Source organism: Muntiacus reevesi, chromosome 2, assembly GCF_963930625.1.
Source record: "Muntiacus reevesi chromosome 2, mMunRee1.1, whole genome shotgun sequence".
Classification (NCBI taxonomy): Eukaryota; Metazoa; Chordata; class Mammalia; order Artiodactyla; family Cervidae; genus Muntiacus; species Muntiacus reevesi.
The window spans coordinates 53,110,556-53,176,274 of NC_089250.1; the positions used below are offsets into that span (position 1 = coordinate 53,110,556).

General features: G+C 52.6%; 1 protein-coding gene across 1 annotated transcript; it reads right to left on the bottom strand.

Moving 5' to 3' along the window:
* Window positions 1-6,641: 6,641 nt before the first annotated feature.
* NTSR1 (neurotensin receptor 1) lies at window positions 6,642-52,672 on the bottom strand. The gene is made up of 4 exons (XM_065919685.1): window positions 51,959-52,672; window positions 11,088-11,289; window positions 7,875-7,965; window positions 6,642-6,891 (listed from the first exon to the last, which is right to left on the bottom strand). Exons 1-4 carry the CDS (start codon window positions 52,670-52,672, stop codon window positions 6,642-6,644), a joined length of 1,257 nt encoding a protein of 418 aa, XP_065775757.1.
* Window positions 52,673-65,719: the final 13,047 nt, after the last annotated feature.

Here is a 65,719-nt window from a genome sequence, read left to right on the forward strand (position 1 = left end):
GGTGGCGGGGTGCCGGCAAGTTTTAGCGGCAAGTTTTAGCAGCAAGTGAGCAGTAGAAATGGGGTGTCCTAGGCCAGGCTGGGACCCCTAAAGGTGGGTGGGAGAAGGTCATGATCCTTTGTGGTCACCCTCCTGGTCACAGATGCCATCTTGCTATGGAAGAATCTGCCTCTCTAGCTTCTTGGGGCTCCGAAGGCTGAGGTCAGGGCACTCTGGCTAGGGTTGGGGTAGGGGAAGGGGACTCACAATCCCAGGGACCCCAGGGTAGAAAGTGGGCCTTAAAATTCACTCCCTTATACACTGAGATTGGATTCCCATACCTGATGGTGTCTGGGGGACCCCAGGCCCCTCCCCCTCCAGTAAACTAGGACCAGTGAGGGGGCATCTCTTGGCCCTGTTGGGACATTCAGCAGTAGCTAGTCCATGCCAGGCAGGTCCGAGAAATGCTGGGTAAGTGCTGCATCCCAGGCCCCCTCCTGGAGCCCTAATGCAGGGGGTTGAAGGACCAGAGAGACAGTTTGTTGGTGGTGTTGGGGCTGCACGGGAGAGGCCTGGGCTGAGGACAAGTTGGCCTCCACACTGAACCCTTGACCAGCATCTCCCTCCGGGCCAGCTGCACACAGTAGGTGCTTATTAAATGTGTTGAGTGATGGAGACAGGTGCAGACTGGTGTCTGGGCCGTGGGGACCATTCTCAGCTGTTGGGGGGGGTGGTCTGTGTGGGTGGCACTGGGCCTCTTCAGCCCCCGGGTAACCTAGGGTCAGGGGTCTAGGCCATCAGGCAGGAGTCATGGAGCTGCCCCCTAGCCCTGCAGGAGCGCCCCTTTCTAATGTAGACAGATGGCCAGGCTGCTCAGAGGAGCCTGGCTGCCGGGAGGAGGGATCAGTGATGAAGGGTAATGTGGGCCGAGAGAAGTGACTGATGAGGATGGACAGCCTGCAGTGCTTGCCACTTTGCTGGCCCAGCTCTCTGCTGGCCTCCCATCCCAGTCCTGCAGGACACCCCTGAAGGGCTGTCCCATCTCTGGGCTCCCAAGGGGTCAGTTGAACTCTGTTGAGGCACAGCCTGTCCCTGGTTGGACTCTTGGGGACTTATTACCTGCACAGGAGGGTTGCTTTTAGAAACATCTGAATGTCAGAAATTTATTTTAACTTTGTGTCGAAAAAACCTGGAGGTAACAACTTAGAGGGGTGAGATGGAGAGGGAGGTGAGAGGGATGTTCAAGTAGGAGGGGACATGGGTAAACCTATGACTGATTCATGTTAATGCTTGGTAGAAACCAATGCAATACTGTAAAGCAATTATCCTTCAATTAAAAATAAATAAATTTAATAAAAAAGGAAAGAAAATTGATAACCAACAAGGACCTGCTATATAGCACAGGAAACCCTGCTCAATTTTATGTGGCAGCTTGAATGGGAGGGGAGTTTGGGGGAGAATGGATACATGTATATGTATGGCAGAGTCCTTTTGCTATGCACCTGAAATATCACAACACTGTTAATTAGCTATACGCCAATATAAAATAAAAAGTTTAAAAAATTAAAAAAAATAGATTAAATAGAAAAGAAAGAGGGAGCGCTGTGTGCACTGACATGGCTGTGGTCATGTGTGTATGTATGTGCATGTGTTTGCACGCACGTGCGCGTGTGTGCGCATGTGTGCATGAGCATGTGCACGCACATATGTTTGCATGCATGCATACATGCACACGTGTATATGTGCATTTATGTACAAGTGTGCATGTGTGAGGATGTGTGCATGTATGTGTATATATGTGTATGAGGGTATGCATGAGTGTACACTTGCATGCATATATGTATGCACATGTATATGTGTATGTGAGCGTGCACATGTGTGCACACATATGCAACTATGTGTGCATGAGTACCTCTATGTGTGCACAGTATGTATGTGCATGTCTATGTATGTGTGTATGAGAGTGTGCATGCGTATATGTTGGCATGAGTGTATATATGTACATGTGTGTATATGTGTGAGTGTACACATGTGGATGTGTGGTGTGCAGGTATGTGTGTATATGAGCATATGCATATGAGCACAGCATGCATGTGTATGTGTGTATGTGTGCATGTATGTGTATATGAGAGGGTATGCATATGTTTGCATGTGTGTATATGCATGTATGTCTGTATGTGTGTGTTATGTGAGGGTGCGTATGTCCATATGTTTGCATGTGTGTGTGTAAGTGCATGTGTGTGTGTCATGTGCGTGGTGGTGTGCGTTCTCTTCAAGCACCAATGTGTTTCTGTGGTTGCACATGGTGGTGCCCTGGGCGGTGTTCTTACCCATCTGTCAGCTGTGGTCACCTCCAGGTGGGACAAAGCTGAGGCTTCACTCTATACTTTGTATTTTTTCATATTATTTCAATTTTTCATGAAAGAGTGAATCACTTTGATAATAAAAGATAAAGGTTTTGCATCTTGAAAGTTAATGTGTACACAGCAAGTTAGATGGAGTGGGGAGGGCTCCTGTTGGGGACCAGGTTCAGATACCCTCTGCAGACCTCTCTCCTACTCCATCCAGGGTCCACTTCTCTCCCCAGAGAGCTGAGCCCACGTTCCTTGAGGAGTGAAGGGAGGTAGGGTGGGGGGCCATATAGAGTCAGGGCCCAGCTGGACCCAGTGCAGCGGCCCGCACACTCCCACCCCCACCCCCACCCCCATCCCCACCCCCACCCGGAGCATCCTTGGCTGTGGCAGGCAGCTCCCTTGAAGTTTCTTTGTAGCTTTGCTGGGGATCCCTGAGGGTGCTGAGAGCAGAATGAGGGTCCCTGTGTCTCTCTTCACTCCAAAGAGGGGAGGGGAGGTGAGACTGAGGGGCCTAGGTGGACAGGAAAGCAGTGTCCACGTGCTGCGCTCACCCCTGGCCAGAGCCAGACCGCAGGCTGAGAACTGGCAACCTCAGCCGATGAATGAGGCCTGGGAGGCGGAGGCTGGTGCTGGCTGGGCGCATGTGCGAGCACATGCATGTGCATGGTGGGGGTGCACATGTATGGTGGGGGGCCCTCCCAGGTGGAGTGCAGTCCTTTCCCGGCCCCTCTCTCTGCCTCTCCTCCTTCCCTGACCAGCCCCCCGCCTTCCTCTTCTCCCATTCTCTCCTTCATCAATTCATCCTGGACATGGTTTCCATGGTGTTCTGATAGAAATTGGAATTCAAATCATAATTGTGGGAAGTGGTGGGGGGCATGTGGGAGGAGGGAGAGGATGGGAGGGGGGAGAGGGTGGGAGGTGGAAGAGGGTGGGGAGGAGTCAGGGGGGTGGGGAAGAGTTTCCCTTGTGCTCCAGCAGCCAGCCACTGGATGCTTTTTTCTTTCTTCAAATATATTTCAAAATGTATGGAATTCTCTCCCAGGCCCTCCTCCTGTTGCCTAGCGACAGCGATGGGGCCAGAGGTGCCTTCCTGTAGGAGAGTGGATTCCTCCCCCTTCCCTGTGCTGGAACAGGGACCGCAGCTCAGAAAACCTGCAGGAGGCAGGGAGGGGCTTGACCAGAGCTCTGGCCCTATGGGACAGTGGCATTGAGGGTTTGGGCCTGCTGCCACTGACCCCAGATTTCTCTCCTCATGACTGGCCTGAAATTCTACTGTTAGAGTTTTATTCCTTTGGCTATTCTTGTAAAATGTCAACATACCTATTGGAGCTTGCCAGTGAGAGTGGGCATCCTGAGACTTCCCTGCTGTTGGGGTGGATGGCTCATAAGCACAGAGGACTTGAAGCTCACACCTCAGCCCTGTGTCCATTAAGATGGGGAGGCTTTGAGGAAACCAGGCTCAGAGGGGCCGTTGGCAAGTGAATGAATGAATGAAGGGGAGTGTGGGGAAGACTGCTGGCCAAGGAGACAGAAGGGAAAGACAGAGGCTGGCAATGTGGAAAGAGGCTTTCCATGTTGCACGCCCCCCCCCCCCACCAGTTTGGGGTCCCCAGGGACTCTGCTGCTGCTGTGAGATGAAGGCAGAGCAGGGGAAGAGGAGAGGGCAGGAGGGGACACCCTGCTGCAGGAGCCCTTCTGTTGGAGGATGGCTCTGGCTATGTCCAAGCACAGATGAGTGCCCCTCCCTGGCCCGGCCCCCACCTGCTGGCCCCCAGGGAGGAGCCAGGCTGGTTAGAGGGGCCATGGAGACGAGGGTCAAACAGTCACAGGGCCCCGAATCCCCTTGGGTAGGCCTTGCCTGTGCCCAGACCCCATATCAGGACACTGGGTGGCAGGTGTCTCTACACAGCCAATGTGGACCCAGGTCTCCACATTCAGGCCCCGTGGGACCTCGTGCTCAGGAGGGGGCCCCTCATAGGCTGCTGCTGAAAGCTCTGGGGGCAGACGGGACCTGAGCTGGGGGTCCTGGCCCCCAGCCCCCCAGCTCTGGGAAATGGGACCAAAGCACATGGTTTTTTTTTTGGTTAAAGGGCCAGCAGAAGGCTGTCGCTGACACAGTCACTGTCTGATGAGTGAATGAATGGCTGCTGGCAGGCCTGCGGGGACCCTCTCCCATGTGGGGGTGCATCACGGGCTCACAGGCTCCTTTACTTCTTTATTGAGGGGGTGTCCCAGTCGCTGTGGTTGAGCAGTGCACACCATGGGGTTTCGCCATCACTGGTGACCAGGCTCACGGGCACTGGGCCCTGAGATGGGACATGGACAGCACACAGAGCCGGCCTCTGGCATTCCACGGTGACCTGACCAGCAGCTGGGGTGGTTCAGGAGGGTGTCTGACAGCGCACAGACCCGGGTCCCCACTGACGTGAAGTGGGCAGACAGTAAGGTGTGCCCCCAGGAGGGTCTGGGCGGCGGGTGTCTCATCTTATTCCACGTCCTCTCCGCCCCTACCTCAGGGAACCGTCCTTCCATCATCCAGGCTGGGTCCTCCAGAGCCGTCACGTCCAGCTCTGGCCGGGTGGGTGGAGTCACCACGCCCACTCCTCAGGCAGGGAAACCAGGGCTCGGGGAGTTGCAGTGTGCGCATGGTCCAGGGAGGCCAGAAGGGTCTGAGGGTCTGTCAGAAAGAGTCCAGGTCCTCTGGCCTGAAGCCAGCACCTGGGACCAGACTCCGTCTTTGCTGAACTCTGATGCCCACTCACTGAGCAGGGCGGGGGACTCCCCTCTCCCTGTCCAGAACAGGCACCCGTGTGGGAGTTCTGGGCTGGCCTTGTCCTCTGCGCCCATGGCCGCTGTCCCACGGCATGGCTGCCTGGCATGGGGACCAGCTGTGCGCTGACTGTCCTGGCCTGGTTCTTGCTGAACAGCTTGGGGGAGGGTCACGTGACCCCTGATCCATAGCAGAGCGCAGATCTGACATGCCCATGGACACTGAAGCATCTAACTTGCTGTTTCTGTGGACGGAGGCTGAGACCAGACCAGGAGTGACTCTCAGATCCTGAGTCAGCGCCACCCATGTGGTCATCTGCCCATCTGACCATCGGTCTGACTGTCTCCCTTCTGGGCCAATGTATTCCAGGCCCAGGGAGGCCTTGCTTTAAAAGGTCTATGTTTCACTTCTGGTTTCTTGGCCACTCATAGTCCAGCTGGTCCAGAGCAACTCCCCCGGGGCTGCCTTCCTCTGGCTCAGGGTGCTTTCCTGGGGCTGGGCCGCCCTGTCTGGGACCGGCTCCCAGAGACCAAGGAGGCGCCTGCCATCCTGGGCATCTGAGCTGGGCCAGGCCCGTCTTCCTGCATGATGGACGAGCCTCAGTCTCTGCCTGGCTGCTGGCCAGCAGGCGGCCTGTACCCGTGGCTCTTCCTCCTCACCTGCGGCCCCAGGGCTGGCATCTCTTGGACACCCGGCCGACCTCCCTCCACCTCGGGTGTCCACCCTGAAGCAGCTCATAGCCAGGCTGCAGGAACTCAACTGGACAGCAGAAATGAGGGTGCGTGGGGATGCCCCTGTCCTGGCCTGGGGCTGCCAGGACCCCAAGGCCCAGGTCTTGCTTCCGCAGAGCCAGGATGGAGAACTGGGAGGCCGAGCTGCCCAAGGTGTCCCTGCAGGGCTTTGCCACCTTGGCCAGGGGAGGACAGGCGAGGAGGGGGAGGCTCAGGGCTGGGCGATGGCAGGCTGACCTCAGCCCTCTGGTGGCATCAAAGCTTCCTGTGACACCACCTTGGAGGGGGTGTTGAATGCCTGCTGCACAAGGGGCTGACTTGGTCTTGAGCTGACTGGAGGCATGACAGAGGCCCTCGCCGGTACCAGGCCAGTGGTGGTCCTGCCAGCCAGGCTCTTCTCAGCGCCAGCTCTTGGGGTCATTCCCCTCCAATGTCAACTGTGCTGCCCAAAGGCCTGCCTTGATCTGCCCCTTTCATTTTTTTCTCCTTAAACATCCATTAGTTTGAGAACAAAGAAGACTGCCTATCACCCAACATGAATTTCTCCTCATTAAAGGCCATTTTTGGATCTGGGAGGAGAGCAATCTCTCTTGCTTTCAAAGAGGAGGAAAGGGGGGTGGTGGGGAGAGAGGAGAAGCTGAAAAGAAATGGGGCCTCTGGGATATGGGTGCCGGGTCCTGGACCTTGGATGCCAGGGAGCAGGCCCTGGAAAGACTCCCTCCAGCTCCGAGGTGCTGGGTGGAGGGGGGTGGAGGCTGAGTGACCCCATCCTGGTCCCCTCCCAGCTCCCTCCCAGCCTGCCCGGCGCTAGTACAATGTCTCCCGGGTGACATTGCTGGAGAAGGTGTGGTTGCTGGACACACTGTTGGCCTTCCTCGAGAAGGATGGCCCCCTCCTCCTGCGCCCCGCCAGGGGACAGAGACAGACCAGGGTGGACAGGAAGATCTGGCGGAAGTTGGCAGAGACGAGGTTGTAGAGGATGGGGTTGATGGTGGAGCTGACGTAGAAGAGGGCGTTGGTCAGCATGTAGAAGTAGTGGTAGAAGTCGTAGAGGAACCTGGGGGGAGAGGACGCTCAGGTCGGTGGGCCCAGACACACAGGGTGGCCCTGGCCAATGTGGGGATATTTCATAATAACCTCCAGGACTCTGATTTCTCTTGAGAGGTTGTTCTGTATACACTCCTGTCCAGCACCGGCCAGCTGAGCTGCTGAGCTGAGCTGCGGCCGCCCTCCCAAGGCAGGGTGTGCAGCTCACTTGGGCCACAGTCTCCACCTTTCCCTGCTGCCCCGTGGGCGTGCCCTTCCTCTGCAAGATCCCAGTCTCCCCAGGGCTGCCAGGCTCAGCTGGGGCTTGGCCTCAATGGAACAGCCAGGGTAGAAGTCCCTCCACACAGCTCAGACAGTTGTGCACCTCACTTTGACTTGCTTGCCTCCATGCACAGGGACATCACTCCCTCACCTGGCAGCCCTGAGTCTCAGAAACCCTGTGTTTGGGGCTATGCTCCACGCCCTGCACCTTCTCCTCACTCAGCCTAGCTGTGCCCTCCCCAGAGGCTCCCTGTCACTTGGAAGAGCCCATGACCCTTGACCTGGAGCCCGCTGTGCAGAGGAGCTCACCCAGCAGAGTTCAGACTGCCATCATGGGAATGCCAGTGCCCGAAAGTCACAGCATGGGCGTGATGTTCTTGGAGCCCCAGGTCTTCCTGGTAGAGGAGTCCTCCAGGCTGGGGGTGGGGGTGGTACAGGGGCCCTGATGGTTGCTCCACCCACAGCCAGCAGGGCCAGCCCTTCCTTTCGTTTTCCATACTCCCCCAAACCTGCTGACCATCTTAGGACCTGCTTTCCTTTTCTGAAGCAGCTTCCATGGGTGTCTGTCCCTCCACGGCCTTCTGTTACCCCCGCCCCATCACAGCCTGCTGGGGGACACTGACTCTCACCCCTACCCTGAGCTGCCCCTCTCAGTGCCCCACCCCCACCTGTTTTGGGGAGCGTGCCCCCATCCTGAGCCTCACCCCCTTGGCCCCTGCCTCCTGTACTCACGGGGTCCACTGTTTATCTGAAATGTAGCAGAACATGAGGCGTCGCACGTGGTAGGGCAGCCAGCAGACCACGAAGGCGATGACCACGGCACCTGAGACATGGAGACACTGACCTCAGAGAGCTGGAGGGAGAGGTCTTGTGCCCACGGATTGAAAGACCTAATACTGTTAAGATGACTGTGCTACCCAACAGATCTACAGATTCAGTGCAATTTCTGTGTAAGTCTTGATGACATCTTTTGTAGAAGTAGAAAAACTCATTGGGAATTTCAATGGATACTGAATAGCCAAAACAGTCTTGAGAAAGGACAACACAGGAGGACTCGTCCTTCCTGACTTCAATTCCCCCCGACAAAGCTACAGTCATCCAAATGGAGTGGTACGGATATAAGGACAGACATATAGACCCATGGGTCAAAATGGAGGGTCCAGAAATAAGCCCTCCCAGAAATGCTCAAATGATTTTCTATTGGGTACCAAGATCAAGGCGGGAAGGACTCTTTTCAACAAATGCTCTGGGAAAACTGGATCCCCACATGTAAAAAATGAAGCTGAACCTTAATCTCACACCATCCACAAAAATTAATTCACAATGTATCAGAGATCTAAACATAAGGGCTATGAGTATAAAATTCCTAGAAGAAAATATAGAACAAAATTTTCACAACAATGGACTTGAAAATCATTTCTTGGTGATGGCACCAAAGACAACAAAGGGAAAAAATAAATAATTTGGATAAAAATTTTAAAACTGTGTATTAAAGAATACAATTGACAGAGTGAAAAGACAACCTACAGATGGGAGAAAATGTTTGCTTCACACCTGATAAGGGATTAATATCCTGGATACATGGGAAACTCAACAACAAAACTCAAGCAACCCAGTTCACAAGTGGGCAGAGGGCTTGAATAGACATTTCTCCAAAGAAGAGATGCAAATATGCAATAAACACATGAGAAGATGCTCAACACCACTGATCACCCAGGAAAAGCAAATCAAAACTACAGTAAGATACCACCTCATATTCAATAGGATGACTATTATAAAAAATAGTAAAACACCAGAACATAGTAATTTGGGGGAGGATATGGAGAAACTGGAACTTTTGTGCACTGTTGGTGGGAATGTAAAATGGTGCAGCCACTTTAGAAAATAGTATGGCTGTTTAAAAATATTTTCTAATTCAAAAGCTTAAACACGCAATGACCCTATGAAAGTGCTGTGAAAGTGAAAGTAACTCAGTTGTGTTGGACTCTTTGCAACCCATGGACTATATACAGTCCATATATCCATATATATACATGGAATTCTCCAGGCCAGAATACTGGAGTGGGTAACTGTTCCCTTCTCCAGGGGACCTTCCCAACCCAGGGATCAAACCCAGGGCTCCAGCATTGCAGGTGGATTCTTTACCAGCTGAGCCACAAGGGAAGCCCAAGAATACTGGAGTGGGTAGAATATCCCTTCTCCAGCGGATCTTCCCAACCCAGACATGACCATGTGATTCAGCAATTCTACTCCAGGGTATATACACACACATATATACCCAAAGAACTGAAAGCAGGAACTCAGATACCAGCACCTCATGGCACTCTTCACAGGAGCTGAAATCAGTGGAGGATGGATAAGCATGTGGCCCTTGCATCCAGTGAAATATTACTCAGCCTTAAAAAGGAAGGAAATTCTGACACAGGCTACAAGGTGGATGAACCCTGAGGCTATTACATCACGTGAATAAACCAACCAGTCACAAAACCCACAAATACAGTATGATTCCACTTATATGAGTTCCCTAGAGGAGTCAAATTCATAGAGACTGAAAGCAGAAGGTGGTTGTCAGGGGATGGAGGAGTGGTGAGGGCTTGCTATTAATGGGAAGAGTTGCAGTTTTACAAGGCAGGAAGGGATGGTGGTGATGGCCCCATAGTGATACGAGTGTCTATACAGGTGCCAAACTGTGCACTTAAAAATGGTCAAAATGGTAAGTTTTATGCTGGGTATATTTTACAAGAATGAAAAAAAGAGCAATAAAAAGTCAACTGCTTGGGAAAACTTGGGGCTGACTGTGCTGTCTTGGGGAAGAGAAAAGTGTGGTCCCTGAGGTAGTGTCATTGTCTTGGGGTTGTAGAGGCATCTGTGGGGGTCTTGGGTTTGGGGCCCACACCCTGGCTGCTGTCCTGACCCCACAGGCCCTGGAGACCCTCACTGGGGGGTCTCCGGAGACTGCAGGCCTGGGGTGGGGAGGCCCTGTCAAGGGAACTGCCTGCTAGAAGCAGCAGAAAACAGGGGTTGGAGGCACCAGGAGTTCCAGAAAGCCTGCCCACACACAGCAGATACAGATGCTGTGGTCTTGCCTGCTGGTCACCTGAAACCAGGTTGCAGAGTCAGGCCAAGGGCTAAACACGCCCGAAGCGACTCTCCCAACATTTACAGGACACAGATGGAGGCGGAGAAGATCATATGTGGGAAATATTGGAGTAATAAACAAACAAAATGAATTTTACCTGTTTCTTTTTACTGTTTAAAAACATGGTTATTGGACCATTTAATATCTCATGTGAGGCCTGCAGGCATCATGTTCCTGTTGGGTAGAGCTGCTGGGACCTTTTCCTCTTAAGACCAGTGGCTGCAGACGGTGAGGGGCCAGCAGCCTGGGGCAGAGCAGGAGATGGGAGGGTGGCTGCTGGGGCTGGCGGACGATGGGGGTGGGTGCTCTGGGGGGCTGAGTGGGCAGGGGCTGCCTCAGGAGAGTGGGGAGGGGTAGGTGGTTTTGAGGACCCTTCCGCATGATGCCACCTGCAGGCCCAGACCAGGCCAGGGAACAGATGGATGGAGGCTGGACCCTCACAACCAACAGAAACAGAGGGTCCACTCCACGTGACCCTCCAGGACTTCAGGGTGCCCTGTTAGAAGCTGTGAGGGGGGACGGCACCTCTGGCCTTTTTAGCTGGCACTCGACTGCCTGGCATGCATGGGGACCCCAACTCTGCAGCTCCGGCTTTGTGAGCAAACTAACTGATTTAGAGCCATGCTGGAGGCTTGCTAATCAGTGAGTGGGTGGACGAGTGAGTAAATGAAGAGCAGCCCAATCCCCAGAGGAACTGGCACTCCAAGCCTCAGCCTGACATCCTCGGTTCCCCAGCTCTCTAGACCTCCCTGTTTGTGGTACCGAGCTCGCCCCCACACCCACCCCAGGGCCCAGAAGTTACGTACGTAAGACCCGGACGCCGTGGCGCAGGGCCTGGACCCGGCCGGGCTCGATGGACATGTTGAAGGAGCTGTGCTGGTCCCCGACGGTGCACACCTGGCCCGGCTCAGCGGCTTGGCGGACCATCACGGTCAGCTTGTTGGCGATGACGGTGTTCAGGATGGAGATGAGAACCATGGGGAACACGAAGGACATGAAGGTGTTGATCTGTGAGAGAGGGAGGAGGGTGGCCCTGAGACCTGGGTGGGGATGCGCCCTGGGGCCCACCTGCCTGCTGGCCCTCAGAGAGACAGAGGAGGGTGTCCCTGAGCCCCAAGTGGAGATGTGCCCTGGTGCTCACCCGTGCACTGGCCCAGGTTCAGCGGCTGGATGTGGGAGTCCTGGATCTGCCCATCTCCAGGCCAGCTCTGTCTGCTGGCTTGAGGGTTCGCGGACTCTCTGCCACCTCAGGGAGCACCCAGCACAGGGCCCAGTCTGGGGCGTCCCGGCTGTGGTGAGGGCCTAGGCTCTGCATTTCCAGGTCTGGACAAGGTTGCGGCCCCACCTGACCTCTCTTCAGCACGGTCCACCCAGTGTCCCTCATCCTGCACATGGACAGCTCACATTAGGACACAAAGCAAGGACCCTCCCTACTGCCCCGTCCCCCACTGCCTCTCAGCACATTGAAGAGCACTTCCTGTTGGCACCTCCATCTTCCGCATCTCTCGGCCTCTGGGGAGACCGAGTCTCCAGGTGCCAAGGGTCTCGCTAAAATCACCGGCTCAGATGGGAACTTGAGCCAGAGCCTGGTCCTTCAGTGATACTAGGCTGAGACCTGCCTTCGCAGGCACCTGCTCAGCCCGAGAGGCTGTGGCCTCTCTGAGAAAGTACTGCTGTTCCTAATAGGGACACAAACCTCCAGTGGATGTGTGTGACCCTGACCAGTGATGGGGAGCAGGTCTCCCACGGTCCTGAATCCGCCATCACCTCCCAGTGGTGGTGGTAGTTTAGTTGCTCAGTCGTGTCCAACTCTTGTTGATCCCATGGACTGTAGCCTGCCAGGCTCCTCTGCCCATGGGATTCTCCAGGCAAGAATACTGGAGCGGGTTGCCATTTCCTTCTTCAGAGGATCTTCCCAACCCAGGAATCAAACTCGGGTCTCTTGCATTGCAGGCAGATTCTTTACCTTCTGAGCCATAAGGGAAGTCAGGAGTAATACCCTCTGGTGTAAAATCGCATTTGGCTCTGTCTTTTGAGTGCTCAGCTCCACCGAGTTTGGAGGATAGGTCTGGAAACTCGGACAACGAGGGGCTGGTGAAGCCGAGGGGCAGCTCTGGGCCGGGTGCTGGGTAGGGGTGCAGGCCCAGGAGACAAATCAATTCCCATGAGTCACCACAGCCGGGTATAATTTAAACAAAATGAATGTACCCAACACAGATTTTAAATGTCAAAACATTTGAAATACCACACCTCGCTGAGCACAGACAGTGAAACAGCCACATATGGGGGCTGTGAGCGGTGGACCAGGGCCCAGGCTGGTGGGTTGTGGGGTCTGGCCTGAGGCCCCAGCAGATCCCTGAATTGGAAGAAGTCCAGGCCCTGACCCTGACGTTCCAGGGTGGGGTGAGGGCCCCAGCACTTCAGCCCCCCAATAGAGGTTTGAGGATGAGGCTTGGCCAGCAGAGGCTTCCAGAGTGGGTGCCTTCCCTAGGCTTCCCCTGCCCCTCCAGCCTGGACTGTGGGGGTGCCAGGGGTCTGCCTCATTTTGCCAGGGTTCCCAGCACGGATGGGGGCTCAGGCTTCACCCAGTTCTGCACTCTACACCCCACTTCTGGGAACAGGGAAGCAGCCCACTCCCAGCTACAAACAAAGAGGAGTGAGTCTGCTCTGCCCTGTGCAAACCATCCAGAAAACACTGGAAGTGCGGCCACAGGAGAGACAGAGGGGGAAGGAGGAGTAGCCGGGCCTTTCCTTCCAGACAGAGATGCCTGGGTGTGGAGGGCTCAACCTCAGCCTCATCTATGCGTTTGTCCCAATGACACATGAGACTATGTGGGGACAGAGAGGCAGACTCTAAAATTCAACTGGAAAAAACAATGTAAGAGTGGCCAGGACAGTTCTGGAGGGAAGGATGGTAGGTCAGCTGGGGCAGGAGGCCTTACTCACTATAGGAGATCACTAACAGAGATGGTACAAGATTTGCTTGGTGCAAACAATTCACGGGGGCAAGAGAGGCCTGAAATGTTCCCAAGGAGGCAAACATGGTAGATGGTGGAGGCAGCATCCAAGTGGTGGGGGAAGATGGTGACAGGCTGCAGAGCTGGGGGTGGGCACTCAGGGCCTGTTGCATCCACTGCCCCTTCCTGGGACCTCCTTCTGCTGCCCAGGAACTCCCCCACCCCTCTGGATTCCTGACCAATGGGCACATTCCATAAGGCCCAGGTGCTTTCTCTTTGGACAAATGCAGGGTATGTGCTCACCTCTGCACTAATGATGCTTGTCCTCTGAAGATCAGCCCCAGACCTGATGTTCAGGAAAGAGATCTCATCTCTTGTTGAGGGTGGGAGGCTGCTGAGTAGGAAACTGCTTTTGTGGCCATTGGTGCTATTTTCTCACCTGTGAGGGAAGGACCTGACTAACAGTGAAACCCCCACAACAGGGGAAAGGAAAGTACCCTGGGGACACTGAGCTCCTGGATCCAGCTCTGCCTGTAGTCACTCTTCCCAGAATTTCAGTCCTTCCTGTGCAAAATAAATATTCCTTTATTTCCCTTAAGGCAATCCGAATGAGTTCCTGGAACGTGTACCCTGACTCACAGAGATCTCACACACACACACACACACACACACACACACACACACACACACAATCAAGATCAAGCAAAGATTAGAACACAGAAATAAAAGCTAAAATTCTGCTAGGAGAAATTATGAAATTTTAACTATCATGATATACTGTTGGAATTTTTTTTTTTTAAGTAGTTTACACTGCTGGAAAATTCTGCTATAAAAGTTAAGTGGTGGAACAAAAATTCTCTCAGTCCCAGGAGAAATTCCTGTCCCACCATACCCTCCAAACACTCCTTCAACTATGGCCCTGGCCTTCTGCCTCTTTCGCTTCAGACGGTAGGGTGTGGAGAACAGGGACCAGATCCCCATCCCAGGGAGCCAGGAGGATACAGTCTGCAGAGTTGGAGGGCCCGGGTCCTGGTGCAGGGCAGCTGCCCCTCTCCACCTCGGAGCCTGTCTTTTCTGAGATGGTGGCCAGGCACACTCTGCCACAGCCTGAAAGACCACTGGGCAAGCTCCAACCACACCGGGCAACCTGCTTGGGGGTGGATGGTCTTCTGAGTGACATGTTGAGATGAGTCCTTGCCCCACTCCTCTGGGGTCTACATCCCTGAGCTGAAAACTCCTGAGTCGGGCAGGACCGCCAGGAAGCTGCAGGACCCCTGACCTGTCCACTGGTTAGCTTTGACTTCAGGTGGTCCCAGAGGGGCATGTTGGCCTCAGCATTCTCATCACTAACAGAGAGACAATGACAGTGCCAGGCTCAGGGCCAGAAGCAGAATTCACACTGGGTTACCCAGGACTAGGGCTGCAGACTGGGGCGAGAGGGGGTGGAGTGGGTGCTCTGAGGCACTGCCCGAGGACTCTGGACCTGGTCTCTGCCCTCCAGCATTTGCAATTTTGTGAGGGACAGAGAGTGAAATGGTTAAACAATAACAAGAAAGTGGAACAGGACACAAGTCTATCTGGGAGGGGAGGCTCTCCCTGACCTGCCCACAAATAGGTACAAGGTGCCAATGGGAAGCACATGGCCTGGCCTGACCCCTGGACCCCCACAGCCCAGGGTCCTCACACTAAGACAACTCCTCTGCTGCCCCCTTCAAGGCTGTTGTCCTGTGCACTCTTTCTCTGAGAAGCCATAGCTAGTTTTATGCTGCCTATCTCCCCCTAGCTGATCCCATTGTGTTTAGTAAAGAGCCAGCCCCTGGACTCCCAAGCTTCACAGCTCAGCAAGCAGCCCGTGGTGAGTGGGAAGGTGCAAAACACTGCTCAGGGTGTTGGCAAAACCCAGCAGCTTGTGCAGCAGCTTCTGAGGCTGCGGGGGGTGGGGGAGGTGGAGACAAGGGACTTCCTGTCTGAACTTCCACTGTGGAGCTGCTGGGATGGCCTCTTTGGCTTAGCAGAGGTCACTCCCAGCAGGCGACCAGCCCAGCCAGGCTCAGAGTTTAGGGACCACCTCCTTCTAGCCTTGGGGAACAAACCCTCCTCACCCAGCAAATGCTGAAAGTCCCCTCCCCATGTGTGTGCATCCTTGTTAAGTTGCTTTAGCTGTATCCTACTGGTGTGACCCTATGGATGGCAGTCCGCCAGGCTCCTCTGCCCAAGGGATTCTCCAGGCAAGAATACAGGGGTGGGTTGCTTTGCCTTCCTTCAGGGGATCTTTCCAACTCGTGGGTCAAACCCATGTCTTCTGCATTGCAGGAAGATTCTTTACCATCAGCGCCACCTGGGAAGCCCTCCCCTCCCCTCAGCCGCTTCCCAAGGCAGAACAGTGATGTAAGTCACTGCAGGGTCCCTGTGTGTCACCATCACTCAACAGAGCCTTGCTCAGAAAGCAAGAACCCAGAACATCTTCAACACCCACTGCCTGGGCTTCTTGATGTTATGATGTATCTGCACCACAGGGTGCTGTCAATACAGGGTGACCGACAGGGAGGGCCAAGGTCATGGTTTAGTGAGGAGAGCAAGAACAGAGCAGCTGGCATCTCTGTGGAGTAAGAGGCCAGCTCCACACCAGGTGGCTCCCTGGAGAGAAGCCTAACAGAGGCCGACCCAGGGAGAGGGCTGGGTGCTGGGGACTCCAGGCATGTCCTCTTGACCTTAAATGAAATTAACGAATGGAATGAACATGCATCCTGTGACCACTGCCCAGGTCCTGCATCCATGGTGACATGCCAATCACACACCTCTCTTGCTTCCCTGGGGCAGGGTATTGTAGGTGGAGGGGACCTGATCTCAGCACATCCACTCTCACTTCAGGGGCAGGACACTGGGTCTGGGATGGCAGAAAGGTCCTTTCAGGTGACACAACCCATAATCTTCTGGGGCTGACACCATCTGGGGTGACTGCCCTCCATCATCCCTTATCTCAGTGGTGCCCAGATACTCCAGACATTGCTGGGACCCCTCCAAGAGGGTGCACAGTCCACAGCAGACAAGTCTGGGAAAGAAGACAGAAAACATCGAGGTCTGCTGCTCTGTGGGTCAGGTCAGTGCTGACCACAGAGCAGAATGTCTGAGCCTCCCCCAGAATTGCCTGTGCTGCTGAGGCACCAAGTCAGTCATCTTAGTTCCTGAAAGGGCACTTTGGGGAGTGGGCTCCATAGATTGGGTGCACCTTGGGCTTAGCTTGATTGCTTGGCCACTGGTCTTGCTCCTCACAGTGCAGTCCCTCACTGTTAGGTGGTTCCGGTAGCAGAATTTGGCTCAGTATAAAAGAGAACATTCTAAGTCCCTCTAACTTCCACTTTCTAGATGATACATATCATAACCCTTGACGGATGCTTTCCATCAGCCAGACCCATGCTTAACACTGTGCACGGGTCACCTTGTGGAGTGTGCATGGAGAAACTACTGTTACTCTCATTTTACAGAAGACAAAGCCCAGGCCCAATCTGACCTGCATCCCGGCGCTCACCTGCATCGTGGGGCTGGTCTGTGAGCAGAGAGTAAGTGAATGGAGCACCCACTAGTGGTGGGCAAGTGGAGGGACCTCATCTTCATCCACAAAGCCTCAGGGGGGGACATGCCCCAACCCAGATTCCCAAAGGGGACACTTTGGGTAACTGCAGAACTTTGAGCACACCTTCTAGTGCAAAGGCCATGACTCCTTTCAGAACTGAACCTCCATCCATCATTCTCTCTTTCTTTGGCCTGCCTTATACTCCACCCTGGCTCTCATGCATGTCTTCTGGCTTGGAATTTCTGGGAAAGGGTGGACCAGGGTCACCAGCGACTCGGAGTGGACAGAATGCTCGAGCCCCAGAGAGCCTCAGGGTTCAGCACCACGGACAGTTCCCGTTGACCGCTGGCCTGGTGGGGAGAGAGACTGGAGAGATTGGGGTGGGGAGGGTCTGAGTGGGGGGAATAGGGCCAGCTGGGGGCAGGGGCCATCAGGAACACTCCACACTGTCCTCACTGCTCCTAAACTCTTTGTGACCTCTGATGAAGGGCAGATGAGCAGCCTGTAACCTCTACAGGAGCCTCACCAAGTGCCCTGCTGCCTATGCAGGCTGCAGCTCTGTCTGTGCAAGTCTTTCCCCTCTTGAGCGCTGGAGCCACGGAGACATGCTACCTCCCCCACCCGCCCTTCCGGGTAGTCACATTCTGTCTGCTCCCGGCTGTGCTGCAATGATGGCACCAGCCCGGCTCCAGGAGACCCTCAATTGAATTAGGGAAATGGCCTCTCACCACCCCTGCCTCTCCACCCCTGCTGGGTCAGCCGTGCTCATCCTTGAGGAGAGAGGAGGGGACCCCTGCCCTCAGTAGCACACAGGCCAGATCCTGGGGCCTGGACTTGGCTGTGAGCTGGTAGGGGCTCATGCATCACTCTGGGTGTGGAAGCTGGGGTGGCAAGACACATTCCAGTCATTCCAGCCCCTCTCAAAACTGCTTCAAAACCATCTGTGGGCTGGATGCCTGTTTGCCATGTTTTCAAACACCTCTTGGCTAAAAAGCCCATTAAAATATTCAGATCAGTGGGATGTCTGCTGATTAGCCACCAACAGGGCTGTAAAAGTCCTTGACCAGGATGGGCACAGGGCGGGGGTTGGAGGTCTAACCCCGGGCCTGGCCCCCACCTCTGTGCATGTGGGCAGGAAGGTACCTTGGTGGTCACTGGGCACCTACATGGAATCATGGCTCTTGTCCCCGCCCACACCTCACACCACAATGGCAACAAAGTCTGCCTTGCAGGGCGGCTCCCAGACAGTAAGAACAGGCTGCTGTTTCCCCACTATCCACACACGAGCCCCTGTGGTCATTGCCGAGCCTCCTGTTTGAGCTTTCCTGCTGTGTGGGACCACAGCTTGATTCAGGATTACCAGTGGTGCCGATGCTACACATGTATTGGAGGCTCCATGTGCACCTTGAAGGAACTTAGCCATCAGAGAACGGTCTTGGCTCTGGGCCAGGAAAACCTGGAGGCCTGGCCTTAATTGAGAGCCTCTAGGGCCAGTAGGCATGGGGAGTGGATTTCTGGAGAATTGAGCAAACTCCCCAGCTGTGCTGGAGAGTGAGTCTTGTAGGACTGGGCACCGCTGTGCTGTCGGTACCGGGGTCCAAGCTGGTGTCAGTGTATTCCAGAAAGGGATTCCTAGGAAGGAGTGGTGCCCCTGCTGCAGGGCAACTGCCCCTCACCTAGTCCTCCACCTCCAGGGGTGGTGAGAGTGGCCCTACCTTGAGTTCATTGGCAGCTGATTCTCCAGCCCCACAATTTTTAGTGTTTTCTGGCCATGTAATTGTGTGGGCAGCTCAGCAAATATCCTGTTCCTTTCCAATTTCAAATTACCACCTACTGACGTGTGGTCACTGTGCTCCCTGTGGACATCAGGCTCTGAACTCTGAGTCTCAGCTGCTCTCAATAGAATTAGAGCTCTGTCCTTGCTTAGGGCAATCTGATTACGGTGGACTCAGAGCCGAGTGGCCGGTGTCAGGGAGGGAGCCTGAGAGCGGCCATCCACGTCCCCCCAGACCCCACTCAACCAGCGTTTGGCTCTAGTTTTCTCCCAAGGTGACCAACCCCTGGGCATGGGGGGCACCCTGTGCTCTGGGCTTGGCCCTGGGAAATGACACAGGGGTCCCCTCAGCCAGACCTCTGGGGCTTCCACCTGGATGGCTGTGATGAGGAGGGAGGGTGCCTTAGAAGTGACGGTGCACTCCCACCCCACTCAGCCCCCACCCGTGCAGGTGGGCCTGGCTGCCTCACATCAGTGAAGTGAGAGAGAACAACTGGGGGGCCTGGCCAGCATCCAGAAGTTCATTCCCCCACACCCGTAACTGATGAAGACCACTCTTCCCCAACCCCCAAGAGACCCCTGACTGCGTGACCACATGGGGTCCACTGCGCTGTCCTCCTTATGGCGATGCAGGGCCCTCTGCAACAGGGAGCAGGCTTGGCTTTTGCGTGTTGTGGGTGGCCCAGGCGCGCATGGCTCCCTGCCCTTTGCATGTGTGTGTGGGGGATCCTGAAGGGTGATTCCTGTTTCTAGAAGCAGAGTGAAGAGCAGAGCCACCCAAGCACGTGCCCTTCTCAGACGGGAACTGCCTCCTGCCTATAAACACAGGGTGGCTGGTCCACCTGGAAGATCAGGGGATGGAAGCAGACCAGGCCAGTCCCCAGCTGCAGAAGGACCCTGCATGACCCAGGCCCTGGGTGCCTGAGAGCCGGGGCCAGGGTGGGTGCTGATTGGTGCCCAGGGGAGCTTCGCTCTCTTGAGAGCCAGACCAGCAGCTCACAGGGACTGAGAGGCTTACTGATGCCCCACTCAAGGCTCATCAGCCCTTTCTTTCCTCAAAAGAACTCGAGGTGGCTGTGACTCAGGCTATTACCTGGAGATGTGCCCTGGGCAGCTGGCCCCCTCCCAGCCTGGGGGCCATGGATGGAGGAGCAGGGACAGGCTTTGTTTCTCTTCTGGAATGTTCCAGCACCCTCCTTTTTTTACCTATAGTTCCTCTCCTCAACCTTTCATGGGCCCTTACTCCCCAAATGAGACTTCCCCGGTGGCTCAGATGGTAAAGCGTCTGCCTCCAGTGAAGGAGACCTGGGTTCGATCCCTGGGTCAGGAAGATCTCCTGGAGAAGGGAATGGCAACCCACTCCAGTACCCTTGCCTGGAAAATCCCATGGACGGAGGAGCCTGGTGGGCTACAGTCCACTGGGTCGCAAAGAGTCAGACACTACTGAGTGACTTCACTTTCTTTCTTTCTACCCCCTAGCACTGACAAGAAGTCCTGTGAAGACAGGGGGGAGTGGTGGGAATGTTGGACAGGGGTCATTTGTGTCATTTGACTGGGCTGTCTGACCCCAGAACTTGGGGACTGTTTTTTAAATTTCTTCATCGACTCTGGTCCTAGGGATAAGTTGCCAGCAGTTGACTGGCCAGGAGGGGACTGGTTTTACAAATGAAACTGGATACTACCTGTGATGTCCCACCCTTCCGGTCACACTACACAGAAAGGGGGGTGGGTAGCAGGGTGGGGTTCTTTTGCTTGTATTTCCTATGAACCAACAAATCTAAACTGTGGGTCTGACTTGAAAAACCAGCAGCATGTAATTAAAGCTTGACAGAGGAGAGCTGGCTGCTGAATGAGCTTAAGTGACTGTGAAATCGACCGTGAGAGGGGACTGCAAGAGGGGCCCATGCAGCAGAGCCCAGGTCGAGATGAACGCCAGGTGTCCTGCAAGGGGTCCATGCTGTGACGGGGTCTGAGTGGTCCTCCCTCCAGCCCCCAGACACTAGTCATACTTCAGTGGGTGTATTGTGCATGTGTGTCTGTGTGTCTATGCAAGCCTATGTGAGTGTGTGTGTGAGTTGCATGTGTGCACAGCTGTCTTCCATGTCTAGTCCTGTTTAGCCCTTTGTTGCAACCAAGCGGGACACTCTGAGGTCTTTCTGAAAGGGTTAGTTTGCTCAGTCATGTCCGACTCTTTGTAACCCTATGAACTGTAGCCTGCCAGGCTCCTCTGTCCATGGGATTCTGGACAGAGGCAAGAATACTGGAATGGGTTGCTATTTCCTGTTCCAGGGGATCTTTCCTATGCTGTGATCAAACCCTCATCTCCTGCATTGGCAGGTGGATTCTTTACCACTGAGTCACCAGGGACGCCTTCCTGAGGCAAACCCCTCACAACCTCTGCTTTAGCTCATCTCTGAAGCACCAGATAACAGTACCTGATGCACATTCCCGAGTTGTGGCACAGATGCTGAAACCAGATGAAGATGGCAACTACTTGAGGACCTCACGCTCGTAGCCCCCAAGCCTCCTGGAGCTGGAGGACTGATAATTTGAATCCCAGTGACCCTGCTCCGGCACCTCCCCACAACCAATCAGAGAATTGTGCAGGAGCTGATCACAAACCCTGAGACGCCCACCCCTCCTCTCAGCTGGCCTTTAAAATGCTCCCCTGAAATCCATCAGGGAGTTCAGGCTTTTTCAGCACCAGCTGCCCTGGACACTGGGTTTGGTACCAACAGTAAACCCTGCACTTTCCTTGTCACTGGACTGGCTTTACTGCATGTGGGTGAGGGGACCAATGTGGTTTGGTGACGTTGGCTCACGAAGACCCAGATGGTGACTTCATTGACAGAAATGCTTCATGACTGAGGCCTTGGCCTCCCCCTCAAGTGGCCTCTGAGAAGGCCATCAGGTTCCAGCTGTCCAGTTTTTGCGCCTCAGGTCCTGAGCAGACCCCATGTCCCCCAATCTGTGTCACCACCAAGGGGGCATGTTTCTAAACAAACTTCCCCTCAGCCGACATGGGTCTCGACAGTCACCCCTCTCTGGTTTCTGTGGAGGGAGGAGAGCAAGCAGATCTGGCTGATAGCAGGCTCTAAAAATTAGACTCTGATCAAGAGGGCAGTTGAACATGGAGTCCAAATTTGGTGTTTAGACCAGACACCTTTGAAGAAAGCTGAAGAAATCTCTGAGCCAGAAATGGGGTTTGACCAGAGCCTCGGCTCCCTGGACACGTGCCCCCTGGCCCCCGGGTGGGATCTGGTTCTGCAGCCTCAGCCTCATGGGCCACGGTGGGGTAAACAGCCCTCTCTTGCCTGTGCATTCATTTATTTTATGTCTTTTACCCTCAGTTCAGCCTTACATTAATTAAAGTGTGCACGGGATGACAGCCTTGAAGGGGGCAGCAGAGGCATTGTCTTGGCGTGAGGACCCTGGGCTGCAGGGGGTCAGGGGCCGGGCCAGGCCATGGGCTCCCCATCAGCGCCTTGCACCTGTTTGTGGGCAGGTTGGGGAGAGCCTCCCCTCCCAGACAGACTTGTGTCTGGTTGCACTTTCTTGTCATTGTTTAACCATTTCACTCTCTGTCCCTCACAAAATTACAAACACTGGAGGGCAGAGACCAGGCCCAGAGTCCTCGCACAGTGCCTCAGAGCATCCACCCCACCTCCCACCCCCAGGTTGCAGCCCTACACAGCCCTACACAGAGGGGTGACTGCTGTAGGCTGAACATGTGTCCCCCAATCCACCCACTGAATCCCAGCCCCCACGGCGATATATTGGGAGGTGGGGCCTCCGGGAGTTGATGAGGTCGTGAGGGTGGAGCCCCATGATGGGCTTAGAGGCCCCAGGGAGACCCTGCCCTTCCACCCAGTGAAGACAGCAAAAGGACATGATCCTTTTTTTCCTTTTCTCCTTCTTCTTCCCTTTTTTTCCTTTTTGCTATTTTAAAATTTTAATTTTCTTAAACTTAGCATATATTTTTCTACATTTATTCCTTTGTTTGCCTTTCCTACTATTCTTTTCCCTTTGCAGTTAATCTTCAATGTATATAAATCTTCTTTATCTACCTCTATTTAACTTTGCATATCTATTCTTTCTTTCTTTTCTTTCTTTCCTTTCCTCTCAACATATTTGTTAGTTTTGTTTTCATTGCTTTATTCCCCACTTGGCACCTTGCTTTAGTTTTGTTTTCCAGTTTGTGCTTTAGTTAGTTTTGTTCTTAACTGGTAAATATAATTTTTTATTTCCTTTGTTTGCTGGGTCAATCTATTGTACTTTATTTTTATTGGACTGTTTTGACTTTGCTCATGGGTGTATATGTATATGTGTATATTCCATTATTTTAATGATTATTTGCCTGATTTTGTAACTGCATTTGTCTGGGGTTCATCTTTGGTTTCTTGTTTTTGCATATCTGCTTGAATCTCACTTACTGCCATAACAAACCACTTGTTGGATCTTTGTTCCTGATGAGAGATCAAGCCCTGAGCCTTTGGAGTGGGAGCACGACTCCAAGACCCTAGACTACCAGAGAACTAACCCTAAGGGGTATCAAATAGTGAGAACTCACACAAAGGAAATCACTGTAATACAAGACCAGGCATCACCCAACCACCGATAGCACCCTGTGCAGGATGCCTCATCTGAACAATAAGCAAAATAAAAATACAAACCCAGTCATCAGCAGATAGGATTACCACCTCACTCAGCCTTGCCCATCAGAGGAAAAACAAACAAACAAACAAAAACTCAGCACAAATCTCACCCTATGTGAAGCTTACACAAACCCCTGGGCCAAACTTAGAGTGGAGAAACCAAAGGAAGAAAGAATTCAACCTTGAAGTCTGGGAAAAGGAGATCTCAAACACAATAAGTTAAAAAAAAAAAAAAGAAAGAAAAATGAAAAGGCAGAGAAATACTACACAAATGAAGGAACAAACTAGAAACACATAAGTCTGAATAAATGAAGAGTAAATTGGCAAACTACTTGAAAAAGAATTCAGAATAATGATAGTAAAGATGATAAAAAACCTTGAAAGCAACATGGAGAAAATGCAAGAATCAATTAACAAAGACCTAGAAGAATTAAAGAATAAACATAAGAGACAAGCAGCACAATTACTTAAATTAAAAATACTCTAGAAGGAATCAATAGCAGAATATCTGAAGCAGAAGAATGAATCAGTGAGCTGGAAGATAAAATGGTGGAAATAACTTCTGAAGAGCAGAATAAAGTAAAAACAATGAAAAAAACAGGAGAGTTTCAGAAACCTCTCAGACAATATCAAACACACCAACATTCCAATAATAGAGGTCCCAGAAGAAGAAGAGAAAAAGAAATGGTATGAGAAAATTTTTGAAGAGATTATAGTTGAAAACTTCCCCAACATGGAAAAGGAAATAATCAATCAAGTCCAAGAGACACAAAGAGCCTCATACAGGATAAACCCAAGGAAAAACATGCCAAGACACATACAAATCAAACTAACAAAGAATAAACACAAGGAAAGAATGTTAGAAGCAGCAAGGGAGAAGCAACAAGTAACATACAAGGGAAATCCCATAGGCTTAACAGCTGATCTTTCAGCAGAAACTCTGCAGGCCAGAAGGGAATGGCAGGATGTATTTAAAGTACTGAAAGGGAAAAATCTACAACCAAGATTACTGTACCCAGAAAGGATCTCATTCAAAATTGATGGAAATATCAAAAGCTTTTCAGACAAGCAAAAGTTAAGAGAATTCAATACCACCAAACCAGCTTTACAACAAATGTTAAATAGACTTATACAGTCAAGAAATACAAGAGGGGAAAAAAGATCTATAAAATCAACACCAAACAATTAAGAAAATGGCAATAGGAACATATATATCAATAATAACTTTAAATGTAAATGGATTAAATGCTCCAACGAAAAGACACAGACTGACTGAATGGATACAAAAACAAGACCCATATATATGTTGTCTGCAAGAAACCCAGTTGAAACCTTAAGACTTGTATAGACTGAAAGTGAAAGGATGGAAAAATATATTCCACACAAATGGGAAGCAAAAGAAAGCTGGAGTAGCAATCCTCATATCAGACAAAATAAACCTTAAAGTAAAGAAGATTACAAGAGATAAGGAAGGATACTACATAATGATCAAGGAATCAGTCCAAGAGGAAGACATAACAACTGTAAATATCTATGCACCCAACATAGGAGCGCCTCAATACATAAGACAAACACTAACAGACATAAAAGGAGAAATCGATAGTAACACAATAATAGTAGGAGACTTTAACATCCCACTCACATCAATGAACAGATCATTAAAACAGAAAATTAATAAGGAAATACAAGTCTTAAATGATACACTAGATGAGATGATCTCATTGATATCTTCAGGGCATTCCATCCAAATGCAGAAGAATACACTTTCTTCTCAAGTGCACATGGAACATTCTCCAGGATAGACCACATCTTGGGTCACAAATCAAATCTCAGGAAATTTAAGAAAATTGACATTGTATCAAGCATCTTCTCTGACCACAATGCTATGAGACTAGATATCAATTACAAGAAAAAAACTGTAAGAAACACAAACACATGGAAATTAAACAACATGTTTCTAAATAACCAATAGGTTACTGAATAAATCAAAAGGGAAATAAAAACATTTCTAGAAACAAATGACAATGAAAATATGACAACTTAAAACCTATGGGATGCAGCAAAAGCATTTCTAAGAGGGAAGTTTATAGCAATACAATCCTACCTCAAGAAACAAGAAAAACATCGAATAGACAGCCTAACTTTACACCTAAAACTACTGGAAAAAGAAGAAGAAGAACAACAAAAAAATCCCAAAATTAGTAGAAGGAAAGAAATCATGAAGATCTGAGCAGAAATAAATGAAAAAGGAATGAAGGAAACAACAGTAAAGATTAATAAAACTAAAAGCTGGTTCTTTGAGATGATAAACAAAATTGACAAACCTTTAGCCAGACTCATCAAGGAAAAAGGAGAGAAGAATCAAATCAACAAAATTAGGAATGAAAAAGGAGAGGTTACAATAGACAATGCAGAAATACAAAGGATTACAAGAGACTATTATGAACAACTATATGGCAATAAAATGGACAACCTGGAAGAAATGGACAGATTTTTAGAAAAGTTCAATCTTTCAAGACTGAACCAGGAAGAAATAGAAATTATGAACAACCCAGCTGCAAGCACTGAAATCGAAGCTGTGATCAAAAATCTCCCCCAAAATGAAAGCCAGGACCAGATGCCTTCACAGGAGAATTCTATCAAACATTTAGAAAGAGCTAATGCCTGTCCTTCTAAAACTCTTTCAAAAAATTGCAGAGGAGAACACTTCCAAACTCATTCTACGAGGCCACCATTGTCCTGATACCAAAAACAGACAAGACAACACACACAAAAAGAAAACTACCAGCCAATATCACTGATGAACATAGATGCAAAAATCCTCAGCAAAGTGTTAGCAAACAGAATTCAGCACCACATCAAAATGCTCATACACCATGATCAAGTTGGGTTTATTCCAGGAATGCAAGGATTCTTCAATATACACAAATCAATCAGTGTGATATACCACATTAACAAATTGAAAGATAAAAACCATATGATAATCTCAATATATAGTAAAGCCTTTGACAAAATTCATCACCCATTTATAATTAAAACTCTTCAAAAAATGGGCATAGAAGGAATCTACCTCAACATAGTAAAGGCCATCTATGATAAACCTACAGCAAACATTTATTCTCAATGGTGAGAAACTGAAAGCATTGCCCCTAAGATTAGGAACAAGACAAGGGTGTCCACTTTCACCACTATTATTCAGCATAGTTCTGGAAGTCCTAGTTACAACAAGAAGAGAAGAAAAAGAAATAAAAGGAATCCAGATAAGAAAAGAAGAAGTAAAGCTCTCACTGTTTGCAGATGACATGATACTGTACCTAGAAAACCCTAAAGATGGTATCAGAAAATTACTAGAGCTAATCAGTGAATTTAGCAAAGTTGCGAGATAAAAAATCAACACACAGAAATCACTTGCATTTCTATTTACTAACAATGAGAAATCAGAAAGAGAAATTAAGGAATCAATCCCATTCACCATTGCAACAAAAAGAATTAAATATCTAGGAATAAACTTACTTAAGGAGACAAAAGAACTGTACACAGAAAATCATAAAACATGGATGAAAGAAATCAAAGATGACAAACAGATGGAGAGATATTCCATGTTCCTGGGTAGGAAGAATCAATATTGTGAAAATGACTATACTACCAAATGCAATCTACAGATTCAATGCAATCCCTATCAAATTACCAATGGCATTTTTCACAGAACTAGAGCAAAAAATTTCACAATTCATATGGAAACACAAAAGACCCCAAATACCAAAGCAATCTTGACAAAGAAGAATGGAGCTGGAGGAACCAACCTTCCTGACTTCAGGTTATATTACAAAGCTACAGTCATCAAGAGGGTATGGTACTGGCTCAAAAACAGAAATACAGACCAATGGAACAAGATAGAAAACCCAGAAATAAACCCATGCACCTATGGATACCTTATTTTTGACAGAGGAGGCAAGAATATGCAATGGGGCAAGGACAGCCTCTTCAATAAATGGTGCTGGGGAAAGTGGACAGCTACATGTAAAAGAATGAAATTAGAACACTTCCTAACACCGTTCACAAAGATAAACTCAAAATGGATTAAAGACCTGAATGTAAGACCAGAAACTATAAAACTCTTAGAGAAAAACATAGGCAGAACACTCAATGATATAAATCAAGGCAAGATCCTCTATGACCCACCTCCTAGAGTAACGGAAATAAAAACAAAAGTAAACAAGTGGAACCTGATTAAGCTTAAAAGCTTTTGCACAGCAAAGGAAACTATAAACAAGGTGGAAAGACAAACCTTGGAATGGGAGAAAATAATAGCAAATGAAACAACTGACAAAGGATTAATTTCCAAAATATATAAGCAGCTCATACAACCCAATGCCAAGAAAACAAACAACCCAATCAAAAAGTGGAAAAAGACCTAAACAGACATTTCTTCAAAGAAGACATATAGATGGCTAAAAAACATGAAAAGATGCTCAACATCACTCATTATTAGAGAAATGCAAATCAAAACCACAGTGAAATATCACCTCACACTGGTCAGAATAGCCATCATCAAAAAGCCTACAAACAATAAATGCTGGAGAGGGTGTGGAGAAGAAGGAACGCTCTTGCACTGTTGGTGGGAATGTAAGCTGATACAGCCACTATGGAAGACGGTATAGAGAGTCCTTGAAAAAACTAGGAATAAAACCACCATATGACCCAGCAATCCCACTCCTAGGCATATACCCTGAGGAAACCAGGGTTGAAAAAGACACGTGTATCCCATTGTTCACTGCAGCACTATTTACAGTAGCTAGAAAATGGAAACAACCTAGATGCCCCTTGACAGATGAATGGATAAAGAAATTGTGGTACATATACACAATGGAATATTACTCAGCCGTAAAAAAGGAATGCATTTGAGTCAGTTCTGATGAAGTGGATGAACATAAAACCTATAATACAGAGTGAAGTGAGTCAGAGAGAGAAAGATAAATATTGTATTCTAACGCACATATATGGAATCTAAAAAAATGGTTCTGAAGAATTTATTAACAGGGCAGCAATGGAGAAACAGACATGGAGAATAGACTTATAGACACAGGGAGAGGGAAGGAGAGGATGAGATGTATGGGAAGGAGAGGATGAGATGTATGGAAAGAGTAACATGTGGAAACTTACATTACCATATGTAAAATAGATCACCAATGGGAATTTGCTGTCTGGCTCAGGAAACTCAAATAGGGGCTCTGTATCAACCTAGAGGGGTGGGATGGGGAGGGAGATGGGAGGGAGGTTCAAAAGGGAGGAGATATATGTATACCTATGGCGGATTCAGATGGTAAAGCATCTGCCTGCAATGCCGGAGACCCGGGTTCAATCCCTGGGTCAGGAAGATCCCCTGGAGAAGGAAATGGCAACCCACTCCAGTACTCTTGCCTGGAAAATTCCATGGACAGAGGAGCCTGGTAGACTACAGTTCATGGGGTTGCAAAGAGTCGGACACGACTGAGTGACTTCACTTCACAGCTGATTCATGTTGAGGTTTGACAGAAAACAACAGAATTCTGTAAAGCAATTATCCTTCAGTAAAACAATACATAAAAAAAAAAAAAAAAAAAGACATGGTCAGCCCCAGTACCTGGAATCTGGTAGAAGCCTCCAGCCTGGTCCATCAGAGCAGATGGAGACAGTTCCCCAGGGTGACCGCTCCAGAGAGTGATGGGCAGGGGGGCTGCCATCTGGGGAGGTTCTAGGGGCACAGCCACCATCCCATCCTCGAACTGTGGAGGAGGGTGGGGGCCGACAGCCCATGGGGCGCGTCTCCCTGCAGTGGGCATCTCATCCTGGGGCCATTTTGCCTGCATCTTTTCTCCAACCATGCAAGGAACTAAATTCCCCCTTCCAGCCCTGCACTTGTCACAAAGGCATAGTCAGTTCATTTGTTAGACTGGGGGTGTGTCAAGCCGCTGACACTGGGTTTTGATGCAGAAGTGAGATCCAGCTGAACCGTGGCATCCTGGCATGGAGCAGACAGGCTTCCAGAGGCCCCACCTCCTGCCTGCAATTACGGCAATTTGCATAACTATGAATGGGGCTGGCCCGGGTTGGCGGGGCCAGTGCAGAGCACCAAGCAGGAACAGGCCTCCCTGTAGCCCCCAGCAGGCCAGGTGGGCAGTGGTGAAGCCCCAGAGGATGGAGAGGTCAAGAGTGAGCTGTTCCCTGGGGCATGGTGTGTGTCTCTGAGTTCCTGTTCCCCCCACCCCACCCCCAGCTGGCTGCCCAGGAACTGAACGCAGCGCTCCCAGTCACTCACACACTGAACAGATGAGTACAAGCTCCCCTTCACCCCTCTCCCGCCCCAGCCACCCTAACGGTGTGGCCTGTAAATGATAGAATCAATCTCTCACAGCTCTGGGGGCCACAGGGTGACACCAGGTGCCAGTGTAGATGGACTTGGGGGAGGCTGCCTTCCCTGTTCCCCTGCAGCATAAAGAGGGCGGGGACTCTCTGGCCTCTTATAGGGGCGCTAATCCCATCACGAGGGATGCCCCACAAAGGCCCCACCCCTTAACCCATGACTAGGGGCAGTGATTCAACTTTGGAATTTGGGGGGACACTTTCAGTCCATAACAGATGGCAAAGGGAGGGATGAACCATCTCCACACAGGGTGGGTGGGGGCCCTAGTAGCAGTGGGTTGGGGAGGCCTGGGCAGACTCTGGAGAATGGCCCCAAATACACACAAGATTCCCACACGCATGGACAGGCCACTTCCTCCCCGCTGCTGGCAGCGTCTGTGGCTGAACAGCACAATGGAACAGCCTGGCTTGTGCCAGCCATAAATGACTTACAATTTTCCAGTGGCTACATTAACAAAGTAGAAACAGGTGGAAATAATTTCATTAATGGATTTTTATTTAACTTAATTTATTCAAAATATTACTATTTCAACAAGCAACCAGAATAAAAAGCACGAGTGAGGTGCTGTTGTTTCTGCTTCCTACAAGCTCTTTGGAGTCACAAATGTGTAGTTTTCACTGAAAGTCCCTGGGATTCAGACTGGACACTGCATTGCAAAGGGCAGCTCGAGGCTCTTATGAGAAGCCCTGCAGAGCAGTTTCCAGAAACGTCCACCCCACAGCCCGTGATGCCTTCACCCCCTCCTCAGGTCCCACCTCTGGCCTGCAGGGGAGAGAGAAGTACACCCTTCAAACCCCAGGGTCACCCCTAAAATAGGATGTGTCAGAACCTGCACAAGGTCAAGTTAGTGATTCATTTAAAGGGAGTCATGAGCAAAGTTGTGCTAAAAGATGAAGCCACCCAGTAGGAACTGTGGGCAGGCAGCCCCTCTGGGGGACACTGAAGGAGCAGCAGGGACCCCAGGATAGCCTGTGTCTGGGGCCACAGCTTTCAGAAACAGACCTTGGCCTTCTCCACACCCCAGGAAGTGTCGAGATGCACTAAGATTTCCAAGGAGGGGGGAAAAGCCACAAGGTGCGCCCCAGGAAATCTCGCTGTCCTGCCCTATCACCTACCCAGCTCCAGAAATGAACTGGAGTTATGCCAAGGAGCTAAATCATGAGGACAGGGTGCTGGGAAGGGTGGGAGCACCCAGGAGAAGAGGCAGAGTGAGCGGCTTCCCGCCCCCCCCCCCCACCCCGGCTTCAGTCTCCTTCTCCATAAACGGGGACAGTGGGGACAGCACTCAGCCCTGAGGGTGGCCGTGGGGTGGGGGAGAGGTCAGAGTCAGCTCTCAGAACTTCATCAGTGATGCGAGGAGTGGGGGGCAATCGTGTCTGGGCTGTCACAGTGCTTGACACACACCAATCACAACTTCGTCACAGTCCTGATCCCTGCTGGAGGTCTGCTTACCCCGCTCAGAACCTTCATCATAACCTGAGACCTGAGTCGAGAGCCTCCATCAGAGGGTAGTGGACCCGCCCTCTCAAAGCCTGGACCACCTGTCACATCGCTGGGTAAGAGGCCCTGAGCTGGTCAACAGCAGTCACACTTTCTAGAACTTGTCCTCCCCACTCAGAGCACTGGGATGGACACAGACTGACTCCAGTGGGGACCCCGGGGGGTGCCTGCCCAAGATGGAGCTCACAGCCCACAGAGAGGAATGCGGGTCAGGGGTGGCTCACGAGGGAACCCACCACCTCCTTCTCCCCAGATTTGTGCTAACGTTTATCCCCAGAGCTGAGGCTTTGAAGGGTGGTCGCACAAGGTGCCTCCCAGCAGCCTCGCGAGGACAAGGACTCAGACGTGGACTCAGACATGGAGGCTATTTCCCTGTTACAACTGGTAATCAAGATTCATTTTCCCTGACAAATCTTATCCTGAAAAGACATCCACACTGTGTTTATGACATGTAAATTACTTGGGATTTGCAAGTCGATTACCTGCATGAATATTCATGATGCTGGATACCCAGGCAGGTCGTGGCTCCCAGGACACAGCCTTCCTGGGTCCCCAGGCCTCTCGCAGTGACATGACAAGTCTGACAGATGCCCCTACAGTCACCAGAGGTCACTGTCACCTAGACATCAGCAGGGGCTGCAGGCCTGGAGCCACTTCACCGTGACCCCGACAGGCAGGGGAAGAGATGCTGCACCAGGGAATGGGGTGGGGGCACGCTTGCCCTGTTGATTGACCTACTTTCCTAAATTAAAGGTGGCTGTGCGGGGCTCTGGCCAAGACCCAGGGCTCCCTTGGCCTTGGCCAGGTGGTGGGAGTGGGACAAGGCTGTAGCCCTCCCCCGGGATGTGTGCACTCCTGGCTCTTCGTCCATCTCTGACGTGGGATGGGGAGCTCTGGGGTTCTCTCCCCTGTGACCACAGGCACTGCAGAGATGGCTGGGGCAGCTGGTCTGTGAGCTGGACAGTCAGAGGGAGCCTGGGGTCCACATTCAGGCCTTCTTTGGCAGCTGCAGGGCCCAGCCAGCCCATGGCTGACTAGCCCAGTGATGGGCCCTGTGCGCCCTCCTGCTTGTGAGGTAAAAACAGGTGCATTTGCCCAGCAGGTCAAAGGCCCAGTAACGTGGGCATTGGTTAAAGATATTCCTTTTGAACCAAAGCAAAGTGGGTTTGGGTTGGGCTCAAGCTGGACATCCTGTTTTAAACTGTCTTAACTGCTAAAGCTGGTTATGGAAGGAAATTTGGAAATTTGCATGAAGAGCAGGGGGCCGGCAAGTGGCCTTTATCTCTAAACCCTGACATTGGAGCTCCCCGCCAGGCACCACTCAGTGACCCACATATGCCAGTTCCCTGCATCCTCACCATGGTCCAGATGGGGAACCAAGGCAGAGAGAGGTCCCGTCACTCCATAAGCAGGTGTGGGTGGGGAAGTGCGTGCAGGTCACCCTGGCCAGCCCCTGCTTGCCAGTAGCACCCAAAATGAAATACTTTAGTTATACATCTAACTCAGTGTGTGCAGGATCTATGGAAGAAAAATTACAAATCAGAGAACACCTAAATCAATGGAAAGAGTCCATGTTCATGGATAAGAAGACAATACTGTTACTGTTTCAATTCTCTTCATCTATAGATTCAACTCAACACCATCAAAACCTCAAGAAGTTATTTTGTAGATATCAATGAACTGATTCTAAGGTTTAAGTGGAGAAGAGGTGAAAGACCCAGAACAGTGGACTTAACATTGAAGGAGAACAAAGTTGGAGGACTGACCACCGGCTTCAGAACTTCCTATGATGTCATCAGTTCAACCTGGCACAATAAAAACATAGGAGAAAAGCTCCATAATACACAAAGAACTCTCTTGACTCAACAATAAGAATTTAAAAATTGGCAAAAGCTCTGAACAGGCACCTCATCAAAAAAAAAAAAAAAAAAAAGAACATAGATGACAAAATAAGCATAAGAAATCAAGGTGCTTAACATCCTACGTCATTGATGGTGGTGGTGGTGGTTTAGCTGTTAAGTCATGTCTGACTCTTGAGACCCCACAGGCTATAGCCCACCAGGCTCCTCTGTCCATGGGATTCTCCACGCAAGAATACTGGAGTGCGTTGCCATTTCCTTCTCCAGGGGATCTTCCTAACTCAGGGATGGAACCCTCCCCTCCTGCATTGGCAGGAGGATTCTTTCCCCTGAGCCACCAGGGAATCCCTCCTAAGCCATTATGGAAAGACAAACCAAGACAAGGAGGTACAATGTGAATGGAGATACAATGTGAACTAGAGACATAATGCCAAGAGAGATACAATGCGAATGGAGATACAATGTCAATGGCTAAAATAAAAAGGAGGACACCACAAGCTGGAGAGGATACAGAGCAGCAAGAACTCTCATTCTGCTGGTGGGGATGCCACATGGGATAGCCACTGTGGAAGAGTTTGTCGTTTCTTATATAACTAAACATACTCTCACCATACAATCCAGCAACTGTGCTCCTTGGTATTTACCCAAAGGAGCTGAAAACGTGTAGCTACACAAAAGCCTGCACACTGAGGTTTATAGCAGCTGTATTCACATTGCCAAAACTTGGAAGCAACCAAGATATCCTTCAGCAGGTGAATAAATAAAAACCATGGTGCTTCCAGACCATGGAATATTATTCTGCACTAAAAACAAAGGCATTATCGAGCCATGAAAAGACATGGAATAAACTTAAGGGCATTTTTAAGTGAAAGAAGCTGATTTGAAAAGCCTATGGACTATGATTCCAACTCTGTATGACATTCTGGAAAAGGCAGAAACATGGAGATGGTAAGAGATACACACTGCTTCTGGGCAGAATTTAGACATTTAGAAACAGTGACCAGGTCCCCTTGGTGCCCAGTCCCTGCTGCCTTCCTTGGGTGTCCCCACTCCTGTGGTCACCTTCCTCAGGACACATCCAGTTGCATTTAAAGTGGGCACAAAATTAGAGGCTGAGGAAACTGAGGCATGAGGGCTCAACATCCTGGCCGAGGCCCAGGGTGAGTTCTGAGGCCCTCAGGTGCCCACTGGGGGCCAGGACACAGAGGTCTGGATGAGTGGGAGCTTTGGGTGGGGAAGCTGGGGTGCCTGGTCCTCTGGGCCATCCCCAAACTCATCACCCTGAGCTCCACCCTGGCCACTGAGGTGGGTCACAGACCCAGTGAATGCTGCTGCCAGTGGCTGTGCCTGGGTGGGGACCTTGGACACGGTCCCAAGCCCCAGGGGCAGAACACATGTCCTCCGTGGGGCTGGGGTTGACGGCGCCACAAAGGCCACATTCGAGGTGACTTGCTGCAGGTCCTGGCCCTGCCACAGGCCCCATGTGACCCGAGTCACCCCTGACTCAGAGATGTCCACTATGTGGGCCACAGCCCAGCCCCCGCCTTCCAGCAGGACCATCTCCAGGTAGCTCAGGCTCCAGTGCGAGGGGCTGAGGCTGGACTTCTCCTGTGCCCCTTGCCTGCCATGCCTATGTCTCCAGGGACCTAATGTTTCCTGACTGGGCCCTCCTAGGGCTGTGGGCAGAGCAGAGAAATTGGCCTGGGTGAGTCCATGGGCTGCAGCCTGGGAAAAGTCATGGAGAGTATGTCTGGGCACCATCACATCTCAGCACTGACTCCCTGCTGGCCAAGAGCTCCCAGGCGTGGAAGGATGATGACCAGACAGCATCTCTCTGACTACAGTTGGGAGGGGAGGACACAGCCCCCTCTCAAATTCCAGTCTCAGGTGCCCTCAGAATAAAATCTACCCAAAGTCCTCTGCTGAGAGGCATCTGCATCCTGAGCCCCAGGCTTTGCTGTGGGGACTGTGGGTGCAGCTGCCAGTGCCCGGCCCGAGCATCTGCCGGCCTGTCCAGGTGGGCCTGGGGGATGTGCCTCTGTTCTGAATGAGGAACAGGTGTTTGTCTCACAAGCACGACTGCCTTGCAATCTGCTCGGCAGAAAAAGCCCAGCCTTCTAGTCAGCACACTCGCACTTCACGATGGTTCTTTTCTTCTTTCTCTTTGTGAGCAAGACACTCACACAGAAATAAACTTCCACCGTGCACACCTATCTTCTGTAGAGCTCTGGTCCAGCCCAAGTGGAAATGGGTCCAGGGATCAGCCAGCAATTAAAACCACCAATGCCTTAATTTTCACTGAAATAGAAACAGCTTTGCAGAGGGAAAGTTGAGAAACGAGCCCTCTGCTGTTTTTAGAACCAAACATAAAAACCTGCTGGAGTGAAGCTGGGGTTGAATGGAAGCTTTGCGCACTGCTGCCTTGAGCATCCGTCTGTCTGTCCACCCTCAGAGGAAAGCTGGGAGTTTGCCAACCAGGCCAGATGCCGGAGAGTCAGGGCTGCCTTATTGGACTCCGCCCTTGTTACCCAAGAGCTGTGAGGTTAGGGGATGGAGAGCCTCATGGAGGAGAAAACCCTGGGGCCCTGCTGAGTAGTGGAGGGAGGCAAGAACATCACAGTCAAGGAGCCCGAGCCTCCATCCTACTGGATCAAAACTCAGATGCTCAGAAAATCTGGGGGCAGCAACCACCCACTTCCCCAGACCTAAAAGTTTCTTGGCCCTTCCTCTAGGAAGCCCTCCCTCCAGGAAGCCCTCCCTGCTTCGGGAAGCTGACATTGCTTGAAAGTCAATGTCACTCTTCCTTTTTGTCATAGGGAGTCCTGGGAGGGCTGTAAAGAGCCCAAATGGCCCCGTTTGGGGCCTGAATGAGCCATGGAGTTTGGGCAATCCTGGAACTCTGCTTGACCTGGCATTGTCTGCTCTGACAGAGTGTGAGAAGTGTAGGGCACTTGGGGCAGGGTTGGCCCTGAGTCAGTCGCAGCACTGAGGGGCCAAGGGTGTGGCACCCAGCTGCTCTGTCCTGTGGCCTGCTTTGCCCGCTCTCAACCAGGAGCCAAGCCTGGCCAGTCTGAGACATCATTTTCCCCCAGACTCTGGGAAGGACCCAGGGGAACTGAGAGGAAAGAGGGCAGGTCCCTGGGCAGTGCCTCAGTTCCCTGCTGGCCCTCAGGAAGCTTCTGCTGACCAAAGTCTGCCCAGGAGATTTGCCTGGATTCTTAACATCCAGGGGCCATTTGAGCTTTCAGCCAGAGATGATGACTGGTCCAGGGTCCACCTCTTCCAGCTGAGGTGCACCCTCCAGCTTCCCTGGACACATGTCCTTGTAGAAATTCTGTCCAGCTGCCCCACCTGTGCAGCCTGCTGGAGTCACCTTGTTGCTAGTCAGGGGCTTGGAGCCACTACCCAGCGACTGTCCGCAGGAAGGCTCAGAGCTGCTTTGCTGAGTGCCGGCAGGCTCGTGGAACGAAGCTGGCTCTGACCTGCTTGCTGGATGGGCTCTATCACAGGGAAGGAAACTGTGTTCCAGGTGGTGACAGCCGTGTTTATGTTCGGGGGCAGAGACAAGCTGTTTGCGCCTTGCTGCACTCCGGCACCTGAACCCACCTGTTCCCAGCAAACTCCGGGCTGGGGTTGCTGTGATCCCCTTGCCCTCCCAACCTTGCTACTCCAGACTCATGGAGATTCAGGGACTGTGCCCACAGGCTCAGGTGCCATGCTGGGTGCGGCAGAGGGCAGAGGGAGCTGCAGAGAGAGAGACAGCCCTAGGTGACGAGTCTTTGGGGAGATGGGGACATGTGTGCACAGAGGCCCTGCACCTGACTCTGGGCTGAAGGGGCCTGCATGGGCTCTTGTGGGGGCTTGATATGACCTGACCTGGCTTCAGGAGATAACTCTTCTGGTTGGAATGAGACGGTCTCTCTCTGGGACTCCAGGAGCACCCAGCGCCTGTGTGACCAATGAGCATGGGTGACTCTAAGCCCTCTCCTTCCTGACAGTCAGTCCTCACAAACACCAGTGCCCACCCCTTCATCCTGTTGATGGAGCGGGGGACTGATCAGCTGCACCACAGCATCTGGTTTCTAAAGCAACCCTAGAGTAACAGTGTGACACCCAAAGGCTGTCAGAAGTGAAAAGGGTCACAAGCATCAATAAGCACCCGTCTCTCCTGTGGTAGTAATGGATGAGCCGACTCTCTGGCTTGTGGGCACCCTCACTGTTTGTAGATAAGTAGCCACTTGACCTCAGATCCATGAACTAACTAACCCCATGATGTCTGTGGAGGGTTCTTGTGTTCCAGGGGCCACACTGCATGGGACAGTCAGGAGCTCCTGGGACCCACATGCGGGTAACTGGGGTGACCGGCTCCATCTCCCAGAGGGGCAAGAAGTGCAGAGAAGGGGGTCACATGGAGCCCCTTCTGGCATTCCTTCATTGAGAGCCTGCACTCCTGGATTCCACTCTCTGACAGCGGCTATTTCTCCAGGGCAGGAGAAACAAAAACAAGTTTAATTTATTGGTAATAGCAGTGGAAGTCCCAAGGCAGCTGGGGCCTGAGCCACTGGCTTCTGGACACTGGAGCCTCTCTGGAGATCTATTTCTGTCCTGGCATGCTGGTGCTGGATTCTAAATAGTTCCTGCACCATGACCCCAGCTCACAGTTTCTGAGAGTGTGGGGGAAGCTGACCCAGGGGTGCCCCATCCCTTTTGAGATTTAGTGGAAAAGGTCAGGGAAGGACTCCATTAACACCCCTAGAAAGGGCTGCTGCTACTGCTGCTGTCACTTCAGTCGTGTCCGACTCTGTGCGACCCCACAGACATCAGCCCACCAGGCTCCCCCATCCCTGGGATTCTCCAGGCAAGAACACTGGAGTGGGTTGCCATTTCCTTCTCCAATGCATGAAAGTGAAAAGTGAAAGTGAAGTCGCTCAGTCATATCCGACTCTTAGCAACCCCATGGACTGCAGCCTGCCCGGCTCCTCCATCCATGGGATTTTCCAGGCAAGAGTACTGGAGTGGGGTGCCATTGCCTTCTCTGAGAAAAGACTGGAATTGGCTCAAATGATTTAAATGTCAACCAGGCACTCCTTGTCATCGGGGTGCTGGTGACCCCATCCCCTGGGCCACTGTCTGGCAGCTCCTTTCAGGCCCTATCTGGTCAAACCCAGGGGCAAGACGGAGTGGGGGGGAGCTGTTGGCTCTTCAGGGGACCACTAGGGCCCCAGGGAATGGAGCTGGGGTTGGGGGCCTTGAGGCAGAGCCACTAGGAGCCCCCTGTGCCCAGGTCAGGGAGCCTAGCGGGGAGGGAGGGTGCCTACACAGTGGGTTGGAGGGTGCCGGGGAACTGTCCACTGTCTGGCCTCACTGCCGCTTCCCCCTTTCTGGCTCACCCTTGGGCCAGCACAGCCTTCTGATCAGGGACCCAGCATCCACACCTGCCCCTCCCAGCCGCCCCACACAGCAGAGCCATCTCAGATGCCAAGTCCCAGGAGTAAACCCAGGCTTGTTCTGCACATGTGTTTCCTCGGGCTTCACATGGCCACTTGGAGACACCATGGATTCTGACCCAGGTTCAGAGGCCCCACAGAGGTGTTACAGTTTTCACACTTGGAGTGGAAAGGATGGACCATGGAGCCACAGACCTCACTATAACCTCTTTGCCATGGCTGGCTCCCCACATTTGACCCCCTCGACCATCACAGGCACATGTCCCTCACTGTAGGTTCGTGCGTGGTCATCGAGTCAGCCTGAGCTCAACTTTGGCTCATCACAGTGTCAGACAGGACCAAGCTGGGACAAGTCAGCATGTTCCAACAGTCAATGAGAAGAGTTTTCAGCCAAGGAGCCACCTGACAAGGTGTGAATAGGTAAAACAACTGGCCAAGCCTGGTGAAGGATCCTGAGGCTCACCTTCAGAGGCCCTTTCCATTCCAGGCCTGCGGGGTGTAGGGAGAAAGCAATGACAGAACCCATGTGTTCATGGTCCCAACCTCACAGGGTCACCACAGGGGTCAAATGAGAATATCTGTGAAAGAGGATTTGTGGCCTACCTGACCTGTGTCCTCTTCCTCCCCCAGCCCCACCCCACCCAGGACCACGTCCTTGCAGGGAGGTCAGAGAGCATCTCCTCTGCTGGGACACCGAAAGCCCCATCCTGGCTGGTCTTGGGACTGTGCTGGGCACTTGCACTGGAGGCCTGTGAGGTCTGCGTTCAGCCCTTCCTGCTCCAGCATTCACCTCTGGGCCCCTCACAGGCCTGAGCTGAGATGACCCGGGCAGGCAGCACACAGGGGCCAGCCCTTTGTCCAGGAGAGCTGGCCCTGATCCCACTTTCGTCTCTGCCCTTGCGAGTGGGGTCTAGTGGAGTTATTCATGGCTCCCCCATCCTAACCCCTGAATCCTGTGAATGGGACCTTATCTGGAAAAAAGGTCTCCATGGATGCAGTTAAGGATCTCAAGATGAGATCACCCTGGATAGGGGTGGCCCTAAATCCAGTGACAAGTGTCCTTAGAAAGAGCCAGAGAGGAGAGATGTGGACACAGGAGAGAAGTCACGAGAAGATGAAAGCAGAGATGGCAGAGAGGTGCCATGAGCCCAGGACACCTGGACCACAGAAGCTGGAAGAAGCAGAAGGACCCTCCCTGGGAGCCCCTGAGGGAACCTGCTCTGCCCAACTCTGATTTGGGAGCCCAGCCTCCCAGCTCTGGGAGAATGGATTTCTGTGGTCTGTTGCTGCAACCCCAGGACCATCAGCTCATGAGACCATGGGGTTCCCGCAGCTTCCGTGACAGGCGGATGCATAGAAAGTGTTTGGGCTTATAGCTTTTTTAAAACATGAAGATCCGCCCTGTGTGGTTTCAACTGGAAGCTTTCTGAGCGCCTCTTAGCTGCTCTCCAGCTCTGACATAAAAGTAGGTATTTTTAATACACGAGACGGCGTCTCTTAAACAAGCTGTCAGGAAAATGAATTGCAGGAAGTTTAGAGGGTGTTAACCCTGTCTAGGTGCCCTGCAATTATCCGTGTTGAGTCTGCAGGCAAGTGTGACAGGGTGGGGGCTCAGAGGCGCCTTACTGTTGCAGAGCAGCTCGCCTCGGCTGGGGTACGCTGTCCGCTTGCCAGCTCGCTGTGGCTGGCTGGTGTTTTTCCCTAATCTTCTGGGCCTCTGAGTGCGCCAGGAGCCCACTGTCCTCTGGGCCCCCATGAGACTTGAGCCCCCCTGAGCCCTGGCCTGGGTGTGGCAGGTGCCCCCGTCTGCCCCTCCTCCCCAAACCCCGGGCAGCCCTAGGCAGAGAAGACGTCCCCTGGGGGTGCTCAGGTCCACCTCAGCAGAGCCGGGAGTGGGGCCGGGCAGAATCTGGTACCCAGGCATTGCGGCAGCCTGTGGGGACAGAGTGGCCTTCATGCCAGCCACCCTCCCTTCTGCATCCAGCTAAAGCCATAGGGCATCAGCAAGGGCCATGCCACAGCTCAGCTGCCTGACCCCTTGCTCATGGGGCTCTCTATCCTACCTCCTTCCCTGGATGCTGGTGCCTGAGCTCCTGACCTGCTGTCCAGGGAGACAGGCAGGCCACTGGGAGATCACCAGGGGGTACTCGACTTCAACTTGGCCCTACCTCCCCCAGGCCCATCCCTGGGGTGGGAAGAACAAAGGGGTGATGTCACAGGGCTCCCCACACTGATGACAGTCCAGAGGGGGGGGTCCCTGGACTGCCTGTCCAAGTAGGTCCCGGGGATAGAGAGATCTCTGCCCTCATCTGACACACCTTCCTCTTAAGGGTCCCCAGGTGGGGCTGGCGGCAACAGGAGCAGCCAGTCTGTCCAGATCAGCAGAGCCTGGGAGATGGGTCAGCACAGATGTAACTGCTTCTCCCTTGTCCCTGGCAATAAATAGTGACCCTGGACAGTGCTTCCGACCATGCACATCCTGCTGGGCACAGAGCCCAAAGTGGACCGAGTCTCAAAAGAGCAAGTGTTCAATATGGGCTACAAGCCAGCGTGTCCTGGATGACTGGACAGACAGGGCTCCCCAGTGACACAATCCAGGTGCACTTTCACTCCCTCACAATGCTTGGGAGCTAGAGGTTTGTGGTCCTGCCAAACAACTAGGAAACGATGCTCTAGGTGACAGCATCCAACAGCCTGCTATGAGCTCTCACAACTTAGTAATTTCTGAACAAGGATGATTGCAAACAACCCCAGGACTCTCTGAACTTCAGGACATTGGAAGTGGCATGTTTCTTCAAACAGAGGAACTCTCTTTGAGTCACTCGCTGAAGAATGCTCTTAACCTTTAGATATGTCCACAGAGAGTTACTGAAATTTACAATAAGCCCACCTTTTAACAGACAAAGAGCTAAAAATGTTTAAGTCCAAATAATGTTGCACTTTTTCATAAGCCTTAGTACAAAATTTACTCAAACACTGAGGCTGACTTCCACTTTATGTTTCTAGGATAGCAATGTTCCTTTTTATGTATTCTTTTGCTACATTGTTTTAATAATCTCTTTGAACCAAGTCTTTTATCATAAGCTGCCTCAGATATTTTTGAAAGTAGGCAGTGTTTAAAATCCAGGGATGATTTCTACTTGGGGCACTGGACAAGCTCGACTGTCATAAACAACTATAAAACTGTACACAATTTGTCAGGCGATTGTTTTCAGACACAAAGACAAACCGCAGTGTGCAACCATGGCCCCCGAGAGCAGGAGACACAAGGTGGGGTCTGCTGTCACCCAGCGCTCTATTTGGGGACACTTTCCTCATTGTGACATTAGACACTGGGGTCTGAGCAGAGCTTGGCTACTCCAGCTGAGGAGGCAGAATTCAGAGCTTGGGGCTGCAGGAGTGGCTTTAATCTGCAGATTCAGGTGCCGGGAGGGGGACCTGCATGGTGGGGTCCTCAGAAGCCCACAGGGGTCTCTTGTAGGTTCTGGGCTGGCTGTGCTGTGTGCACACACTGTGACCTTTATGGGCTTATGGGAGGGTGGCTGGCATCCTGGCCGAGCTGGAAGAGAGAGAAGTCTTCCTCACATACCAAGCATCCCACTGAGATGCCAGCAAGTCCACAACTCAGGAATAAGGACCATGCCCTAGAGTCTAGACCCACCCTAACCAAGCCAAAAACCAAATGGACAACATCCCCAGAGGAGACTGAGTCCAGTCGCAAGTCCTCCCAGTGTAGGAGGATGTGGGCTTTCACTGGTGAGGTGTAAACCAAGCCTACACATGGAGCAAAGGATTGGACAAAATCCAACAGCCATTTGTGATAAGACTCTCAGCAAACAAGGCATAGAAGGCAACTTTCTTCACCTGATTAAAAAAAAATTTACTACAAGTTTAAACTAAAACTCTCATGTTAGTCCCTTAGTTGTGTTTGACTCTGCAACTGCATGGACTGTAGCCCATCAGGCTCCTCTGTCCACGGAATTCTCTGGGAAAGAATACTGGAGTGGGTAGCCATTCCCTTCTCCAGGGGACCTTTCCGACCCAGAAATTGAACTCAGGTCTGCTGCATTGCAGGTGGATTTTTTACCATCTGAGCCACCAGAGAAGGCCTCAAACTTAATTATAAATACTAAAGACTTCCTCTCTAAGATCAGTAACAAGGCATGGAAACTTTCTCTTCCACCCCTATTAAATATCATACTAGATGTTGTAGCTAGACCAATAAGGCAAAAAAAAAGGAAATTAAAGATTTGGAAGGGATGAAATAAAACTTCCTCTATTCACATACAACATCTCTGTTGACATAAAAAATCCCAGGGAACGTATAGAGGGATTTCTAGAATTAATACGTGTACTTATCATGGTTGTAAGATATAAGGCCAATAACTAAAAATCAATTACATTTATATATACTGGCTGAAAAGAATAAGAAATAGAAAAAATTTTAAAGTACATATATATATATAATTCCCCAAACATGAATAATTAGATATAAACGTAACAAAATATGTGTAGGATCTATATGCTGAAATCTACTACCATTGAAAAAAAATCAAAGACCTAAATAAATGCAGTAACACACCTTGCATATGGATTGGAAGGCTCAGTGTTAAGATGTCAAGTCTCCCCACATAGATCTATAAGTATAGAGGAACATAATCCCAACTGAAACCCCTGCAGGCTTTTTTGTAGGTACTGAAAGCCTGATTCTAAAATTTATGTTAAAAAGCAGGAGAACTAGAGTAACTGCAACACTTTTGGAAAAGAACAAGGTTGCTCTTGTGCCACTTGTACCACTTGAAAGACTTCCTATAAAGCTGCGGCGATCAGGAATGTGGGACTGGGGATGGTAGAGGCACGAAGATTAAAGTGACGCATGATAGTCTGGATATAGCCCCAAACACAAGGTCAGATGATTTTTTATTAAGGTACAAGAAAACTCCAAAGGAGAAAAGATCATCCTTTCACAAATAGTATTGATTATTTCGGTAAGTATATGCAAAAATTACCTATATCTCACACTCTATAAAAAAAATTAACTCAAAATGGATCATAAGCCTAAAAGTGTAAAACACAGAACCATACAGATTCCAGAAGATGAAAAAAGAAAAACAGCTCCGTGACCTCACATAAGCCGCTAAAATTTTTGACAAGTTAGGTTTTATCAAAATTCCAACCTTTGACTCTGTGACCTGCATCATCAGGGAAATACAAAGACAAGCCACAGAAGGGGAGAAAATATTTGCAAATCACATCTCACAAAAGACTTAGATGCAGAATATATCTTTAAAACTCTCACAGGTCAACAATAAGAAAATAAACAACCCAGGACTTCCCTGGTGGTCCAGTAGTTAAGAATGCACCTTCCAAGGTGGGGGATGCAGGTTCAGTCCCAGGCTAGGGAACTAAGATCCCATATGCGGTGGAACAACTAAGCCAGAGCATCGCATCAAAAGATCCCACACACCGTAACCAAGGCCCAGGGCAGCCAAATAAATAAATAAATACCTTAAAAAAGAAAACAACTCAATTTTAAAAATAGGCAGGGATGTCCCAGGTGATCGAGTGTGCTCCCAATGCAGGGGGCCAGGTTCAATCCCTGGCCAGGGAACTAGATCCCACACGCCACAGCTAAGAGTCACATACCACAACTAAGGATTCTGCATGCCATGCCTAAGAGTCAGCACAGTCAACTAAATAAATATATCTATATATTTTTAAAAATAGGCAAGCTACAGGAACAGATACTTTTCCAAAGAAGACAAACAGATGTCACGTAACTGCCGGAAAAGATGCTTAATATCATGAGTCATCAAGGAAATGCAAATTAAAACCCCAGCAAGATACCACTACACACCTACAGAATGGATAAATGAAAAGCAAAAAAAAAAAAAAAAAAAACAGACACTGACAGTGCCCGGTACCGGCTGGGACGTGGAGAACTGTCTTTCTACCACGTTGCTAGTGGATGGTCAACATGGCACATCCACTGTGGAAGGTCTGGCAGCTTCCTCTGAAGTTAAATACTTCCTGTGTGACCCAGAAATCTGACTCTCATGTTTACATGAGAAAAATGAAGCCATGTGCTCACACATGTGCTCACACATCGGCCTGCATGTGAATATTTGCATCAGGTTTGTTTACAGTCGCTCAAAACCAGAAACCACCAGAAATGTCCTTCAAACAATGAGCAGTGAACATGTGGTGGAGCATCTGTACAGTAGAGCACTCTTCCACACACAAAAGGAACACGCTACTGACACAGGCGATGGTACGGGTGAATCAGGCATTACATGCTCTGAGAAAGCCAGACTCAGAGGCTCAATTTACCTGGCATCAAAGGGGAGGTTGAGGGCAGGGGGTTGCAGAGACTCCTTTGTGTGACAGGACTGGGCTCTATCTTTGGAGGCAGTGGTTACAGGCTTCTCTGTATTTGTCAGAAGTCATAGATGTAAACAAAGGCAAAGGATTTTTACTGGATGTAAACTTCAGTGTTAGTTGCTCAGTCCTGTCCAACTCTTTGCAACCCCATGGACTGCAGCCCACCAGGCTCCTTGGCCTATGGAATTCTCCAGGCAAGAATACTGGAGTTGGTTGCCATTCCCTTCTCCAGGGGATCTTCCCAACCCAGGGAATGAACCCAGGTCTCCCGCATTGCAGGTGGGTTCTTTACCATATGAGTCACCAGGGAAGCCTGAATGTAAACTTAAGCTAAGAAAGAAGACAAATGGATCTGGTATCTGATCATTTTTCCACCTTCTCCAAAAGCAGCCTGGTCTGGGTCATCTTGATCATGAACGCGGACTTCCTAACCATCCTCCTGAGTCCCCACTGTGTGAAAGACGCAGGGAGAACAGCTGTCTGAAGTGTAAGCCACATGGCCTCTTGCTCAGAGTCTCTAAGGGGCCCATTTTCCCAGGATAAAGGATGTCTTGTGTTCGCAAAGCTATGGTTTTTCCAGTAGGCATATATAGATGTGAGAGTTGGACTATAAAGAAAGCTGAGTGCCGAAGAAACGATTCCTTTAAACTGCGGTGCTGGAGACGACTCTTGAGAGTCCCTTGGACTGCAAGGAGATCCAACCAGTCCATCCTAAAGGGAGTCAGTCCAGAATATTCATTGGAAGAATTGATGCTGAAGTTGAAACTCCAGTACTTTAGCTACCTGATGTGAAGAACTGACTCATTTGAAAAACCCTGATGCTGGGAGAGATTGAAGGCAGGAGGAGAAGGGGATGACAGAGGATGAAATAGTTGTCTGGCATCACCGACTCAGTGGACATGAGTTTGGGTAAACTCCGGGAGTTGGTGATAGACAGGGAGGCCTGGTGTGCTGCAGTCCATGGGGTCACAGAGTCGGACACGACTGAGTGACTGAACTGAACTGAACTGTGTCCTCCATGATCACTCATCACTTGTTGCCCTGCCCTGGGCTCCCCTGCTCTGGCCGTGTCACCCCAGCAGATGCCATGTACCTGCTGTTCCTGCTCTGGAACCTTCTTCCCCAGATGCTGTCATACCTGCCCTTACCTAAGATCACAGCCCCACTGCCTCTCCTGTTCACCTGTACTTAATTGTGTTGCCACTTGTCTGTCTTCTCTGCTGGGATGCACACCTTTTGGGGAGGTTCCCCATAAGACCCTCTGTGTTTGGCATGTGGTGCTGGGTGAGTGGGTGTGGAAGGGGGTGAAGGTGGAGGTTTCATCACAGAAGACAGATGGGGATTCTTCAAGCACATGGTGCTGCAGATTGCTGGCTCAGGGGCCCTCGGGCAGCGAAGGCTTTTCGGGGCAGCTGGACAGATGCTCAGTCTGGTCCCTGACCCTATAGGTGTGAGAACAATGCCAGGCTTGGGGATTTCTGGGGTCTCCTGCAGGACCCTGCCATGTGCACACAGACCCCGAGATGGAACTGGGTGTGACCATGGGATCAGCTCCAAGCTCTGGGCAGTGAAGCCTTCTTGGGGGCAGAAGGCTCTTGTTGCCCCTAAAGGTGCAAATCAGAGAAACTGCCTCTTCTTGAAGCTGCCTCTGCTGTGTGGGGGTGCCTCAGCCCTTGATCGTGACAATTATGTCACCTCCAGCTGGCAATTGAGGAAACTGAGCCACAGAAGGTCACATCTCTAGCCTGGCCCTGCAGCTGATCAGTGAAGTTGGCACTTAACCTTGGATCCTGGACTGTCAAAGACAAGAAACCCCAAAAGACCCCCTCCCTAGCAGCTTGGGTGCACTGGCCCAGCTCCACCTGGCTCCCTGGTCCTCTCCCCCTCTGGCTCCAGCCCTGGGGGATGGAGCCACCCCCACAGGTGCCCATATGTGACATCCCTAAAGGGGGCAGGGGTCATAGCACATGGGTGCTTCCTCTGGGCCCCTTGTGGGAGCAGAAGGACAAGGCAGGGGTGGGCCTGGTTTGGACGCCCCCATCTTCTCTGGGCCTCGGTTCTCTCTTGGGGCCCAAGGAGCTTGGCTGCTTTCTTTGAGGGGCTGCACTGTCACGGGGGATGGTGGTGGCCAGGCTCAATGCCAGGGTGCTGCCAGGTTAGAATGGGGATCTTGGGGGGCAGGCAGCCCCCACAGCTTTGAGCTCGGTACCATGGTCCCCCCCAGAGGGCTGAGCATCTGCCTGGTCCCTGGGATGAGGGGGGAGGGTAGGATGAGCAGCTGCCTGGGGCATTCAAGTTCCCCAGAAATGACCCTGGGACCCTTTGGTACTTTCCTGCCCAAAGGCACTTCCCACCCCCCCAAGAGGACCTGGCACCCAAACTGCCTTCACAGGGTGAGGCCATGGACTTGGCCTTTAATCTCTGAAGGACTCAGGGAGACAGTGCATATTCACCAAAATCATCCTTTATCTAAGTCCTGTGAGTTTTGATAACGCTCCATCACAGAGCTGGCAGCACCCACAAGACACAGAACATGCATTGCCCATCGCCAATACCCCTCCCCTCCCTGCCCTGTGCCCATCACTTTCCTTCCAGAAAGTCACATGACTGGAGCAATACAGTTGGAGCCTTTTGAGACTGGCTTCCTTCCTTGGCACAGCACATTCACTCGTGACCACCGCATCTCCACCACATCTTAGAGACTAAGGCAGGCTGGAAATCCCATCTGACGGGGGCCTGGAGCAGCCAAACCCTAGACACACAATTGGGGCTGGAGGCAGGGGCAGCTGGTCTCCAGTGGGGACGCAGTCTCCCTCAGGGACAGTGGGGAAGTCCCCATCTGGGGATGCATGGTAAATTTCACATTATGTGTGTTTCACCGGAACAGAAAAAAAGGAACAAAGGCTTGTGATTCCTCAGATAACCAGACGGAAGCCTGGCTGCCTCTCTGGTGGTGGGATGGAGACCTCCAACCACCTGAGCAGGTTGACACCCTGCTCCCCTCATAGGCCGTGCCCTGCCCAGCACAATTGTCCTGCGGGGGCCCATGGGCAAGCGTACCGTGCTGGCACCAAAGCTCGCGGCTAGAGTCCTGGTCCCCCTGAGCTGAGACTCTGGACACGAGGGATGGGCTGCGGTCCCCAAGCGTGTGGGTGTCTCCTGGGATGACTGCTCATGGGGGTCCCTGCCCCACTCGCCCCAGACTCTGTCCTTGTACAGAACCACAGCACAGTTGCCAAACCAAGAAGTCCCACTGCGTGCCGGGACATCACTAGTGAACCCAGGACTGCACCCCCACTGTCTCAGCAGCAGCATCATTTCTGCACCTGGGTCTGATGGGAAACCCAGCCTGGTGCTCAGGGGCCATGTCTTCAATCCCCTTAATGCAGAAGAGCCCCTTGGCCTGCCCTGAATTTCCATGACCCGGCACGTTGTGAGTGCTGGGCAGATGCTTCTGGGGGAGGAGCCCCATTCTGGGCAGTGCTGTCCAGCAGGAGGCACCAATCTTGGGGGCACATTTTTGCCTGTTTCCCCAACACAGCCTCACTCTCCTGGGGCCCTGTGACTCGCCAAACTTCAGCCACAAGTGTCAGCATCACCGAGGTGAGCTGGCTGCTGGTGGAGGAATGGGAGGGTGATGGATGAAAGGGGAGTGAACAGGTGGATGGATGGGGGCGAGGGGAGAGGGCGCAGCGCAGCTGATGGTACAGGACAGAAACACGGAGAAAATGATCCATGGCCTGATTTTATTGGAACCAATTTCCTTCCACTTCGTGGAGACAGGTCTCGGCGGCCTCTGCCTCCGCAGATCACGTCAGACTTTAATGGCCTCAGTGCTCAGGAGGCTGCCCAGAGTCAATGTTCCCCTGGACATGAGCCCCTCCTGCACAAGCCACACCCAGGGCCAGCCGCCCCTTCTGAAGCTGGGCCCAGCCCATTGTGAGGAGCAATGCTGCCAGCACTGAATGTGAAAGAGGCCATCTGTGAAGGCAGATTACAGGGGTACCCCACTACCACCCTCCGTCGCCCTCAGCCTCACAGCTGTCACCAGGGCCGCAGGTCCTGGAAAACAGTAACAATGAAGTGATGACCCAGAGCCCTCCCATGTTGATGCAGGCCTGATGGGTGATTCCGGGAGAGGCTGCTTTAATGTGGCCTTGTGGGGAGGGGGTGGATCTCCAACAAGGGTACACAAGCCCTGTGACCCCTAATTCTCCTCCCCAGGGCACCGTGCATGCAGAGGGGCTGCTCTGAGCTGGGGCACCTCCTAGATGCCTGCCATCCCTAGAGCAACAGATCCCGGAAGGGGAACATCCACATCCCCCCACCCCTACCCAGCATTGGGAAGATCTACTCCCCTCTCCAGCTTTGGGAAGACAGGATCTACCAGGGGATGGAGATGTGGCAGAGGAAGGGAGATACCACTGCCCTGTAGGATTGAATCCAGTCCCCTCTGGGGCCCAGGGGAGGCACTGGACCATCCCAGGGCAACAGGGTAGGCTCCTCGGGCTCCACCTCCCAGGCTTCCCTGTTGACCAGGGGCCCAGGATCCAGGGCCTTTGCTGGCCCCGGAAAGCCCTGTCCTCACCATGAGCTCCTCTCGCCCCGTCCACTCCAACCCCACTCTTAGAAAACTCCCAGCTGTATCCAGCAATGACAGCTCCAAGTTGCTCAGAAATCTCATCACCAAAGCACCTCATTTCTAAACACTACTTCCGTTTGCAAGTGTCCAGGATAGAACCTCACAGGGGTGGAGGGCCGACAGGACTGGTGGGAGACACTTGGGCTGGGAGGGGGCCCCAGTTTTGGAAAGAGTGGTCATTTTGATTGGCCCACCTCTCCACACTTCCCAACATAGCCCATGACAGGGAGACGCATGGATACAGGTGCCCAACCCCTCTCTGCATAGATGTCACTGTTTAAAACAGTGGACATTGGCCCAGATTTGCCAAGTGGCCCAAAAGCCCACGTGGGGAACATAAAACCCCCTGGGAACCTCTCCTGGGATGGTGGATGGTGCAGAGGGACGAGGTGGGAGGGGGCAAGGCCAGGGTTGAACTTCCCCATGAGGAATGTTCCTTCAGGCACACGGAGCAGCACATAGGAGCCCAAGGAGCCTCGCGGGAGTGGTTGTCGTCAGAGAGAAGTGCGCCTCTAATAACCCGCCCATCAGTCTTTCCCTAGCACATGGCCGAGGCCATCAAAGAAAAATGGAAACTCCACTCTCTGAGGTCTTGGAGCCAGCAAGTGCTGAGTAAACGCTCAGCAGTGCTGCAGCTGCGGCCACAGACGCGGTCCTTCTGTAGTTTGAGCTTCACAGATACTTGCCTAGTGGACGAATGACCAGGAAACAGCCCGGGCCACATCAGCATGGCAGCCTCCCACCAAAAGGATTCAGGGAGGGCCCTTTGGGAAGCCAAGTCAAGTTCCTGGGGCATCTGAGCATGTGGCACTAACAGAGGGTGAGAGTGCTTAAGGGGGGTTCCCTCTGCTGCTGTGTTTTCTTGAGGATCCAGCCCCGGCTGCTCCTGGTCCAGCCCCCAGGGGTCCAAGGGGGCAGGGGTCTCAGGGGAGCATCTCCCGGGTGGGCATGACTGACCTGCCCCACCTTCACAGCCAGATGTCGTGGCTGCTGTCTCCCAACTCCCCAGCCCCGGCACAGCCTGCAAGACCCCAGAGGAAGCCGGAAGGTAATTCCCACTCTGTCACTGCTCGCGCCTTGGTTGCTCCTGCCTGCAGCGCCCGTGACTCATCTTCCTGCTACACGTGGCTGCCGGGGGCCACCTGGAGCCAGGGCAGGCGAGGAGCCTGGAGCTTAACTCTGCCCACTGACTGCATCTCGGTGGTGGCCTGTGGAGGGTCAGGTGCAGCCCAGGATAGAAGGTGGGCACGTTCTCCACCCCCAAGCACGCCAGCTCCCAGAGCCTGGCACCCCTGTCATACTCAGGGGCAGCAGCATGGGTTCTGCTGAGAAGCTGTTGATGACTTGGGCATGAAAGGACAGTCACACAGGACAGCCAGTCTCTCTGGCCACTCCCACCCCCACCTGGCTCAGTCCAGACCCTCCTCTCTCATCCCACTCTGAGGTGGAGAGAGCCCCTGCCCTTTCATGGTTACCCACATCCTGAGGTTACCAGGCCATTCCAGGTGGTATCTCTGCCCTAACTTGCTCTGGTGGACACCCAGCGCCCAGGCCAGGGCCCTGCCTGAGAAGACTTCTCCCTGGGGTCGGAATCCCCCTGCCTGGCTGAGCCAATGCCCAGGGAGGTCGCCCACCTGGGTCCCCACAAGCTTCACCCAGACCCTCCGAGGACATTGGTCACCCGACTCCAGGCCCTCCAATCTGTCACCAGGCCCAATACTTTAGGATTTTCCAGCAGAAATAACATCACCACCACCACCAGTGAGAGTGCCTCTGACTGCTTCCACCCACCAGGAGCCAGACAAGGGCTTCCCACAGCTTCTCTCTTGAATCTTGTACCTTCGGAGACCAGGGCTGTGATTGCCCCCATTTCACAGATGGGAAAACTGAGGCTAATCTAAGGAACCAGCCCAAGACAGCATCAGGCCAGGAGACACTGGGGGAACTGTCTGGGATAGGGATTCTGCTGTAGAGGAGAGGGACCACGCCTGCGGGGAGCACAAAGCCTTTCAAGAAGCGGATGGGAGGGACTCTCTCTGGAAAGAGGAGGACACCAGCACACACATTTACCTTACAGCTCAGGGACTCTGGGGACAGCTGAGGCCCACCCATGGAGCCTTGACTCCAGAGTGGCCGGTAATCTGGGGTTCCAGCCCCTTTGATGAAAGGAGGGGATGAAATAAGTGGGGCTGAGGCCTGGCAGCCCTGGGGCAAAAGGTGGGAAGAAGCTGGAGGGTCAGACTGCTCTCAAGTCCCCTGCTCCTCCCCCATCCCCACTCCTTCCCAGCTTCATAGGAATAAAATTTCTTTGGGACACGAAATTTTCTCCACCTTCCTGTACCCAGAGGACACACAGACAGAAAACTACATTTGGGATGAGGCACTGAGGCTTCCCTGAGGGTCCACTTTGGACCCTTGCTCCCAGGGGAGATCCTGATCTGGTGCCCTCTGACTCCTGCCCCCGCCCCCCGAAGAAGCTGCTCACCTGGATGACGGCCTTGACTGTGGCGGTGCCCACAATGGGTGTGCACACCAGGCCGCCGGGGTGCTGGCCGTCGGCGCTGCGGTTCTGCTGGCCCATGGTGAAGAGCATAGGCACGGCCAGGAGGCCGGAGGCCAGCCAGACGGCGCTGATGAACTTCTTGGTGCGGCTGCGGGACATGAGGGTCTTGGCCTTGAAGGGGTGGCAGATGGCCAGGTAGCGTTCCACGCTCAGGCTGGCCACGTTGAGGGCAGTGGCGTAGGTGCAGGCGTCGCGTAGGAAGTAGTAGCCGCGGCACACGGCGTCACCGAAGGCCCAGGGGTGGTGCACCCAGATGAAGTTGTACAGCTCCACAGGCATGGCCAGCAGCAGGATGAGCAGGTCGGACAGTGCCAGGCTGCCCAGGTGGTAGTGCACCGTGCTCTGCAGGTTCTGCAGCGACTTCTTGCGCGCCAGCGTGAACGCAGTTACGGAGTTGCCCACCGTGCCCACCACGAAGAGCGCCAGGTAGACGATGGTCACCAGGACCTTGGAGTAAATGTCCGTGTTCACATCCAGGTCGCTGCTGGGCGCCGCTGGCACGGGCTCCGACAGGTTGCCAGAGCCATTGCCCAGGCCGGGAGCCAGGAGCGCCCCCTCCAGCACCGACGGCGGCTGCGTGAACGGGTCGCCGGTCAGGCCGACCCAGGGACCGGGAGCCGAGCTGTTGAGACGCATGTCGGACGCGCGGGGCGGGGTGCTGCTGCGCTTCCCGGGGTCCGCGGCTAGAAGCCGAGGCGAGAGTGGGTGAGTCTCAGGCAGGGACAGAATAGAGGGAGCCCGAGGGGTGGGTGTGAGAGGCCGAGGGGGCGCGCCGTCGAGCCGGGGAGCGCCGACCCGGTCCGTGCCAGCCTGGCGCGCTCGGCGCTCGCACTCACCGGGGGTTGCAGCTTCCCTCCGGGCTCCGCGCTTTCCCGGCTTTCTCCGAATGCCCGATCCCACGGTTGCTCGGGTCCCCGGGCGGCAGAACCGGTTCTCGCGGAGAGCGCCCAGCCGGTTGGGGCTTGGGCTGCGCGAGGCAAGCCTGTGGAGCCGAGCGGAGCGCACGCCCGGCTGCCCGGCGCGCTCTCTTTTCGCTCGCGCTCTCCGCGCACCTCGCTCCGCGCACCTCCCGCCGCGCCAGCGCCCTCCCGGGTTCTGCGCCTCCACTGAGCCGGCGGCGACGGGCGCGCCCAGCCGTGGGGGGAGCTGGAGGGGAGAGAAGGCGGCCCCAGCCACTGTCCCCGCCCCACAAGGGGGCAGGGCTGGCTGATCACCCCCGCGCACTCTCAGGGACCATCTAGGCTGGAAGGTGCGCCCCACGGAGTTGGGATTCCAGCGAGGTGCGCCAGGAATATTGGCTCTTTCCAGGCACCCTCCTCAGGCAGCTCGCTCCCCTTTCCCGGGTCTCCCCAGCTTCTTATGCCCCACATCCCCAAGGGAACTGCCCCCGGGTCGCTCCCAGCCCGTCCAAGCAGTGGGCTTCCTGCTGAAGTAGGGGGATGCCCTTTCTTCCTGGGATGCCAGAAGCTGGGCTCCCAGGGGGCTCTACTCCAGCACAAGTAACTGGGGCAGGGGGTGACTGAGGCGATCAGAAAGCAGAGGATAAAGCACCACCCGCCTCTGTGCAGGGTGGCCTCCTGCACCCAGCACCCTGGGGTGGCCGTGTGCAGGTGGTAGGGTCCAGGCCTGTCATCACCACCTGCACGTGGACCATCAGATGTCATTCTCAGGGTCCAGTCTGGCAGGATGTAGAGGGACCTGGCTGCCTGGGAATCAGGAACAGATACTGGAGGGAGCTGAGGGAAAGGGAGCTCCGAGGAAAGGGGGTGAGGCCGAGCAGCCAGACTTCAGACCAGTTGGGGGAGAAGCTCGGGCTCAGTGCTTAGTCTCCAGTTCCCAGCTGGCTCTGGGCTTCTCTGCTCCACTGAACCCTGATGTTCCCACCACGGAGTCTTGGCACATAAGATATGTGCTTAAAAATGTAGCCTCGCAGGAAACACAAATGTCCCTTTGCTGGAGGCCAGCACAGTGAGCTCAGAGGCAACAGGAGTGGTTTCAACCTGCTGCTTAATATCTGAGTGAGTGTTTTAGCTTCCCCGTACCTCTGTTTAGTCATCTGTGAAACGGATACACAGTTCAAATCGATGTTCCGGGGTCCCTGTTGTTCTGGATGCTGTTGGCGCTGCAAAAGGCAGGCTCTCAGGGGACACCTGTGGAGTGAATGCTTTTGTGCAGACCGTGTGAGGATTTCAGAGGGTGTGAAGCTGAAATACCTGGGAAAACAAAAGTTGCTTTAACCTCTCCAAGTTAGCCCAGGTTTGCTCTCTGGAGGGCGAGCCCATAGGTTCAGTGAACTGGTCCTGGGGTCGGGAGTTGAGTGTCCTTGCCACAGAAAGCAGTGCCGTGTCAGCCTGTGTTGGCCCCCGGAGGTCCCCCCATGGGGACATGGGGGTCTTGCCGTGGACAGTGGTATCTGGTCACCTCTCTTGAGACCCCCATCCCTCCCCCCAGAGGAAGGCAGCAGCCAGTGGCCACTTTGCCGGCCAGTAGCTGCTGCCACTTAGGACGCTCCTGATGGAAACGCACTCTCACTTGGCTGCTTAAGCTCACTGTTTGGTTTTCACACCCCTGACCTTTCTGCTAAGCTGGGCTTCTTTGCAAAGATTTCTTTTCGAGCCAGCCTAGGAGCTTAAAAAATCATAAAAGGCAACTTAGCACAAATATTATGACAAGGCATTTGCTTGAAACCACAGAGGAAATGTCACCTGGGCTGCCTTGCTGAACCGCATGGGTGGCGGGATCTTGTCCGGAGTCCCCAGTGGCTTAAAATCCTCTTTCTGTGAAGCGGGGAGCCTGTCTGGATGGCCCAGCAGCCGGAAACTTCCAAGTCCGAACTGTTTGCCTCTTTCGCTTATGATTTCCCTGGACATGTGCTTCCTGAACAGCTGGGACCCTTTAGGGAAAGCTTTGGTGAGGTGCTCACAGAGGGCGGGGCTGGTCTGCTGTGTCCATCAGTGACTGGACCACACCCTTGCCCGGGCCTAACTCCCTCTGAGCCTTGCTGGCCTCTCCCTGACACTCCACATGCTGTGTGTCTGCAACGAGCTTGCTTGTTCAAGTCTGCCAGGGCTGAGATGCGTTGATGAGGGGTCTGAGTTTCTTGGGGAAGCTGGTGTGTCGGCCAAGAGGGCAGCAGCAGCTGGGTGTCTCCAGCTTCCTGGGGTTCCCAGCATGATGTAGGCAGGGTGGTGTCCTGGCTGTTGAGCTAGGCGGTCACCTGAGCTTCAGGGTGAAGGTCAAGTCTGAGACACTGGAAGGAAGATGCCTGGATGACCACTGCCATGGGCGTGGGGGGGGTCCTGGTTTGTTTGCCTTGCTAACTTCTCCCAAGCTCTGAGAGGTACCTGGGTATAGTGGGTGCTCAGCGGACTTTTGATAAGCTAGTGAAAGAGATTAGATGATGAACAGCAAGACTGGCAACACTCATGGTCTTTTCCCAACAGGTTTCCAAATGCAAGAGGATGTAGCTATGGAACCCAAGACAGACCCCTCTGGATTGCACCCCTGGGCCTGAAGCTATCGAGGTGGCAGGGTTATCTAACCATCTTAGGAGACTGGCAGCCAGGATGAGGGGCAGAGTGTGTAACAAGGACTTTGCTTTCCAGGCTACAAGAATTCAGTCCTTGGAGTCCTGGGGTCACATCCTGTCTTTCCTCTGGCCCCCACATGGCCTTGGGCAACTCTTATTACAAGAAGGCTTCTTCCTAAAATAAAAAAAAAAAGGTTCACAGTAATACCTGTATCAGCTATCTATTTACCTACTGCTGCATAACAAAGGACCCCAAACTCCTTGACTTAGTGGCAAAAGAAACATTTTATTGTTATTAAGGTTATTATTAGGTTTCCCATGAGGCTACAGGTCGGGGGGGAGGGGAGTAGTGTACATTTATCTAAAGACGCTAAGGATATGTAGTATGCGTAATTTGTAGAGTTTGCCTGTTGACTTCCCACCCACAGCCTGGAAAGTGCACATGTCGGAATGCAGAGCATTCCAAGGAGGATGTTAAAAATAGAGCAACACTTGTGTGAGAGCTAGTGAGTGGAGCGGGAGCGGCAGGTCTCCTTCCAGGCTGGGCACCCGCCTTGGTTCTCACATCCTTGTCCCTCATGTTTCCAGTCATGCCTTAACCCTTGGCCCCTGTCTGGCTTTCTGGAAATTTGAGCTGTGGTCACAAGGAAGAGCCAGAAGATGGGGAGGGTGTGGCTGCCAGGAGTGTACTCTGCTGACCGTGGGCTCCAGGTCTATAAACCGACCAAACCTCAGTGGACCCGGTGTCACCAGGTTATTATGAGCACCATGTTTCAGGTGCATGACCACACGACATGTGGAGGTGACTGCTCCACAAACTCCAGCTCTATCACCAGTGGGCTAGATGAGGAAAAGGAAGGGCTGAGCTCCTGGGCCCTGAGAGTCTGGGCATGGCTTTCATTCCCGTCAGTGGCAGGGTCCCTGTGGAGGTTGCATGAGGAAGGCTGAGTTCCCAGCTGCAGGTTGGGGGCTAGTCCCTCTGGGCTCCACCCTCTAAAGCAGAAAGGGAGATGGCTGGGGGAGGGGTTCAGGCCGTGGGGACACCTCGGTTGCAACTGTCATTTCAACCCCCGGCAGCAGCACGGCCCCTTCTCCTAACAATCTAAACCATCTCGCCGTGCACTTTTCTAGATTTATTGAGCAGAGCGCTTGTACAAGCAATAGCCACGAACACTTGCAGCCAAGAAGGGCCTGACAACTGTGGACTCCACCTGGGGCGTTGAAGACTTCAGCAAAGAGACGTGTCAGGAAAGATGAGGTTCTGGAGGAAAAAAAGGGCATGTTAAATCATCTAAGGAGAAAGAGAAAATCTGATCTCCAAAACAAGCTTCCATATAGCCCAGGTTCCTAAAAATTACTCCTGTGAAGGCTTTGCTATGGCATGCATTTCAGGCTGATCAACACAAAGAATGCTTTTTAGAATTTTCTTTGAAGTTGCAGCCTGACTTCTGGGGACCAGGTTTGAAACTGATAGAGTTATCCCCCCACCCCGAGTCCCCTGCCTTCCCCCTTCGCCCCCCTCCCCCTCCACACTTGGGTCCGGCTACAAGGAGGGTCCCTGAGTACCCCCTCCCACAAAGGCATTTTCTTTTTGAGACTTTCTCTTGGGCGAAAGACAACAGCGCATCCGATGCAGAAGGACAAACAGTTCCATCTGCTCAGATTTCAGAGAAAAGCAGTGTTTTGTCAGCTCTCCCCCTGGGAAGCTGAGTTTATGCCTCTTATAAATTTACCAATTTCTGGCTAGCTTTCCCAGGGGTGCTTGTGAACATGCTTGTGACTTAAGCTGAAAGAGAAAGGGTCACAGCTGCCGGGCCCCTGCCCCCCACCCCATGGGCCTTCCTTCTGTGGGGGTATCTCCCAGGGAGGGTGGTGCTTGCATAAACACGACTTCTGACAGTTCCAGCTCGTCCTCCAGAGACCTGAAACCTGCGGCCTTTGTCTATACTCAGGAGTTCCAGTTGCCTAAAAGTACTTAAATAAAAAACTCATCTCCCATTTCCTAATGACTTCATACGAGTTCTAAAATAAAACCCGAGTCTCCTTAGTCATTCTTGCCTTGGAGTGTCGAGATGACTCCGGGCACTCTTGGGAAACAATCAGGTGCCAGAGGAGGCAGGTGACCCACTTGCCTGGATGGCCCCTGCTCTGGGGCAGGAGCCTCGGAGAGAGGTGCAGTCCCACAGAAGCGCCAGCAGCAGGCTTGGTGGCTTGTAGATTCCAGGGTGCAGTCCCCAGGGCACGTCTGAGACTCTAGTGACCCCAGTGGGCTCATCCCCTCTCCCCTTCACCCTGCAGGTGGGCATGTCTTGGGAAGTAAGCTCTGGCCTGCAGGTGGGCGGGGCAGAGAGAGGCGCCCTCTTCCGTCAGGTCCGTCCCGGGTCCTCCTCTGGCTGCCACTGCCTGCCTCTCACCTTCCTGGGACTCCCTTGCCCTGCAAGAGTCCCCTGAGACCATTTCTGAGGTGAGGTAGAGTCTGCAGCTCCCGAGGATGTGCTTTGAGACCCTAGATGGGCCCCTGATTCCTACAGGATAAGCAGACCAGTGGGGGATGGGGTGGGCAAGGCTGGCCAGCGCCCAGCCCCGGGGATTCAGAGGGACTTCCTCTGGACCTATTAATCATGGACAGTTGAGGAGCTCCCCTGTGGGCCCCATGAGGGTCCAGGGGTTGCTGTAACCAAGGGGCACAGCCTGGGGGGCTGCAGTGAATGCAGGTGTGCGTGAAGCCCCCTTCTCTAGGGGCAGCAGTGATGGGCCGTCACTCTCATCCCTGCTCAGGGCCGTCCTCGTGACACTGGGAGGATGACCAGGCGAAGGTGAGGGCCAGGGCCGGCCTTCTCTGGGACCCAGTCCTGGGAAAGCCCTTTCCTGGGGCAGGGCTGAAGGCTCTGCAGACGCATGGTCTGTTCCCCTCAGAGTGTAATTCTGGGGCGGGCAGCATCATGTCCACACGTGGAGAGCCGCTTGTTTTCACTTTGGAAAGCTCTCTCAGCGCAGTTGTACCGCCCAGCAATCTGGTTTTTAAAAATATCATTGAGGGGAAAAAAAAAGAGCATTAGCACGTTTGAGGGAAATGTGTTCTCGTGTAAATGAGCAGTTAAAATATAATCAGATTATGCATGCAGAGCAAACGCGATCTGCTGAAATCACAGCCTCTCTCGGGTCCATAAATACACACGTGCTTGCCGTGCAGATAGGCTGCCTGCGCTGCCGACATCAAAGCGGGGATCTGCTGCGGGCATTGTTCTAGGCGCTTCACATGCACTGTCGCCTTGAATATGCTCCCTCCCTCCCCACCCCCTGCACACACACACACACACACACACACACACACACACACACACACACACACAGAACCATAGATCAAATATTAAATACACACCCATATATCACGGCTGCGACAGCTAAGAGAGCTAATATGGTATAATATTTTTCTTTGAAAAAGGGCCAAGGCTGCTGGGTGCCACCAAGTGGATAACCTTGCTGTGGACACCTGTCACGACCCTTGAATCTCAGCCTGTTTTCTATTATCTTGGTTTCAAATGCCAAGTTGGTGGAACAGGCTCATCTTCCACACGGGCAATCTGTTGCCCGTTTGTTACTCTCCACAACAGGCTGAATGGCACTGCTCCGCCGGCGACAGTGGGCATGGACCCAGGAGGGGACATCTGTTGGCTTTGCTCATCCAGACCCACAGTGCCCACCGCCCCACCCCCGTGCCCCAGACTGGCCCTCCTGCTGGGTCCCAGGGGTCTGTGTTCCTGAGAGCCCACCCTGCATGGCCTTGGGGAGGGGCTGGTCCTTTCCTCTCCATTCCTGCTAATCAGAGTGCCCATCCCCACCGCCCTGGGGACACGAGTTGTACACTTAGAGTCCTTCCTGCTTGTTGGGAGAGGTGGGCCCCTGTCACCAGTTGCCAGGCTGGTTCCAGCAGAGCTGGGGATGGGAAGAGGCCTGGAGTCCTGAAGGCATCTAACTCTTGATCCTTTCGTACCTGGAATGCGCCCACCCACCCCACTTTTTCTCAGACTGGCTTGATTTGCATTTCCATCCACCCCCTACACTCAAGCATCAAAACTGTGAGTGCTTGAGCAAAAATGTACGTGCCGAACCTGCCACGGGCCCTTCAGACATCACTCAAGGATTCCGCATCCACTTGACGGCTGATTCCTTTATGTGTGAGGATGGAGAAATGGCCACAAAGCATCAAGAAGAAGCCCAGGGTTTCATTTTTCTGAAATCAGTGGGAGGATGACAACTGGGCCATGCATGAATTGCCATCTTCTCTGGAAATTTCAAGGCTGAGTAATGAAGACATCAGCTCCTGGGCTGCTCCTGTCTGATGGGAGCCGGTGAGGATGATCGCCTCCTTCCTGTGGCAGCTAATGATTAGCTTCATGCCAGCACGTTGCCGCCACAGACTGATTTGCCTACACAGTCAGTTACTTATGAAAAACAAGTTTTTGAGAAAACATAATTCCAGGGCCCCAGTGCTATTTCTTTCAAAATAATCCAGAAACCCCATCAAGCATCTTCTGAGTCTGAAAATTCTTGAGCAGCCCAAGTCCACTTCCTTCCCACCCAGGGATGGGGGTGATGGTACCTGGTCCTGTCATTTGGGTTTAGGGAGTGGGGGTGTCAGCTCTACTGTGGGATATCCGTGAAAATAAAAGCCGTAGGAAATTACCCCAAAGCCAACATTTCACCCTATTCTTCACCTGCTGATGGATGGACAGATGGATGAGGGATTTTTGACTTTGTCAAATTCATGTTAAAATAACAATAATTCAGTGGAGACCCTAGATTGACAGTGGACAAAACTGGAGTGCCTCTAGGCCCGAAAGGTGGGAGCAGGGGACACTGTTCTCGATTTGCTTCTGTGTGTTTGGCAGTTTCACAACAAAGTTAACAAAACCAAGTCTGGCTTAAATAAAAAGCTGTGTATTGAGTCATGATGCTCCATTTGCAAAGACTGAGCTGGAAATCAGTGGGTGTTTCCCTTTCAATGCTGAGACTAAACCTCAGAATCAGTCCATTGAGGTACCTCGCTGCCTCTCCTGTTGCTCCCAATGTGGAATGAGTGGTGAATCCAAAGTGTCTGTATTATAAATGCAGAGCCAAGTGCACGGAAGCACACCATCCCACGTGGCTGTCTGGCCTTTAGCTGTCTCCATGACATCTGGAGCATCGTGCGGTTGAACCAGGCTCAGCCCAAACTACAACAGAAATGAAGGTATTTTTCTTCAGAGGTGCCTGGTGCTGTTTGGGGAGCTTTTTTTGCAGGTGGCACTCCCTCCATCTGCCTTGGCTCTGTGGCTCTATGTGTCCTACCTCCCTCTCACCTCCCCCTGCACCATCCATATCTGCCCTTGGTGAAGAAGTTGATGCTAATTCAGACTAAAGGGTCCGTGACTACCAAGGTTTCATGTACCCTCTTTTCCTTTCTATCTTGTCACAATAGATTTTTGAAAAAAGAAAGCTGCAAAGATTTGACTGCAGAGTGATGGCAGCTACCAGGGGGTGTGTGTGGGGTCTGAGCTGCGGGTCTCAGGGCTTGGTTTTCAGTCCTCATTCTGCCCCCTTCCCAAGGCTGGTGGACTGGGCACCATGTCCCCTAACCTCTGCCCTTGGAGGTGGGAATTTTCTTCATTCTGAAGCTTCATAAAGTCCAGTCTCAACCTGGTCATCAGACAGTCAGGGTTGTCCTTGGTAACCAGAGGGTGTGTCTAGGGCACTTCTCCACTGCAGGGGTTGGGTGCAGGGGTGGCAGGGGAAGGAGGCTCATTTGAGCTGGTGCTGGAGGTGACACATCTCAGTGAAGAGCTGTTCAGACGTCCTCTGTCCCCCTGAGCCTGGGAGGCTCCTCCTGGGGCCGAATTCCTACTGAGACACTCAGGCCTCCCCTGAAACAGTTCAGCGGGGATGGCTGCCCTGGGAATGACCCCTGGAGAAGCCCACCGCCTGGAGGCCTCACCCTCCACACGGCTCTGGTCTGATTCAGTTTTCTCACTCTGGGCAGGTTTCGTCATCAGAGACCAAAGGTGGCAGGACAGAGAGGCACAGCTGCTGCTCTGGGGATCACCCACAATTGCAGCTTGCGGGGCAAGGCAGAGAGCTGGGGAGAGGAGGGGCTTTCTGGGAGGAGGAGACCTGGAGCAGCGTGCCCTGCAAGGAGCCCTCCTCCCCTGCTAGACTGCCAGGACCCCCAGAGCCTGAGCTCTGCTGCTTCTGTGGGCCAGTACAGGTTGATCCACACATTCCCTGTCAAACCTTCCTTTGAAGCGAGTTCACCTGGTGTTCCGGGAATGAGGGCTGCAGCTTCCTGCCTGGTCATTTTCTGTATTTGACTCTTCTGTCTCTGGGCATTGGACACCAGTGCATTTCCTTCCCAAGAAGGCCAGCAGGCAGTTCATCCTCCAGAGAAAAGCCGGGACATTCACCATGGCCTCAGTGAAGCTCCCGCTGAAGGCAAGCGATGTGTAAGGCCCACGCCTGCTCTGACAGCTTCCTGCATTCACTGTCTCCTTAAGACAAAAGACTTCCTGCTCAGCCACGCAGACAGAGTGGAAGGGCCAAGTACAAAGTGGACTCAGGAGTTCTTCCTGAGGATCCAGGCTGGGGAGGCATAGGACACAGCAGCCAGGCCCCCCTTTCCATCCTACTCCCACCTGCCTGCACACTCCCCTGTTCCCGCCCTCCCCCAGTAGCTCCCCTCCCCCTGAAGGCCCTCCCATCCCAGCTAAGACAGGATGGTGGTCACCCGACCCCTGCCCTCAGGTCCATGGCCCGACCAGCGGCCCGCCCTGACCTGCACAGTGCTGCGGGCCCCTGGGTGGCTTATGCACACTGCACTTAGCACTTTTCTGGGGAAGGTGGAGGTAAATACCGGAAGGAATTGCCATTCTTGTCATGAAGACTCAGTCATTAGTTGCAAAGCAGACTCACGATGGGCCGTTGTGATGAGAAATGGGCTGTGGGGCTAATTAGGCTCCTAATTAGGGACCTCCAGGTGCGGCAGTGTCTGGGGCGCAGGGGGCAAGGGCGGCTGTGATTAATTGAGAACTTCACACTGCTCTCGGGGAAAGGACTCCTAGCAGTGTGGACAACACTACATGCCAAGGGGATGTGCCTGTGAGATAGCGGATGGAGGGTGGGGCCAGGCATGGACCCAGCAAACACTGCTGGCCTGAGTGTGGTGCCAGCCCTGCTCTTTAAATGCAGGTAGTAGAAGAGCCTCCCCAGAGATTCTAAGCCAGTGCGTGCGAGGGTGGTGGACTCTGTCCTTCAAAGCAAGTTCCCCACAGGACTCTGGTGGAAGTATCGGGGACTGAAAGCCTGAAAAAGGCCCTTTGGATGGTGGACAGACATCTGGGAGCACCTGAGTTCTCAGAAGAGGCAGAGAGGCCTGGCAGGTGTGTGTGATGCTTTGTGTTCTGTGTCAACCAAACTGGCCACAGGGCACTCACATAGAGGGACTGGGACTCACACCTATCAGCTCCCCTGGTTCTCAGTCTGTGAGGCTGAGAATGAGCTTGACTGCCAGCCTCCTGGTCCTCCAGCCAGTGGTGGGTGTAGGACTCCTTAGCCTCCTTGGCTGACAGCCAGCTTCTCAGAAGGCCTCCACCTTTGTGCATTTATATACCCACTTCGGTACTGTTTTGTGGGACGACCTTAGTTTTCTTGCCTGAACAGCAAGGATGAGAATTTACTTTAATTATTTAAAAAACTCTTTGACTGCATTTACTATATTCTGGATCTCCAGTCTTCACAGGCCCTAGTGAAACGGGTACTGTGGTCTCATCCCTGTGTCAAAAGTGGGGAAACTGAGGTGTGGAAAGGTGAAGTCAAACACTCCGTACATCAGAACTGAACCCACAGGTCCTCCCAGGCCTGTTAGACTCACACTGAGCTGTTGGCCCCTGCCTTTCAGGTGTGCTGAGTGTGAGGTGTGCACATGTCCTGCGCAGTTATTATATTAAATAGAAACTGTCTGATATTATTTCAGCCTTTGCTGATTGCATCACCATCATCACCACCCACTGCAGGCTCTGGCCGGCTCAGAGTCGGAGCTGCTGGCCCAGAGCCCCCACGAGAGCTGAGGAGATGTCGGTGGCCTCGCCAGCTTCCTGCATGGCCAGAGCAGAGGCTGAGCTCCTCAGCAAGTGGCACCTCCCTTGAGCCTGTGGACCAACCCAGCATGACTTGGAATAAACGATCAAGTTATGAATTAAACACAGCAGAATGTAATTACCGTGGGAGCCAGCTGAGAATAAAATGGATTACACATATAACAGTCATTAAATGGTTATCGCATGTGCCTGGCTAATGTGCTGCCGATTAAAATAAATCTAAGTGCAAATTATCATTCAGAGCAATTGCTCTTCAGCTCATCTTTGTGCCCTCAGGAGCTGGCATGGGGAGCAGGGGGGAAGAGCCTTGCCACCCCCACCCTCAAGTGGCCAGTCCTTCAGGGACCACCGGCCCCCAGCTTCAGATCACAAGGGGCACTGAGGGTCCTAGAGTGACCAGGATGGTTCACTGTGTCCAGGGGCATCCTGGGGGCTCTGCACAGAATGGATCCATCCTCACCTTGCCCTGTGAAGTGGGCCCCCATATCGGCCCTACTTAGAGTGGGATCACTGAGATGGGGTCGCCACAAATCTCCCAAGGTCAGATCTCCCTACCAGAACCAGGCTCCAACTAACTACAGGACTAGATTTAGAACTCATTTCCTAGGACTCACTTTAGACATGACTGAGTGTCTGTGTGGCTGCTCCTTCTGCCTTGAAAAGCCCCCTGGTTCCGGTGCCTATTCCTCTATGGTATTCACTCCCTCCTTCCAGCCTCGGGTCACTGGAGGAGGAGGGCTTCTGTCGCGGGCAGTGGTCTCCCCTTCAGAGAGGTCCCCATACAGCTGAATCATCGTCCCCGGAGGAGCTGTGGTCGGAGAGCCTGGCCCCGTGTCTGCCTTTCCCCCCGTCCCCCAGGCCATATCTTCCCCCTAGTCCATCGCTGCTACCCAGCCTGCCAGACTCGGCATGTGATATGTAATTACTATGGGCTCCAGTGCATTCCCAGAGCTCCCTGGGTGTGTTTGATGTTCTGATGCTTTATTCCAACTCCTAATCTAGGGGCTTTTCTGCCTTTCATCTCAAATTCCGCTTGTTTGTGTCGCTTAAACACTGATGGGCACTGTGGACCAGGAAAGACTGCCTTGTGCACTCTGCAAGACATCCCAGTCTGCCGCCTGAGCCATTCTCCTCAAATGGACGAATTACACGCATGTCATTTATATTTCACTAAAGCTACTTTTTCTTAAATGTGATTTTTAATAAGCACACACTGGCTCAGTGTGTGCACACACAAGACACCCCATCTCCAAGAACAGAGAAAGAAGGCATACAATCTAGAAGCATTGGCTCTGCCAGGCACCAGGGGTCCCTCTGCCCAAGGGCGTGTGTCCCAGGCCCGGCGCGGGGCAGGTGATCAGTTAATGTACCAGCCTTTGTTTCCTGCTTAAACCCGGGCCCTGCAAGTCCTCAGCAAACGGAGGATCAGGATTCCAAGAAGATGGGCATCCACCTCATGTCTCAGACACCTCTCCCAGGGGAGTGGAAGGGAGAGACCCCGTTTGGTTTCCGCCTGAATTCTTGGGGGAGGGGCTACCGGTGGGGGACAGGACTGGGGTCCAGTAGGGTGAGTGGGCCAGAGAGGCTGGGTTCCGGGAAGCCTGTGGCCCAGGATGCATCTGTGCTGCCCTCTGGGGTCCATGGTTGCAACTGCAGGTCCTCTGGTCTCCCAGCTGGGAAAAACTGGGCTGAGGGCCAGCTCATAGCTCACACCCAGAGCTGGCGCCTGAGGAACCACCACCCCCAGATTCAACCAGTGATTCCATCCACATCGATGGATCCCCAGAGGAGACAGAGGGGCAGATGTGCCCTGTGTAATGAGACACCAGAGCACCAGCCGCAGGTGCCGGAAAGGGCAGAGCCAGATGCCTTCTGTTCTGCCTCTTCCAAGAAGCATCCAGTGAGAATGGTGATTGCCACCTTCCACCTTCAGGAGATGAAGCAGATAGGGTCACAGCCCGTCCTGGTCACTGCTCCAACACATTTGGGCCTTTAGGGAAAGAGTAACCCTGGGCTGGGTCTGAC

Excerpts from the sequence above, each read along its gene's own strand:
- NTSR1 (XM_065919685.1), bottom strand. The coding sequence starts at position 52,672 with ATGCGTCTCAACAGCTCGGCTCCCGGTCCCTGGGTCGGCCTGACCGGC. Across the intron at positions 11,290-51,958 it reads CAGTCAAGGCCGTCATCCAG|ATCAACACCTTCATGTCCTT; the intron begins GTGAGCAGCTTC and ends CCTCTCTCACAG. Across the intron at positions 7,966-11,087 it reads CCACGGCGTCCGGGTCTTAC|GTGCCGTGGTCATCGCCTTC; the intron begins GTACGTAACTTC and ends TCCATGTCTCAG.